This window comes from Notechis scutatus, chromosome 4 (assembly GCF_049901735.1).
Source record: "Notechis scutatus isolate UNSWTSFEM ecotype Mainland chromosome 4, rNotScu1.2, whole genome shotgun sequence".
NCBI classification, from domain to species: Eukaryota; Metazoa; Chordata; class Lepidosauria; order Squamata; family Elapidae; genus Notechis; species Notechis scutatus.
The window spans coordinates 113228993-113301081 of NC_142012.1; the positions used below are offsets into that span (position 1 = coordinate 113228993).

Genomic DNA, 72089 nt, shown 5'->3' on the forward strand with positions numbered 1-72089 from the left:
CAATTTCATTGTATTTTAAGCCAGATCTCTTTAACAGTAAGCTACTGATGCAGAAGTATGCTACAATGGAATAAAGTGGCCCAAAATGTGAAATCATTTGTAAAAGAGTATCTTAAGAGTCAGGCAACAGACATATTTGCTAACCCTGAAACTGACACACATTTCTTGAATGGCTGTATTGGATACTGTTCAAATAAGTATCTTGGCAAGAAAGCTTAAGTCTCTGATTGCCTCTTCTCTTTGATCTGTGCAGAATAACCAGGATGTATTAAAGATTTTGATCTTTATTATATGGACATGGAGAAACTCAAACATAAAAATGTCAAATATGAGCAGAACTATATGGATATATTTGCTTCATGGATGAAGAAATCTGCCAAACAATAAGAAATTAAATGTCTCGCATGTCCTTCCTCCTTACAAATACCACAAATATTATCCTATAAACTGCCAGAACTGCCAGAACTTTCGTACCTTCATAGTTAATATCAATTACTATAATTAAGTAAATAAGTATTGTAGTGAGTAAGTCACATTGTTATTGTATGGGTACATGCACAAACTAGGTATCCATTTGAGAAGCATCACTCTGGGTATCCTTGGCACTGGTGTTCCTTGATCAGAACTTATAGGTCATTTCCATTTTCACATAATTGGTCCTTCCAACCAATTTGAAGTTGCATGGAACAGATACATAATGAAATGAAGATGTTCAAATAGTGCAAGATTGAATGCCAGGCTGGAGCGGGTGGAAAACTAATCTGTAATTACATTGCACCTTTCCTGAATTGTTAAGGGTTCCTGTTTATCAAACTGTATACTCAGAGTTTAGGAAATGGCGTAAGGATGAAAACAACTACCCTTAATTTATTTTTGGAGAGGGGGATTAAAATAAAGTATATTGAGGTGTCTACCATTACTTCAGAACATCCTTTGGAGATAGAATGGGAGCAGAGAAAGTTGAGTGGCAAGAACATAATGTTGTTTCGGGCTACTAGATAAAGTTATCTTACTGCCAATGAAATGTAACCTACATTGAAATCCCTCTAAAAAATGTAATGAATACTAAAGATATAAATGACAAATTTTCTGCCATTTTCTAAATTTGACCAGTTTATTATCTATATGCACACATAACCCCACAGACAATATCCTACATCTGCACAGATCTCCAGCATAGCCATAAGAAAGTGGCATATTGCATTTCCTCCCTCAATGCTGAAGAAATTATCAATTTACAAATTTATTTTACATAAAAGGAAAGATGTCATGTTCACTAAAAATACTGCCATTTTTTTTTTTTTTGGCTCTCAGTGTACACCAGTTCTGATTTTCAGATATGTTCATATATTAGCAACTTGCATCATGTTTTTTCTTCTTCCCACCTATAGGGACAAATGATTGTAGTAAAGAAAGAAAGGTCATGCTGTTTTGCTATCAACTGAACTTGATTAAACTCTTTACGTTTATGAACAATTTTAGAAGGTAAATCTGGGAAACTCATTAGCTTCTTATCAACATAATCCAAATAAATTGCTTATTGAGAAAGCTGAAGAATGTTATCTTGTGTTGTTCTCCTGAGAAATTCTATCACTGTTGGGTTAGGTCACAGGATGGATTGAAATCTTGAAGTAACCGCAGAGGCGAATTCAATTTCTAATGGATAATCATTGTTTAAAGAATAAAAGCTCACATAGGCATTTATCTTTAAAGACCACTAGGTGCTGTTCATCTTTTATGGTTATATAAGGTACATTTAATATACTGAGTCTCTTTCTAGATAAATGGCCTTGGAATCAATGTCTTGGTACATGCTTTTCTTGTTTTCTTCCAAGATTCTAACATTTTCTTCAGCCCTTGCATCTCGCATCTGCCACCTTATGTTGAGTCTGGGTTGCCTTAGGAGTTCAAGACCTCCATGGTAACCATGAACATGTTCCAAATAAATGATCCAACAAATACCAGGGGTCATATATTACATCTGGTTTCTGTCGTAGGGCAGTTTCAGGGTGAACTGGCATTAGAGGATATCACCATTAATTGGTTGCCATGGTCAAATCACTCTGAGGCTGTCCTCTTGCTCATTGGGACTATACACCTCCATGGAGAGGCATGGTCTGTTAGGTTAGCTAGTTCACCCTAGGTGATTAAGGACCCTGCAGAATCCTAGAAAAACCTTGAGGTTTTCCCTGATGATCTGTCAGACAGATTGGCAGGACCTTGATTGCAGGCTGAAATGTATGGGTGACTGAAGCCCGGTCTAGATTGTTCCTATGTGGCCTCTTTTGGGCACTGTTCTCAAGGAGCTCCACTAGATGAGCTGCCAAAAGCAAGACCTGGAGAAAAACAAGAGTGAATCCGATCTAATGTAAGTTAGAGTCCATATTCATCCCCACATCACGGTACTAAGGATGGCAAAATATAGTTGTTTTTTCATATTATTGCATCTGCCCAGCAGCCCTATTTAGAGCAACCTGTTCCCTGTTGGTGGGGGAGGGTAATCCATGGGCTGTGGTCAAAGATATTCAAGCTGTCTGATTGATAATGTTGCTTGGACTCACATGGGAGTTGGGTTCTCACTGGGTTTTTCTTTTTTTGCCCAGTGAAGAAAGTTCTGATGTATTATTAGTCCAAAGGGTGTAGATCAATTTACTTCATAATTCAGAGAGATGGATGGTTCAAATAGCATTTGGCTGTGGTATTATGTTTAGAATGTAACATCTGTCATTCCTTCATAAGCATCTTTGACCCAATCTACATTCTCAACATCACACACACAACATCAAGCATGCTTGTGTGAGAGTGAATTAACTTATTGTTTCTTTAAATATTTAACATTTATTTAAATAATTCATAAAGCAAAATAATATGTTGATGTGGTGAACTTTTACCTCATTCTAGTCCTAGAAATAGAATTTGTTACGATGCAAATTCAAGAGTATTTTCAATGTTTAAAATTGATAGGTGCCAACAACTAAGGAAAGTATTTCTTTTAATACAGGTAGTTCCCAACTTACAACATTAAATGACCGTTCAAAGTTACAAAGCACTGAAAAAGTGACATGTGATTGCTTTTCACACTTATAACTGTTGCAGCATCCCTATGATCATGTGTTCAAAATTCAGATGCTTGTTAACTGACTCATATTTAAGACGGGTCCTGGGATCAAGTAATCATTTTGTGTGACCTTTTGACAAGCAAAGTCAATGGGGAAGCCAGATTCATTTAACAACCATGTTACTGATTGATTTTACTGAACAAATATGGCAAGAAAGGTTGCAAAATGGGGAAAAATTCACTTAACAAATATCTCACTTAGCAACAGAAATGTTGGGCCAGCAATTAAAAGTTTAATTCTAACACAAATGAAATTGTCCCAAATAATTCACTGTTTGTCTTATGTTATTTTGAGTAAGTTAAACTGATATAATAGTAACAGCTGGTTTTAATTTTATCCAGGATCTTTACTAAACAGAAAACTCAGTCTACAGGTTACTGAAAGAGGTCATTTTATGAACAGAAAAGTTTTAAATGGTAGGTGCACTTGGATAAACATGCCAATATATCAAAGTAAATTACCTTTCTATATCATCTTTTATTTGAACAAACAATGATTGCAAGTATACCATGCGAAAAAAATGTCTTTAAAATTCTGATTTCCCCAGAGTTTTCTTGTGGAAAGCAGGCAGGGAGCATCAGAAATCTTTCCTTCCATTGTCCCTTCTACCCTTATTTCCTTTTGCTCCCTTCCCCTTTTCCTCACGTCCTTCAGTCCTTCCTTCCTCTCCTCTCTTCTTCCCTCCTTTCTCTTTTCCTTTCCAGTGGGGGAGGATGAGGGATTGCAAGACTGCCTGGGAAACTGTCATGGAATGTTGAAATGAAGATCCCATGATTGCAACAGCAGTGCAGCCTAACAGCCTGTAGCACTGAAGTAGCCACAAGTTTACCAACTTTCATTCCTTTGTGACCAACACATTGGACTCATTGAATTGGACATAATCTGTAAATTAGCCTACTTGAGGTATAGTCACACCTTATATTCAACTGCTTTGAAACTGGTCGAATTTGGTTCTCAATATATTTTGACATGAAAGTTTTGTCCCGGTAATCGTTTGTTTGGTACTCAATGTGCAAGCTAGAACTTGTCAATGTGAGTTACCTTGTGACTTGTCACCCTTTCTAGCCAAAACAAAGGATCACACATTAGTCACACAGTAGCTTTTGCCCTGTATGTATCTCCTTGAGGTCTTCTGTAGCTTCTGTAGTCATTTTGTGTATTTTTGTGCTTTTTTCCTTCATTATGGGTCATTGGTTTGGGAATTCATTAACTTTATTTATTCCTTATGGAAATAAGGTAACAAACATTTGTTTAGTACTCATTATTTTTGGTACACAAAATATTTTCTGAAAAGAAAAATGGATAGTAATTTATCAGAAAGTATTAATTGCTTTTTTTATAAAAAGGAATAGTTGGAGAATGTTTTATTAATTTAGAGTTTATATTCCTTATAAAATGCTTAAAATAATATGTAAAAATCAGAATTAAGTGAAGTCAATCAAATAAATAGCAGTCTTATTTTTTACTAATATTTTAAATAAAGACAGAAATAAACAATATTACATTTCTTAAGTAATCTAGATATTTTAAAGTTTTAATTTTGTTTCATTTCATTTCACCTTTTTTAGTCATTGGTTTGTAACTGAAGTATGGTATTTAACTTTTATGGGTCTCCAGTTCAGTACAGTTACAGCAGGGGTGGGATTCAAATTTTCTTCTAACAACCAAACTGCTTAGAATGTTAACAACCAGTTCTACCAAATAAGTGCAAACTGGTAGAATCCCACCCCTGGCTTTTTTTCACATAATTTAAGCCCTAAGTTTTTTTAACTATAATTTATTCAATAAAGTTTACTAAACTTGATGATTGCGTTTATACATTAAGGCATAAACAAGCAAACTATCATTTGATTTAACATGTACCCATGAATTTGTTAATGTGATTAGCTGAATAATATCTTTCCAAAGATTCTCCCAAAATACTCTTTCGATATATTTCATTATCAAAAATATAATATTGCTCAGTTAAGGGAAAATGTGATTGCATCCAGTAGATATATACTGGGAATAATTTTTAAAGAACCCAAATATTTCCATAAAGTGTGATTAGGTGCCATCAAGTCATTGATTACTTTTAGTGACCTTACAGCTGGGTTATTCCCATGAAGATCTGCCCTTAAACTTGTCTTTTAGGTCTTCCAATAGTGCACTCATCCCTACCGTAACTGAGTCATAATGTGTAGACTTGTTCAATTTTGCAATTCTTTTCCTGAATGTAAATCCCTTATAAAAACATGCACTGAAATACACATACTGCAAATATGCTAATATATTCTTCCTACCATTGAAACAATATAAGCTTTTCATTGGTTTTCATTTTGCCTTACCTTTCAAATATTTCAGAACCCATTTACCTGAGTTTATAGGCAGAAATGTTTACCGAGGGCTGATGATGTGAGCATTTTTCCTCAAAGTTCTGCAGGCTAACATTGTGGTTTTGTGGTCTGTTGAGTTAAATCTCATTACATCATCTAATTGAGCACTGGATAATTATTAGATTCATTTGTGGTTATCACAGATACATTTTGCCTTTTTAATTCCAGAAGCGTGAACCAGCAATCTTCAGACCATAAACTCAAGCTTTGTTTTACAGTAAACAATGGTTCCCCCCTGCCCCCATAACACTAGTCTTGCTAATGGAGGGAAAGATAATCAAACTAAAAACTTCTAACACAGTTTAGTTAGGCAGGTATGTAAATTATCTCTCTACTCATTCAAACATGCAGTGAATATGTTCTGATGCTAATCTTTTCCCTCGATTGCATAGCATTGTTTTCATCTCTTCCTCAGATCATAAGTGAAACAATTTGAAGCCATTTCATGGCTGGCTGGGGTATGCTGGGAGTTGGAAGTCCAGACGTCTTAAAGTTGCCAAGGTTGAACACTCCTTCTTTATTGGAGATATATGATTTAGAAATGATTTCACTTTTATTCTTACATTGATTCTGTTGAAGGCATGTATAGCCTTCTTACCAATTTCATTAAAAAATGATCTGCATTTGCCCTCACAGTTTTGTTAATATCTTTTTATATACACTCTGCATATCAATACCTTCTATGCCTATTAATATCTTAATATTCTTTTATGTGCATTTCTCATCCAGTCTTTACTTCCTTACTTCATCAAATATCCTTTTTCATAGGATACTTATTAGTTTTAATTCCATGCACTTCTGTGGCACTCTGCAGGCACTCTATTTCATGCAGATTCAACATCCTTTCCTTGCATCCTTTTATTTATTTATTTATTCTCTCATTGTACGTATATACACAGTATACACATACAATAAATTTTACATAATACCCAGACACCAGACCCAACATGCATACACATGACAATCCCCAAACACACCCCCACCCACCAAAATTCCCCACCCCCTAAAATACACAAGCATTCACACTACAAACCAAGTAATACTGTCCAACACCATCACTGATGGTGGTCCTTAAGTTCATTGTTAAGTGCAATTTTGTTGTATGTGTATACTGTGTATATATGTACAATGACAATAAAGTATTATTATTGTTGTTGTTGTTGTTCTTGTTAGTTAACCTATAGTGAGATTCACAGCCTTTGGGGCTGGTTGGTAGCTCAACAGCTCAAGTCCTAACCAAAGACCTAGGAACTGTTAAGGTAGCGTCGGAGGCTGTAGGGTGGTTTTTTGTATAATCATGGTATTCAAGTCTGATAAATTCAGAATTTCCAATTAGCGAGGTAGCCCTTTAGGTATTGCTCCAAGGGATCCAATTATTATTGTTGTTGTTGTTGTTGTTGTTTTAATTTCCATTCATTCTGTTAGGAAACTAATTTAGCTTCCACTACTATACTTTATGTTCCTGTATTTGTTGTCATTTTATTCTACTTTCTTTCATTAGTGTTTTTTTAATATTTATTTTTAAAAAAGATCTACTCTAGATATTATCAGAAATGTTGCCCCATATTCAGAACTTCTCATTGTTCACTAATGATTTCAGTCTTGCATCATAAAAATTAAAATTAGTCAAACTTTTTGATTCATTCTTTGTTCATCTCCCAAGTGAATTAATTTGTTTAAAACATATTTCTTGAAGCAAGTCTTCATCAAGCCATTATAATTCATTCATTCATAGATGAGTCTCCACACAGCTCAGATCCTTTTTTATTTCATTCACTGAATCCACAAGATCAGAGCACTTTCATCCAGACCCATTAAATCTTTCACTTTCTCCTGGTTTTATGCACAATGTTTTTTTTCTCATTTCTGGACTTTTGGTCCTGCAGCAATCTTGAGCTCAAGGCTGTATCGGTAATTATATTGACCCTATATGACGCATTTATATTCCATGATCTTATTCATGATAGCCTACATGAATGCCTATGTTGGGCCATAAAGACAAACTGTGACCTTACTGGTACACCAGATATTTTGTTGCCCTGCTCTCTTTATCTTTTCTAGATAAACATCTAGATTGAAGTTTGTCTCCTTGCTTTTTGGTGTTCAGTGACTTCAATGTCTATGTCCTATTGTTCAGGAAATGTCAGAGTTCATGGTCTCCAAAGTAATCATACGATTGTCATAGATTGATACATGCCAGGAAATATATGCTGATCTCATTTTCATATCAGAGAAATTATGCTGTGATTTGGATATGGATGGCATTATATGTATCATTTGCCAATTAAGACTGCCACCTGCAGAGTTGGGGGGGCATCAGGAGGGTCTTCTCAGGAGAGTTTTTGGAAGGCATTTGGGAACATTGCCAAAGACCTACAAGGGCTACTCATTGGCCTATTGATAGTGTTCACCCAGCCTCCAACTTTTGAAGGGGTAGGTCGTTGAGTATATAGTGGGAATTCATCTATAAAGTACCTTAGAACAAGTAGATTAGCTACACTTTTTTCAGTCTGTGTTCAAGCTGGATGCTAGGAGATGTTATTCATTGATTCATAGGGCTGTATGTATGTATTGTATGTAATGTATTGTGTGTAATATATGTATTTATTGCTACTCTGGGCCCAGCTGGTGTTCAATCTCATCTTAGTGTCTTGAGACAACAGGGATCTTAATGGGACGAATAGAATACAATTAAGCCCAAGCCAAGACAGAGCTGCTGTTGGAATACACTGATGGAAGTTGTGACTAGGAAGGATACATCCCTACTTGGAAAAGAGGACCTGGGTAATTCTTGGTATTATCACCAGTTTGCTGTACTCTCTACATGAGGGTGTCTTGAAGATCACCCAGTTACAGTTGGTTCAAAAATTAGTGTTTTTTAAAAATTCATTGTCATAAACATATTACACTTACACAGCAGTCCCTATAATGGTTGTCAATTGTTTTCATAGGAAATTCAAGGAGATGGCTTTAACTTACAAAACATATATGAATGGTGCCCAAGATCAATAAAAATCAACTTTTCAATGTCATTCTCCCAGAAGCAACAACTGGTAGTACCCATTATCTAGAAGAGGACCCAAGGACAGTATAAATAGTATCTCAGACATACCACCCACACTTAAGAACAGCCTCCCCATTGATAGTCTTCTGAAATTTGGTCAAAGAGGCACTCATCTGTTGTTTCAGACATTGATCAGTATTATGTATTTTGCTGCAGGACACACTATTATTTTCTACAGTGGACATTTTAATTTCTACTGAATTATCCTTTAATTGAAATAAACTGCTGAGATTCTGGAAATATTTAATAGCATACCAGCACAACGATAGGGCCACAAACATTGGCCTCTGCTGCCTATCAGAGCTTTGGTTAATTAAATCTTTCACATAACAGATTCAATAAAAGATGTAGACTAGACTACTACCTTTAATTACACTCATGTCGCATAGGGTATTCCCAGGTACCAGTCAATCCTGACAGCAAATATACAAGCAAAATAGAAGTCCGATTTTACCTCAACCATAGTCACACCACAGTATTCTACTAAAACCAGAATTCTAATCTACGGATTACCTTGCAGGCCAACATATTGTTGCTTATGTTCCATCATCTAGAAGTTATTTGCAGAATGCATATACTGTTATTGGTTTCATGTTTTTAAATATGTTTTCCTAGAGTAGTTAAATGAACGTGCCTTTATTTTTAAATTTGTGGTTTTCTTGCAAGGCCTTTATCATGGTCCGTATATTCAAGTGTGAATGCCAACCTATTCTTATGTCAATCATGCCTTTTTAATTTTTTTAAACTTTTTTGAGTTGTCATCTTCATCATCATCCTACATTTCCTCTGGGCCACAAATTGACATATTTGGATCTCTCTCCATTTAATTTCGATAGCCATTCTGTTGGATAGATTGGGCTAAAACTGCCCCCAAGTCACCTAGTGATTTTTAAGGAGAGACAGCAACCTGAATCTGGTTCTCACTGAATACCTTAACTCAGATGTCTCATTCTCGCGGCCCGCAGGCCAATTGCGGCCCGCAGGACGATATCCTGTGGCCCCCACCATTATATGAAAGTATAATATTAGTGTATAATATAAATATAAAGTATAATATAAAGTATAATATTATGTGGCCCAGCCTCACCCAGACTCTGCCTCCAGCGGCCCCCAGGTAAATTGTGCTTGAGACCCCTGCCTTAACTATTAAACTACACCAGCTCAACAAAATTCATCATTTTGAAGGCATTTCTGAGTTTCATTATTATGTCCACCATTCCATTGCTGTCAGCATATATCATTAAGTCGTTTTTTTCTTCTTTAATTTATTGTGCTATTCCTGATCAGTTTATTTTCCATTCTTACTGTAATTCACCTGCCCTTCTTGTGCAATTCACAACTTCCCCCATATTGTGTAGTGTCTTTGATACTTCAGCATGACCACGTCTCCAAGAAAAAAAAAATTCCAAAAAAATAAAAAAAAATAAAAAGTTTTTACGAACCAATCAGGAATATCTTTAAAACCGAGTCCATCGCAAGCCCTTGAACGTTTACTGCATTGCAACCCCACCAAGGCAGGGCGAAAAGGAGACGCCAGATAGAAGTGAAAGCCCCACTAAATACCAGTCCAGCTTGGAAGCGGTCCTTATGCGGAGGGTCCAGCTCAGTCCAACCGCGACCCTCCCCCGGCGGCCGCTCGAGCCGTGAGGGGCCACGCACATCCTTCGGGATTTCTCCCCGGCCGTCGTCCCCTCACCCCCCTCGCCCGTCCCTATGGGGCCCGCTGGAAGCCGGCGAGGCAGGGCAGGGGAAGCGGTTGGCCTTCCTGAACCATACCCTTCGCCCTCTGACCGCCCGAGGAAAAGAGGCGGCGCCGCTCACTCGCTCCCACTCAGCGGCGCCCGTTTAGGAAACATGGGGAAGGCGGAAGTGGGGCCTTGGCTCGGCGGCTGGAGCGTTTCGGCCGAAGGAAGGGAGGCGGCTGGGCGACCGCGCTGCTGAGCCTCCGCATGACATGCCCTTTTCCCGAGGCGTTCATTCTCACGCCGCCCCCCCTTTTTTTCCAACCACGGGGATACCGAAGGACACTCCCCCCCACCTCCAGAAAAGCCGTTACCGGGGGAGGGCGGCCCGGCGGAACGGGTCCAGTTTACCTCGGCAGGAGCTGATTCCGTGTCTTCGGCAGAATCAAACTCTTGCCCGACACCCGCTTCCCCGTCCCCACCATCCCGCTCGCGTTGTTAAGAGGTGTAGGTTGCTTTGCCAGCAGGATTTGCCGGAGAGGATGCAGAGGAATCTTAACGGGTGTTAGGCAGGGCAAGTGCCAAATTGTACAGGGGAGGGAGAGGTTTTTATTTTATTTTATTTAAAGCCCGTTAGTCTCCGGTCGGCCTTGGGTGGGAGTGAAAATCCGGTGGGTAGAGGATAAAATCAAATATATATTGTCTGGAAGTATGGAAGAGCAGAACTATCTCTAGGATTACAGAGGTATGCTGGAAATTAACATTTGGAGAAAAGAATCTGAAGGGACGGTCAGCTAGGTTAGGGAACCTGGCCCATTTTGTTTAATGCTGCTGAATGAATAAGAATCTCAAAAATGAGAGTTGCTTAGTTTTCTGAAAGGCTCTGTCAGGCTTCCCCGTTGTGAAAAATACCTTCTGACCCAGTGTTTTATTTCTGTGGCTATTGTTACTCAAAATTTCTCCCCCACCCCTTTGTTACTATGTTGTCAGAGCAAGCTCAAAAGTGGTTCCCAACTCATGTGCAGGTCACAGTCCTTCAGGCCAAAGGTCTCAAGCCAAAGGGCAAAAGTGGCACTAATGATACATACACTATCATACAATTGGGAAAAGAGAAATACTCCACTTCGGTGGCAGAGAAGACCCTTGATCCAATATGGAAAGAAGAAGCTTCGTTTGAGCTGCCTGGATTGCTGATGGAAGGGAACTCTGAAAAATACGTTCTCTACCTGATAGTCATGCACAGGTCTCTTGTTGGCCTTGATAAGTTTCTGGGACAAGTGGCAATTAATCTAAATGATATCTTTGAAGACAAACTGAGAAGGAAAACAGAGTAAGTGTTATTTTTATATGTCTTGTGTTGGAAATGTAATCTTTGCAGGTGTTGCAAATCTCTGGTTTTAGGAGATAGAGCCAAACCCTGGCTTCCATAATCTTCCAGTGCTCTTGTTGACTAGGGCTAATGGGTATTAATAAGTACCAACTTTAAAGGTCACATGTTCTCCAATCCTTTTTTAAAAGGTTACCTTAAAATCTCCACAAATTGTTCACATAACTACCTCATAAGTACAATTAGTATGAAGTTAAAGTCAATGAGAATTTATAGGCTTGCTCATAAGAGCCATAGTTCATTGCTCATACGTAGTTGAAAACGTTTCCCCCCCAATTTGATGGGATCAACCATGAATTGTGGATTATGCACTAGTAACCAAAAGAGAGTGAAATCAATATGGATTTTTTGGATTATTTTATTTTGAAAATATGTCTTGTAAATTATGGCTTATATTGTAACTTGATCTACGTTGAATATATACAAGCAATGGTGGAGTAGTCTGGGAACAAGAACTTTGATTTTTGGATTGATGATTTGAGAGATGTGGTAGTTTCTTGTCTGATTTATTGATTGGAAGATGTATGGCTTGAAATCAGAGCCTATGAACTTCTACTGATGTTCTCCACAGTGTAACATTCCTGATTCTGAGAATATGCTGTATCTTTGGAGATATGTTGCTTCTTTTTTTTTCTACTCATGTTACATGATGTCCTGTTATTCCATACACAGTACAATATGTGTATGTGTGTGTATGTGCACAAAAATGTTCTTGGATGTGATATTTTGGGAAATACAGGTACGGTATTCTTGGATGTGATATTGATTTCATTATATTTATATCTGTACTTTATATTTCCACATTTTTTCTAATAGTGCAAGACAGTTTTATGCCTATAAGAAAAAACCTATGTGAGAGGTTTGGTTTAGAGTAACAATGAGCTCTTTGGTTGAATGGAAATCTCACAGAATAAAACCACCATTTCAACTCCTATTAATAAACATTATTATGTTTACTACATGGATGTGATAATGGAACCATCCATACAGCTTTTATTTTATTGAATTGAGATATATTTAATTTTCTAATTTTTCAGAATATGGAAAACAACACTTGGAAGCATTCCTTTTGAAATGTTTACAGTTTCTTATTAGATGTTTGTCCCAAGTATCAATTATCCTCCTAAATGGCCACTTAGTTGGAAAGCAGTGTCTATGTTTTCAGCTGCAGTATTGAAGTAGAGTATTGTATATTGAAAAAAAAAAACCTTGGGAATGAAGTTTCACAGATTTTATCACAAACCATTTTTATTTATTTTTAATGTGTAATAGTAAATATTTAAATTCTGAAACAAAGGAGTTTTCCCCCTTTCCATTCACTTTTGTCCAGTTCTTTGAGACTGCCTGGAAAAATCCCTGCAGTTTTTCTTGACTAGGTTTAGTGGTTTGCCATTGCCTCCTTTCTGGACCAGAGAGAAAGAAACTGGCCAAGGTTCCCTAGCTGGTTTTGTGCCCAAGGTGCAACTAAAACGCATAGCCTCCCAGTTTCTATCCTATTGCCTAATTATCTCAAATGTATCATACTGTAGTTAATTTTTGAGTTTTGTTATAAAGAGATTTTAAGATTGTTATCTAGGAAGAATCTATTTACATATTCAGGGAGGATAGAATATTTTACAAATATTTCTTAAATATCTTCATTTGACAATTAAAACATTTTTGACCAGCCTTATTGTATTGCATTGTCTCCTTTATTCCCCACCATTTGGAAGTCAGGATTAAGGTAATATTGATATTAGAATATTAAATGATAAACTGCACAATATTTGTATACCCCAATTTTGGAATTAATATACTCACTTCAGTCCTTACATAGCATGCATTTAAATAGAATTATGTCTTTAAAAGAGGTATTATATTTCACCTTAATATTCAGGAGAAATAGTGATATTATTTGGCCAATCAATTCTAATGATATGATATACCAATTATTTTGTTTGTACATTTATTTTTTCTGCAATGTGTTCATATCTTTTAAGTAGAGACTGTGGCCTAACTGAACAGTTATTTTTTTTGCACAACATTTATGTCAAGTTTATAACATTTTTATGTTATAAACAATACAGTATATCTGATCTTCTGTCTGACTGTGCCATGTGTCATAGTTGAATTGTAGTGGCAGATACACAGAACATCATTAACAGACAGAATCTATTTAGCATGTTCACTCAAGATAACAAACCTAATGGTTCAGTTGTGTTTTCCTCCATAAATCTACTAGCATTGGAATGTGCAATATTTATGTAGTTTGAAATAATTCAGAAGAGTTAAATATAGCATATGAATGATTTTATGCCTAGTTTACTCTTTGCACATGTTGCTTTTCTTTGGTATTAGCAAAGAAAGGCACAGCCTTCTGATAATTCTAAATTAGTCAGAAGTAGGCAGGTAGAAGTAGGTAGATTCATTTAAGTAAGATTTACATATCAAATATGAATATAGATAGGACTGCAGTCCAAACATGTAGTCTGAATGTAATAGTATTAAGATTTTTTTGGTAAATGTTTATTATATAATGAATATATTTGCTCCCTAATCCAAACATATTTTTAATTTAGGAAGCATATCAATGTAAAAGGATATATTTTTCTAGACAGAAAAAGTGCCAGTATACAGTATGTTTATGGCATTGAATGTAAGAAGCATTTCTTGTATATGTGCTATTATGTTTCGCCAGGGACAAACTGTTCACTTCATTTTTACTTTAACACATGGTCAGTTATTATATTTTTAAATAGTTTCAAATTATATTATGCTATGCATTCCATAATAACACTTTTTCACTCATTTGGTGAAGCTAGAAAGGCCATTTATCACCTTCTCTTGCAATTCCCTGTGGTTTGTGATATTCTCCACTCTTAAAAATAAAACTCTACATTCTTTAAGGTTGTACTTCATAACACAAAGTGAAACAGATGCAAAGATAGAGAAATAAAAATTAAAAAAATAGCATACAGTCTGTTCATTTTTTTGAAAGAGTTCCTCTTCCATCTGTTGTATTGGGCTAAGATACTAAGTTAACCCAGTGTAGACATTTGGAACATACAAACAGTAAGGGTTGGAGTTCTACATCAGATCCAAATTTCTTGAAGTGAGAAAACTTACTTGGGTTTGGAGTATAGAGTCTGTTTTTCTGGCCAATGTGTACAGTATTAGATTTTGCTTACCGGCCTTGATGTAAGCCTTCTTGCTCACAACTTGGTTGTGGGAAGTTCATAGAAAGTTGCCTTATCTGACAACCATGGGATTAGTTTAATGACTACATTGCTTAGTGATGGAAATTCCAGTCCCAATTGCTGTTAAAAATCCAGGGTTACATCTATATATTAAAACAATGGAAGCTTCTTTCTGCATTTCCAACACAAGTATTGGGCTAGTCCACCTTAGCATAAATGGATGGCTTTATTGGGGTGGGTGGAGGGTGGGTGGGTATTATCATTATGGTTATCATTGTTTTCTAAAAATGTCATATCTATATTTTGCATTTTATTTTGCATAGGCACCGTTGTTTTGTTATATATTCAGTGTTTGTGTTGCTAGAAGTAGTAAAACTTCAGTGCATTATAACTATAATTGTGATATAGAAATACATACCAATTTTGTGTGGTTATATATTATCATCCAAAATTCATGGTGGACAAAACTAGGTTATCACCAAAATTTCATCATTATCCCATTTGGCGATTTGTGATTGAGATGGTAGAAAGAAGATACGTTTTTTCTAAGCTTTTCAAAGATAAAATTGTATATTATATATGAACAAATACAGTAGCTTTACAAATAAGCTGTCCTCTGGTCCAATACTTTAAATGTAAAATATAGGTACTAATCAATTCTGAAGAATGTCTAATAATATAATGCTGACTTTTTTCCAGATGAATAATAAATATAAATTGTATAAATATAAATAATGTTTCTTTACCTTCATATACTTTGAGCAAATTTGGAGCATTTTATCTAAAATAATTCTTCAATGATGATGTAAATTTAACATGACTTAGTTTTGGAATAAATGAAATCCAAGTATTTGATTATTTTTATTAGTAATTCTTTTAGTTTTCATATAGTTAATAGATTCCTTTTTCCAACACACTATATGTATGGTTTTCTAAAAAACAGACTTCAGAATCATGTTTGCACATGTTTCTTTTTGGAAAAGGATAGATAACAGTTGATCTAGAATTCTAGGAAGACCGCACAACTAGCAACTTGTTCAATTTTCTTTTTATCAGAGAAAGTTGTGTTGCCAGGCATTGTGACTTTAAAAATATATCAACCCCCAAACCCAAGGCATAAATATTAACTTTATTTAAATTGCTGTTAGTAATGGCTTAAGCATATTTCTTTAAAAATAATACAAGTGATGAAGCTTAACCTTATCTATAGCAAAATACAATATATTCACTTTGGCAGAAGACCCAAGGATTATTTGGTGGTTTCTTTTATGAGTATGAATATTATGAGTATGAATAAATTTCAGCTGTTGGGGAAAGAATTGCTGCTTCAGATTTGGAACAAGTGTAATTTACAGCTCTTGGATTATTAAATCATGAACACCTGAAATAGTTGTGTTGCTTTCTTTTTTGACTACCCAACATTGTAAGGCATGACAATTTGAGGGACTTAAGGCCTTTTCATTATTTAGCTAATACTTGGAGGCCAACTCTGATCTGCTTTGAGCCTTTGGTGCACTTATTCTTTCCCTTAACACAGAATAAAATAAAGAATGAATAATTATTTTTGTTTAGATCAGTGGTAGTCAACCTGGTCCCTACCGCCCACTAGTGGGCGTGCCAGCTTTCATGGTAGGGGTTTTGTCCCCTATTTTATAAATCACCATTACTGTGGAACCGGTGGGCGGTTAGAGAAAACTTTACTACTAACAGAGATACAAAAGTGGGTGGTAGGTATAAAAAGGTTGACTACCCCTGGTTTAGATGGTCAAAAAAAAAACACATTAAAGCTGTAATTCTATCCTCATAGAACTTCCATTAATAGGCTTTATTTTTAATTAGAGAGGGATGTGGCTATACTATTAAGATGATCTTAGAAATTTGGAAGATTGGGGAGGGGTAGTGTGAATGTTTACTCGTGTATAAATTTGTAAATGTAAAATCACATTTCTTTCTGGCCAAAGGTGGGCATTTTTAATTGTATTTATTTATTGAAAAGTAGCCATTTCCATTCAAACTATTGAAACTTTCATTAATTTAGTTTGTAACAGTACCATAGAAACAATAAACAAAAGTATTGAATTACTACAGCTTTGGTTGGTTATGATTTATTTCCTAATCCAAATTTTGGAATAATTTCATATCATAATTAGTATCTAAATTAATAAGACTTTTATACCTTTATACAGAGGAATGCTTCAAATGGAAGCATAGTTTTTTATTCTGCCCTTCACAGTAAAAATATGTGTATATTTTCTCAAACGTTATGATTCTCCATTCACTACATAATCCAATTGCACAAACATTTTTAACAAAGTACACATAACATGAAATGCTAATGTCACAGCATAGAAAGCTATAGTATGTCACAAAAATTAATGTCTACAGGCAGTTCTCAAATCACAACAATAATTGAGCCCAGAATTATAAGTTGTTGCAATCATTAATTAAGACATTGCATCACTAGGCCCAATTTTTCAGAATTTCCAAATCCATTTATCCAATGGGCATTTTTTGCCTGCAATTGGAAGTAAACACTGGAAACAAGCAAAAAATATCAAAAATTATGGTCATATGACTGCAGGATACTCTAAATAGCCATAAAGGTGAACAGCTACCAAAATGCAACCAAATGATTGCGAGGGTGTATACCGTCATTGTAATTTTGAAATCAGTATTTAAGTAGCTTTTGAGGGACTTCTGTTGTAACTTTGAATGGTCAGTAAGCAATCAGTTGCAAGTTGAGGATTACCTATGCATATCATTGAATATTACATATTAAAAAAAATGTTTACATCCATATAAATAAGTTCATGTGTGAGGTTTTGTTCCTGAAAGGAACTGATGTCATTTGACTGATCTTTAGGTGGGACATGAATTAATCTGTGTCAGAGTAGAATTGATTTAAATCAAGATTTTTTTAAAAAAAAATTATTCTAGAAAAAACATTTATTTGACTTACATTTAAAACAGACAAACCAACAGATTATATATATATATATATATCTGTGCTTAAAACATATATATATATATAAAACATATATATATATAAAACATATATATATATATAAAACACACACACACACACACACACACACACATATATACACACACACACACACATACATACATACATACATTTTACAGCATATATTGAGCAATGGTTAATTTTTTTTCTTTATCTTTATCATTGACGTAATCTGCCTTGTTACAATAACTCCTTCGTTCTTTTAATGTTTTAATTTTTCTATATAGTTTGTGATTAAATGCACGTCTTCTGTCATTTCCATAACTTATCCAAATATCAAATATTACCTTTTCTCTAACCACTCATACAAAATCTTGTTTATTTTTTAACAGTTTGGTTAGGCTATCCATCTCAGCGCATTCATGTATTTTTTTAATCACCATATCCTCTGAAGGAATGGAAGACAGTTTCCAGTTTTGTGCGTAGGTTATTCTAGCCACAGTTATGATATGCAAAATTAAATAGTGATATTTTTTCTCCATGTTTGAATCTATCATACTTAGCAGAAAGGTTTCGGGTTCAAGTTTTAAATTTTGTTTTGTTATATTTAAAATCCACTTTCTAATATTTCTCTGACATTTCTGAGCACATGGGCAAGCCCACCACATGTGAAAATATGTTCCTTGTGAGTAGTTACATTTCCAACAATTGGGTGGTAGGTTGAGGAACATCTTAGCCAGTCTCACAGGAGGAAGGAGGAAGGTGCCAGCGATGAACCATTTTATATGTTTTCTTTATACGAGACTGACATGGTTAATTTGTAATTTGTTTGCCAAATGTATTCCCATTTATCTAATTCAATACTATGACCCACCATCAATTTTTATCTACCCTGATTTTTGTATGCTTATAAGGTAAGCAATCTGTATTTTGAATGTCCAAAGAGGACTAAGCATTATCACACTTTTATTGCAAGACATCTCTTATGAGGTTTCCTTTAAAGAAAACATGCTAGCTGCGGTAAATGTGAAATATACCATGTATAACACAAGTTTTAAAATAATTTTTGTGTTTTAATTTACTGAATGTGTGAAACCAGTAAAATATTAATCAGTAGAATAGCCTGCTTGCTGGGATTGTGGGTACTCCATAATTGGAGATTTTCAAGAACAGACTGGACAACTATTTGACTGGTTGCTGGTATAAGGGTCCTGCCTTGAGCAGGGAGGGTTGAGCAGGGAGGGGGTTGGACTAGAAGTCCTCTGAGGTCCCTTCCACCTCTGATTCTATAAGGTTTGTTCCATCGGTGGTATTCAGCAGGTTCTGATCAGTTCTGGAGAACCAGTAGTGGAAATTTTGAGTAGTTTAGAGAACTGGCAAAAAGCACCTCTGACTGGCCCTGCCCCCATCTATTCTGTCCTTCCCGAGTCCCAGCTGGTCGGCTGGGTCTTCTTTTGTTGTCCTGCACAGGAGAATGGAACTAGAAAAGACGTTAGTGGCCACGCCCACAGAACCGGTAGTAAAAAAAATTGAATCCCACCACTAGTTTGTTCCTTAACAGCATATTGGTGAACAAATTATATTCAGGTTATTTTAACTTGATTTTACAGACCTTGGGACTCCCTGTCCATATTGAGGAATCTTTTTTCCTCAATAAGAAAAAGAATATTGAGAAGAGTCCTTGGAAATAGAAATAAACACAGCAATAGGCAAACTGGATTTCATTCCCCTCTAAAATTCAGTGGCAGAATAACCAGGTTTTGGTGGCATGATTTTTATTCCTATTCAGAAATAAGGATGGGGATGGCACAGGCTCTAGGAAGCAAATCTGTAGTGTTGCCAATTTTGGATGTCACTTTTTGGGATGTCACTTTGATTTCCTTAATAAACCAAAAGGAAATTCAGTCCCATACTGTCAATGACATACTTTTTCCATAACTGTACCTGCAACCTTCAAACTGTTTGGGTGAGTTTTCATCCCTACTCAAAGAGAAAAGAGAACAACCACAACTTAAGAACAGTGTGAAATAGCTCAGCATATCCAAACATTGCATCCTTTTGATATGACATATATCGAAAGAATGAAAATTTGTCATAAGAGTAGAATGCTGAAATTAAATAGGATACTGAAAATTAGAAGAAAAACCTATCAAGTAGTTTTGAAAGACACAGTTTAGTCTGTCTTTCTGTGCTTAAAATCATGCAAGACTACATGTCAAGTTTACTTATTGAACCTAGTTATTATTTGTAATATTGTAGTGTACTTTATAAAAGATGTGGATAATATACTTAGCCTCAACATTAGATAATATACTGAACCTAGTTATTATTTGTAATACTGTAGTGTACTTTATAAAAAATGTGGATAATATACTTAGCCTCAACAATGACATTTAATGTAGGGTTTTGGGTTTTTTTGCACTTTCACAAAAGCTATTGTTATAGTGATTAAATCTATAAACTTCTTTCAAGTATTTTATGAACTAAGAACATCATTTTGGGTTGTTACTCTTTCAGTGTAGACACTATTCCCCAAATAAAATACAGGAATAATATTTTAAGTTTATTACTATGAATTATATAAATAGTGGAAATTATTATTTTTAATTTAATATTGAATAGCAAGAACTTATATATGAAATTATGGGATCTGATCTTGAATTAGGTACAGAAACACCTGACTCAAAAATTGTATGATGGCAGGAACAAGATGCTTAAAACATATATGGTTCATATGGCTTGAACTGTGTTGGCTACTGGTATTACTAAGTGATCAAGAATGGTGGGCTTTCTCTGTTGCCATACTGAGAAAGTTGTATGTAAATGTTTATTTTAAGTCTTCTAAATGACATTTGGTTTCTCTACTTGAGTTTCAGTTTTGAAACTCATTTTAATACACTTTTAAGTGCTACAATTTCTTGAAGTCTAATTAATATTGGTTTATTATATAGGATTCTGATTAAATTAGGCACGTTTATTCTTCTAACACTTATTCTAAAATTTGACCATGGAATACTTTTTGAAATAAATAGATTTAAAATTGTAAAGCAACCTCCCTGACATGTGTCTGTATTTACTTTTTGCAATCTTACATAAGATAGATGAAATGGCATCATATGATTCTAAGGCATGCTTATGCAACTAACAGCATACTATCTTTTTTTTAAGATGGTTTACTCTCGAGTCCAAGCAAGGAAAACGAACTAAAGACAGAGGCGAGATAAAAGTCAACATTCAATTTATGAGAAACAACATGACAGCAAGCATGTTTGACTTGTCAGTTAAGGACAAAACCAAATCTCCTTTTGCTAAATTAAAGGACAAAATGAAGGGTCGTAAGACAGATGGAACATTTTTGGATACATCTTCAGCAATCATTCCAAGTACTAATACCCCAGAAACTAACACTATAACATCCCTCAATGAATTGCAGTTAAAATCAAAGCCAAAAAAGCCTTTTCTTTTGGGACCTCAACGACTCTCTTTGGCTCACTCAATGTCTGATCTAACTGGACCTCAGATAATTTCAGATAAAATTAAATCGGAAACAATTGGCAACTCTTACCTCTTCAGACGTCAGCTTGAGTCTGTTGGTTCTGAGGATGAAGGTGGTAAGTACAGATATCTTAAAAGGCAAACTATTTGAAAAGGCCTTCTAGTAGAATTATTCCAAATCCCATATCTTTATGCTCTTATTCCTAAGAAAAATGTAGGTGCTAAGAATTTGAGATACAATGGAAATCAAATGAAGAATAGAATGCTTCATCAATAATTTGTTTTAATAAGTATATTTTTTATTACTTTATTACTTATTACTATATTCAGTTTCATTTCACTGTAATTTGTTTTAGAAATAGATTTGGTGTATACAAAAGTCCAAAGTTCCAGGTTTCAAATGTTTTTATCTTGAAACAGACATTCTGCACCTTCCATGATTGAAATGAGAGTTTTGTTTCAAGCTTGACAGTTTTGAGTGTTTTGTGCTGTTCCGTATGCTGTGATGAAACATGTTTTCTTGCAGTTGACTTTTCCCAGATGTTGTATCCTAGCCACTACAGCAGGTGGGACTGATTTACTGAGCTTCTGGGTGGAATGGTGCAAAATGTGTATAGTCTTGACATTAAGATACATAGTTACATACAAAGATAACAAATCAAAATAGGACAAGTATTTTCAATTAAAGCTGAAAATACTTGTCCTATTTTGATTTGTTATCTTTGTATGCTCTATGATGCTGTGATCTGTACTTTTTAGAATTCATTTCAATACAACTTTTAATGACTTCTAGAATTTAGTTGTATTACTGGATGTCCTTAGGTTGTTACGTTTTACTCTTAACTCATGCAAGAATTAGGAGAAACATTTTGTTCCTACAACATATAATTCCTTTTTCCTGGATTTGTGCAAAACTTGTATTTGATTTTGTTAATAATAGAAACAAACATGGACTTGTGCTTGAACCTGATTTTTGTTGATTGTTTATTTTTTTTTCTTCAAATACCAAAATAATTTCTATAGGAATTTTTTAATGTTTAAATTAAATTGTGGCCAATTTTGCAGCAGGTTGGATGGCACATAGCAATCAACAAATGAGTTAATATTTCAACTACTCCTCTGGCTCTTGGAGGAAAACACAGAGCAAGGCAGTTCTGTTGAATTCCCATTACTTTCTCTGATTAAATCTTTTAAGTAGTGGAACATAGTCATTTCAGTTGGAATGTTTCTATTTAACTGTTTTGTTCCAAGCTTGAAACAAAATCTGTTCTTCATATTATGTATATTCATATTATACCCCATCCTTAAACTAGAAATTTTCAGATTGGATCATACATTATTAAAATACAAAAACAATAACTGTGAAAAAATTTTAAACATTCAAATCAGTTAGAAAGACCCAGGTAAACAAAATAGTGTAGCATGTATAAAGCCTATTAGCTAGTTAACATTGACTCTTCCCAGTGAAGTAAGGATTACAATTTGTTCAGATCATTGTATATATGAATGTACAATGTTATAATAAAATGTTTATAGTATTCTGATCAATTTGTCCTTGTGCAGGAATTATTAAAGTATTCAAAATTACTGGGTAATATAACCTACTTTAGTTTTGTTTTAATTGTAAATTGCCTCTCTTGAAGTAGTTTTGAGTGTAAACGTGGGCTACAAACTGCGAAAATAAATGGCACTATTTTCCTCCACCCTGGTCACTCTCTATGTATAGAAAACTTTTAGTATAGTGGTGCATTTTTGATATCCTTAGAAGTTCTTCAGATGATTATAGTTCTTGTAGGATGTAATATTGGTTGGAATCAACTTTTATTTTAACTTATTGCAAATAGTCATATAATATTTTACATTTGAGTCCAGTTGCATACTAATAACATTATTTTCAGGAAATCTAAAGTCTCCACAGAGACGGACATTAAGTGCAGATACCACTAAAGTGAGTCAATTGGACAACACAGGTGATGACAGTGACTCAGCTTTTATAGCTCAAGATCCTTTTATAAATGTGAGCGCTTCATTGCCTCAAAAGTTTGCCACGTTGCCAAGACAGAAGAATCCATTTGAAGAAAATCCTTTATCATGGGGACACAATGTGGGCTTATTTTCAAAATCAGCTGAAATAAAAAAAGAGAATAAGAAAGAGAAAAAGGAGAAGGTTAGTCTCTTTGAAAGAGTGACTGGAAAGAAAGAAGGCAAACGATCAGATAGACTTAGTAATGGGGGATCAGAAGGCTCCTCTGATTTGAAATCACCCAGCCCTTTTGCTGAAAGTCATCAGGACAGCTTTGATTTTGATTCCACTAATCCCTTTACTACAAACTTCAAGCCAAAAAATATGCTGCTATCTAGGTAAGTTCCTTGGTTAGATATTTTGAAGTTGATGTTTTTTATTATAATGTATTTGTTATATTTGTTCAATGAGAACATTATTTAATTTTAAAAAATAAACATTACAGTCCTGGATTGATATTTCAGTGCTGTGAAGTAACTAGCTTAGGTGGGTATTGTGGAACAATTCTGTCTGTATCAAACAGTTTTGCCATTCTATTATATAAAATATGTCTAGGCAGTTGAACACAAGTATGTGTGTTTGGGGAACCCAACTACATGTTCAAATTTTTTAAATGATTGAAATGCATTTATTTCCTTAGAAGACATCTCACTTTTGAAAGTGATTTTGAAGCATTGCACAACCTTTATAGACTCAGTGTGTCCTTTAGGTACCTGGTGCTAAATAGTAATGGACTTTTTTTTTTTTAAAGGCAGATTAAATAGAGTTTAGAAATGTACTGAGAGCCATAAAATTGGCATATAATCTGTGTTATATTCTATTATCTCAATGGTAAAATTGGTATTTTTAGCTGTAGTTAGTATGCAGGTAGTCCTTGACTTGCAATCTCAATTGAACCCAACAATTCTGTCATTAAATGAGACAGTGAGGTTTGTCCATTTTACAAGCTTTTTTACCACAGTTGTTAAGTGAATTACTGTAGTTGTTAAGTTAGTAACACAATTGTTATGTGAACCTGGCTTCCCCATTTACTTTGTTTGTCAGAAGCTTGCAAAGGGTGATCACATGACTTCAGGATACTGCAACTGTTATAAATACATGCCAGTTGCCAAGCATCCAAATTTTGATCATATGACCATAGAAATGCTGCAATGATTGTAAGTGTGAAAAACGATCATAAGTTTTTTAATGTGCTGTTACAACTTCAAATGGTCACTAAACAAATGGTTGTAAGTCAAAAACTAATGTATTGAAGTTAGGTGTAATCAAAATTTCCAGATTGACTTAAAAGAAAATTGCATATCATTTTGAAGAATAATTTTATTTATTCAGTTATTTATTTATTAAGTTATTTATACTGAAGTCAGTTTACTGCTATTGAGATTTGTTTTTCCATACCTTCCTTAAAGAAAGTCTTTGTAAGAAGTAATAACTTAATTGACTTTTTGTACACATTGATATTGAATCTATACCTCAAATGACTAATTCTTTGAAAAACCTACATGAGGTCGTATTGTCCCTTAAGAACAATAGAGTTAATGTTTTGTAATCCCAATTACACTTTTCAAAGTTTTCTCTTTAAAGTTCCTTGATCACTTTTATTATATTAGGCTAATGGCACTATTCATCATAGTAGCTATCTAGGTGTTAATGTGTAGCTCTCATAGCAGTCCTGTGCACGGAACATACAGTATTTAAGAACAAATTTCAACTAAAATATTGGTTTTCCAGGATATAGATAACTCTGTGTGCAACATTTTAATAAAAAATGTTTGTTTTTATGCTACACTACAGTAGGCTAATATACTAATGTGAAAATTTCTCAATTTACAGCACTTGACAGGTGTTAAAACAAAAGCATCTTTAATTTTAATGTGTTGTTAGGCCCTCTTTAGAGGGACTGTATAAGTTATTAACAAGGTCCTCTGAGACAGGAGACAGGTAATTAACAAGACCTAGAGAAAGAGAAATTTGGATAATTAATGAGCTCTTAGGCACTGGACACAGGGTAACAAATAGTCCAGTAGTTAAAGGCGACAGGTTGTTACTAACATGATTGAATGCCAGGTTTGAGAATGTGATTAGATAGTTGTCTCAATGAAGTGTCTAATTAGATTATTATGTTGATTTGGTCAGATGTTTAGACTGGATTTCACATTTTTATCTAACAAGTCCTTTCCAGGGACCTGGGATATTGCGATTTGATGATGTTAAATGTATTGTTAAATGTATTTTGTCAATACTAATGGTATTCAGATGTTTTGGGATTACACCCAAGGCACCTATTACTATTGGCCCTATCTTTGCTTTCTTTTGCTACCGTTGTTTCTCTTCTATGTGCAGGTCTTTGTATTTTGTTATTTTCTCCAGTTCTTTCTCTTCTATTTTCATTGTTGTTTAGAGAGCTTCCATCATTTCTACTTTGGTTCCTTTCCAATGTGGCTTATAATTTCTAGCTATGCATTACAAATAGTTGGAAGATTTCTCAGATCATATAGTCTATCTTTCTGCTTGGTAAAGGTTCTACTAACTAAAGCATATCAGACAAATGTTTGTCTAGCCTCAGTTTGAAGATCTTTAGTGAAGGGGAACCTACCACTTCATGAGACAATCTCTTTCATTGGTTGAAGTAAAAGGGACACCTATCTTCTGAAGGTTAATGGACCAAATCTTCCCTGATCAACTAAAATGATGTGAGACTTACTTAAATGATATCATTGTCTATAGCGAAAACTGGGAAAACCATTTAATGCAGGGGTGTCAAACTGGATTTCTTGAAGGGCTGGATCAGCATTGTAGTTCTCTGTGGGCTGGCGGTGGAGGGAGGATGGATGCCTCCTATAGCACCTTGCCAGCCGAAAACAGGCCACGTGGCTGTTTTCAGCCATTTTTGGCCCATTTTTCAGCCCGGTTTTTGGCCCTGTTTCAGCTGACAGAATGCTGCAGGAAGGTAAAAACAAGGTGAGGAGGGCTTTTAGTGCGGCTTGGCTTTGAGTAAATGGACGGCTATCATTTATTAGGATATCTATCTATAAAAAGATAGTGCTGTTTAGAAAAAAATGTCTGATTTTCAAAAATCTGGGGGAAGGATGATGTATGGAAAAAAAGAGCAACCGTTATTTTTGAAATATCACATGCATCTAAATATTTATTATATAATGTATATTTTTATTACTTCCATAGTCTTAATGTGAATTCTGAAAACTCTGAAGAATTTCAAAAAACAATGGTAAGTAACTACTTGATTGATGTTCCATTTGATATTTGAGAAAGGATATCTGCTGTAAGCTTTGTTGTTTAAAACTTTGTTGTTTTTAGCTGACTGATTGAACCCTAATTTGCAGGTTTTCTTTCCTGAATTAATCCAGAACCCTATCTAGTCCAATATGTTGATTTCCTTCTTGAAATTGACAATTCAGAAACAAGTTGTCTTTTCTTGTTGATTGTTTTGACATGAGATATATTATCCACAGTAGATGTGATTAATAATTTAAAGGTATAAATAGCCTGTTCTTCATGAATGTGTGGTAAGTGGTTTCATATTAAAAGTTTGGGTGAAAAGCAGAATCATGCAGTCTAATCCCATACCTGATATGCATAAGAAGGGATTTTGCATCCATACTTACATATTTTCTTAATGTTTTTAAGTACACAGGGAATAACAATTGACTTAAACTTCCTAACATAAAAAAGTGCACAGTATGAATTTGTACCAACATAAATATAGACTGTTTCTCACATTGCTTGAATATGTAAATGGGTCATATGATTGACCTGCATAGACACAGTGGTATTTAAGATGGGCAACCTTTTAATGGTTGGAGGCAGCACTTTTTTCTAGAAACAAAGACTATAGTGGATGGAACAATGATGGACAATAGAAACAACCAAATACCACATTTGACTGGGGGTAGGATTTAATCACTTTCCCTTTTTGTTTTGGGGAGAGTTTAACTTCTTTTGATTGTTTTTACGCTTTTTAAAATAATCTTCTGCCTTAAAATGGGAATAAATTGTTTTATCAGTTTTAAGCATTTGCAGTATATGATGTTATGGCAACTACCCAAAAAATGTGCAAGGGTCATAGCTGCCTATCCTTACTCTATGTTAAAGAAAAATTAATTATCTAACTTTATTTATGTTGCTGTATATTTCTCGCAAGTTTCTTGCTTTCTAATCTGAAGAGATTAACCCCCCTCGGCCTCTATTTATATTGAATGGATTCATACATTTTCAACTATATTACCTGTTGTTTTTCACTTTGGTTATATATTTTTAATTAGATGACTAGATACATAATAATACTTTTTCACACAAGCTTGTCATTTTGATGGAAATATGAACTTTTATTCATTAAACTCATTGGAATATATATTTTAAGAAGGAAATATATTGGAAGGTAACAGAAATACTGGAAGATGACAATGCATGAGGACTTTTGAACTTGTTCCCTAATCCCTTTTCATCCTTTTGCTTTTTGTTTATTCGAAGATAATATACTCAATTATTATTTGCTAAATCCAAGTCCTATGGGTCTTTTTAAGTGGTTTAGGAAAGTTAATCCAAATGTGAATTCTAGATTGATTAATAAATATTACAAGATGATAATCAAGAAACATTTATTTATTTATTAAAAATAAACTCAATCATAAAAGACTCCCAGTAGGGCACAAAGAGCAACAGCGACAAACCAGAATGAAAAAAGAAATGTAATTTAGAATTACAGGGAAAAAAATTGCAGGTAGTACTCACTTTGCAACCCAATTGAGACTGGAATTTCCCTTTCTAAGTGATGTGGTAATTAGGTGAAACAGCATTAGTGACAACAGTTTTGGTAGTCTGTTTTGCTGTCACTAAGCTAGGACTGGGCTGTAGTTAGGCAAGGTTTTCACACTTCTCCTACCCTGCCAGCACCCTTCTACTTCAATTCATCCTTTCTTTCCCCAATATTTCTGCTCTTTTGATCTCACTTCACTCTGACACCTCCACTGCCCTTGCCAACCTGGGCATTTGTATCTTATCAGCAATGGGAGGAAGAAGACAACAGATTGACTCAAGTCAGAGATTGGGAAAGGAGATAGATGGCTAAGGAAGTTGAAACACGGCTTATATTTGTAAATGTGGGCAGGTTGCGATCAACAGCCATCATCATTTTGAATAGTCACTGAATGAATGGTTAAGCAAAGACTACCTGTGCATATCAAAACATCTATCTTTGATGAGTCCCACCCAAGAAGGTCACAAGAGATAGAGCAACCCTAAAGATGTTGGTCATGCTGTTCCACTGGAAGGAGTCCTTATTGAGAATAATTGCTTTCAGGCCTTCTCCAATTATACTTAAGTGCAATTTGTCGGCTAGTTATGATAATCCATCTGGTGGTGATGCTGTCTATTCCCATTTTTCTATCTTACCAAGAAGTAGGTTAGACATTTGATATTTGGCACTCTTTGACAAAGTGATTAAATTAGAGGATCAGCAAAATGCTGTGGACATAGTATACTTGGCCTTCAGTAAGGCATTTGACAAAGTAGATCATGGTAAAATAGAAAATGTGGGATAGACAGCATCACCACCGGATGGATTCATAACTGGTTGGCAAATTATACTCAATCTACATGGGGAGAAGTATGCAGTGGAGTACCCCAAGGTTCTGTTTTAGGCGCAGTACTCTTCAACATCTTCATAAACGACATATATGAGGATCTAGAGGGGAACATATCAAATTTGCAGACAACACAAACCTAGGAAGAATAGACAACATTTTATTCAAGATCCAGAAGGATTTAGACAGACTTGAACCTTTGGCCCTAGTTAATAAATTGCAATTTGGTGGTGAGAAAAATAAGGTTTTACAGTTAAGCAAGAAAAACCAAATGCACAGGTATGGAATAGGTGGTACCTGGTTCAACAGCAGTAACTGTGAGAGGGATCTAGGAGTCCTAGTGGACAACCACTTAAGTATGAGCTAGCAGTATGTTGCAGCTGTTGGTCCTAGCCTAGTTGGCCTAGGCTACATCAACAAATGAATAACATCAAGATCACATGAAGTATTAATGTTGCTATATACTGTTTTAGTAAGAGTGTATCTGGAACACTGCATCCAATTTTGGTCACTGAATATAAAAAAGATATTGAAACTCTAAAACGTACAGATAAGAGCAACAAAGTTGGTTAGAGAGCTGGAGGCTAAAATATATGATGAATGGTTGCAGGAACTTAGTATGTTTAGTCTAACAAAGAGAACGACTAAGGTTGACATGAAAGCAGTGTTCCAATATTTGAAGGACTGACACAAAGAAGAGGGAGGCAAAGCACCTGAAGGCAATACAAAGAATAACAGATCAAAACTTATCAAAGAGACCACTAAGCTAGAACTAAGAAGAAATTTCATGGAACAATTAATCAGTGGAATGAGTTGCCTTCAAAAATTGTGGCTGCACCATCACTGGAGGTTTTTAAGAAGAGATTGGACAGCCATTTGCCCAGAGTGATATAGGATATAGGGGTTAGAAATCTCCAAGGTCCCTTGCAACTCAGTTATTCTGTTATTTTTCAATAACAATAAAAATGGGAATTTTGGATTAGGTGGTGATATAGATACCTAAGCTGTGAGGTACATAGGATTTTATAGGAAATAATCAGCGTCCTGAATTGCACTCAGAAAACCCTGGTATTTAATATGTCTCTTGCAGCATGTTGTCACAAGACAGTAACAAAATGGTCTTGTAAAAGATAGGCTACTGCACTTTATATCAGTTGAAGTTTCTGGATGCTCTTTTAAGACTGTAAAGCACTCTTTAGCAATAAGGGAAGTGATAATGGCATGAGTGGCCATCTTTAGTGCCCATGAACTAGTTGATCAGGGCTTCTAGGCTTCTGTCTATGGACTCCCATGAACTTCATAAACCTTATAAATCATCATGAAAAATAATAACAAAGGTTCTTAAATCCTAGACCTATTCCAAGTGTATATTCATTTCATTGAAGAGTCAGAAGAATAAATGTAGCATAACTTAACAATCTTTAAAAAGTCTTCAGTTCAAACATGGTAATGTTATAACCTGTTTTATAATAACTACAGTAGAACCTCTGGTCACGACCATAATTCTTTCCATAACTTTGGTTGCAACCTGATTTGGTTGTGACCCAAACCTAATTTTGGAAATTTGGCACTTACAAAAAATTGCACGGAAAGGGAAATCGGCTGCAGGAAAAAAAAAATTTTTTTGATTGGAACCTGATTTGGTTGTGGTCAGAAGCGTTCATGACTGTATAGATTCTACTGTATAGTTCTACTGTATAGATTTTGTTTTCCCTTGTTTAAAGAGAATGTTATTTGTCCAGACTGGGCTGAAGCTGTCACTAATTTTAGAATCAGTTCTTTAGATTTGGTGAAGTATTATTTAGGAAGAGCTCAACTAAACTCATTGAGCTATCACATTTATCTTTAGTAGGCCTGAATAACAAATGTTACTATTTACCCAATATTTCAAAGCTTTTTATGTTTGTGCTTCTATATTATTATTCAGAACAATATAACAAATTTTAAAAAAAACTATTTTACTTTTGAAGTCCAAATTATGGGAATACAATATCTAGAAGCCACTTTTCAGGAAATTTAAAACAACTATTGAAAGAATTCAAATATTACAACTTAACTATTAAATATTAAATTTAACAAATAAATTTGAAGTAATTTAAATAGTGTTCTTTCAATGACTTACATTGTGGTTTTCCCCTGGGAAATGGTATTTTATATATTTGTTTTGTTTTGTTAGTGCCGTCACCTGTGACTGAATGAGAGGTAGTCCATTGAAAAGAAAGTCCAATTAAAAAGCCAAAAGGATAATGGAAAAGTAAAACAAGAGATGTGAAAGTGGTTTCAATTATATTCCCAAAACAAAGCTCCTCATTAGAATAAACAAATGATCAAAGAATTCCAAGTTCAAATGTTATCTTTGCTTTTTCCAGCAGCAGCTATCAGTTTGTACCCAAATAATACTTGTTTATCCGGCTTTCTCTATACGCTTCCTAGCTTGAAACTGTGGGGTTTTTCTCCTATTCTTTATTGAATATGATAGCAGTATTGTTGGGAAATGGCATAGAATATTTATTTTTAGTTAATTTGTCCTCATTTACTGAACATGTGTTTCCATTTAAGATAGTAAAATCATACTGATCTCAGTCACTATATTAGTTGCATAGACATAGTTGTTTTACTTGAAACTATGCATATGTTTTGATCTAAATGATCAGAAATGAACAAAATTTAATATATTCAACCATCTGCAGTATATAATTAAAATGGTATCTCTTCTGCCAACTGTTATAAAGTTGGAAACAGGAAAAAATTGATTATCTGAAATATGAACAGATTTTTTAAAAGTGTGAATGAATATATACATACAGAATTCTTACTTACATAATTCAGAAATATCAACAGTATGGATCACCATTTCTTTTAGATTTTGGAACCTATGTCTATGATACTTAAACTTCTCCCAGTCATAAGTATTTAAGTATTTATAAAGTTGCAGGAGATATAGACACTATTTTGAGATGATTTCTAAAAGCAGATGAGATATAAACATAGATAAAGCACTTTTTTATTTTCAGTTAATGATTAGGAGCTCAAAAAAATTAACACTTGATTGATTTGCAGCATTTATAACACCTTCCTCACTCACCCATTCTAGTTAGCTTTATTTCAACTTTCCACCTGCATATTTTAATGATATGTAGGATAAGGTGCCAAACTAAATAGAAGTAATTTAAATGAAAGGGATTGAAACTTAATTATTATTGTGCATTTGATGTAGTTTAGCTCCCTAAATCACTAGTGAGTTTTGGTATTATTTTTTATTATCTTATTCAAATATAAACAAAAAGCTTCCCATTTGTTACCAGAGTTGAAAATCTGATTTAAAGGCTACAAGTAGTTAAATATCTCACATTCATAGCAGAAATTCTGGTTTTTACTAGTAGACAAGCTGAGGAATTTGCTTTTATGCTGAGAGCATAAAATGTTTTTATTTGTAGATAACAAAAATTACAATTTCATTTGAGAAGCAGTGTATAATATTCTGTTTTTAGTGTAATGTTTTAGTCAGTTCAATAAACTTGTTTCTTTATTCAAATTTAATTATATTGATACAATGGAGCTTTATTTTGAATGGATACAAATGCATATGCACAGTAAATGAAGTAATCTATGCATAATCAATAGTTTTTTATTTATTTATTCATTAATCAAATTTATGTTTCAAGAAGTTGCTCTAGGTAGCTTATAATAATAGAATATAAACAATACACACATAAAATAATCATTATAACAATATACAAATCAGTATTAAAATTAAATATTTAAAAACTTACACAAGCATCTCTTTTATTCTTCCATTTTTTTGAAAAATAAAATAAAATTCTGTATGTATGACCAGTAGCCATATAAGACAAATTTCAGATATTCTATTTTTTACTAAGTGTTTCATTGAAATATTGATAGATTGTCATTATCCTTAAATTTAGATATTACAGTCAACTTTGATCAATCTGGAAGACAAACCTATATACTGTTTTGTATATTAGAAAGTAATTGTGTACATCTAAATGTCACTTTCTTTTAAATGCCATTTCTTTTAAATGTCATTTTAAATATATATATATATATATATATATATATATATATATATATATATATATATATATATATATATATATATCGTATATATATATATGTATGTATGTATGTATATGTATTTTCACGTCATAGTAGTGGTGCTTTTAAAGTTGTAGCTTTAAGCACCACTACTATGACGTGAGTACAACTCTCACAACCGCAAAACTTAGAATATATATATATATATATATATATATATATATATATATATATATATATATATATATATATATATATATATATATATATATATATATATATGTAGTTCTTTAAAGTTGCAACGTTCAGCAGAATCATCTGCATCATCAGGTTCTGTATTGGTCCGTCTGTGGTCGATTTACAGTGGTTTCAGATTTATAGCCTATGGTTTTTCTTCATCCTGATTGGTGGGAGTCTTGGTCTGTGTTTGGTCTCGGAGTTTGCTGTGTTCTGTTGTGGGTGTCTCTGATATCTTCTGTCTGTTTTTGCTCTTTGTATCTTGATTGCTGGCAGCATTGTGTTACTTTAATGGAGGCCTTTAGTGCAGCTTGGCTTGGTAATGGGCTATCATTAGTTGGATGCCAAAACCTGTGCCCGGACCTGCGTCCGCCTCTGGAAGTGCCCTCCATCGGCCAAACGGAAAATAGCGCCTTGACCCCAAGTAATGCCTGGGGGGGGGGAGGATCGTCCCTGTGCTCTCCGGCCCGGCGGTGGGCGGGCCGAAAGGAGGAGGGGGACCCCTGTGGTGCCAATGCGCAAAGCGGCTTCTCCTGCTGGGCCGGCTGCATACTTGGCGCCTGGACCTAGCCACGGCAAAGCCAAGAGAAAAAACCGAGCTGAACAGAAGGACAGGCTCTGGCCGCCCAAAACCCCACAAGCAGGCCCCTGGGGCCCCCCCCGCAACCCACCGGTCGCTCTCTGTGCCTTCGGCGCCTAAGGCCCCTAAGAACCGCGCGCCATCAGCAAACCAAAAACGACACGAACCCCTCAGAAGCACCGGCCAAAACACGCCAGCCCCAGGGCCTTGGGTGCTGAAACCTAGCCCAGCGGTAGAGCCTGTGGGCGTGAGTATCTGTCTATTAGTGTGAATACTTTCAAAAAGGCAGAAGAATTCATTGATAGTTATAGTGGATGAGCTCAACTTTAGTTGATTATTTGAATGTATTAAGTGTCACCTAGATAAATAAGCAAGGGAGAGTATTTTTATATCATAGATTTTACCTCATATATGAAGTAATACTTTCAATTTCATTCATTCAGTTGCAGATCATTGGATAATAGTGTGGTTTCTGCTGATGTGAATTAGCCCTAACTTGCTGTTTAAATATAGAAAGAGATAGATACAAGCAAATCTTAAAATAGAGCCTGGATTCATTAAAAAGAAGCATGTAGCATTATCTCACTGTTGGGAAGCAACCAAGAAATGTTTTTGAGTCATGTCTATTATCCATTTTAATCATATTGGGTTCTTTTCAAATATAGACTAGTTGCCTTGCATCATCATCATCATCTGCCAGGAAAGTGGGAAATAGTCCAGAGAAATGTTCACTTAATAACACTGCACTGTGGATCCCAGATGGAGGCCTCTCTCACTTAGATCTCAATTACAATCTGCTCCTGCTTTTGCTGCAGACCAACAGTGAGAGATAGAAAAAAATGGTGTTCTGTAAATTCCTTAGTATTTGTATTTTCCTGCAACTTTCTTATTGAAGTTCTGCCAGAATTTAAAGCTGAACCATTCTGACAGTTGCAGGATTTACCTAGAATTCTCTGGGTTGTTTTATTTATTTATTTGTTGCTTTTCTGTGTGAATTTGTGTCCCAATTTTCAATTAACTAGCTATTCACATATTACAAGAGAAAGAGAGAGAGGCCCTGTCATCAGATTTACAAAATAAAAAAGCAAGCTATGCAAGCAAAAGGAGTGGATGAGATCAGTTCTTCAAGGCCAGGACAAAGTAATAAACTATACCCAGAATTTGTAACCATCTGGGCAAGCCTAATCTTCATTCTTTCTTGAATGGCAATTAATTGTTCCTGTCTCTTTCACTTTTCCCCTTTTCTGGTTCAAGTCTACAGGTTGTTTGCAGCTAAGGTTTTCTGTCTACATAGAAAGATGTAGCTGTTCTTTTCTTGGCTTATGAATATAGTCAGCCTGATCATTCCAATACTTCATAGTCATAGCAGTTGACCTAGATCAGTGGTTCCCAAAGTGGGCGGTACTGCCCCCTGGGGGGCGTTGGGATGCCTTAGGGTGGCGCTGAGAGGCAAGGGGGCTGGCAGTGGGGCACTAAGAGGTGGCAGGGGGCACTGGAGATGAGCGGCAGGGCACAATTCAGGGGTGAGAAAAAATCCTGCTGCCACCGCGTTCGAGGCAAGGCCCATTCACTTGCATGTTCTGGTGCAAGGAGTTACGCCCCGAACGCACTGTTGGGAAAGGAGAGCAAAGCCAGAGGTCGGTAATTTTTGCTGCAAAGAATCACAAAAGCTTCTGGGTTGTGCACAAGAAGGGACACACTTGTCAATGCAATTCAGCAACATAAAATAAAGAAATACAAATAAAACAAATCAACAAGAATCGGCAAAGCATCTCTGATTAGATTTTATTCACTACTCGAATCTAATCAGAGATGCTTTGCCGATTCTTGTCCAATGACCTGCTCCAGCAGGGTTGGAAGGGAGTATGTGTATATGTGTGTGCATGGCTGTCAAAACTCCAAAAACAGGTCAAGTAGTTCTGAGGAGGCCAGTCATAAATTAGAACACTTGCTAAGCAACCGGCCATTAAGTGAGGACCACTTGTATTGGGTTTGCCAGTCACCTAACCACGCTCATCCAGTCACGTGACCAGCAAGCCACGCCACCAATCACGTTACCAGCAAACCACACCCTCAAATTAGGCCACGCCCACAGATATTTGACTCCCGCACCTGGGTGGGGTGCATTGAGGATGAGGTTGTAGCACCAAGGGGGCTGAAAAAGTTTGGGAACCACTGATTTAAACAAAAAAATGTTGGAATAGCAGTTTTGATAGAAACAATAGAAATATACCAAATCTTATAATTCTTGATGTCCAATGGTTGATTCGAGAAAATGTGTGAAACAGTTGTTGCCTCCTGTTACTTATAAACAACATTACAACTTCTAGTGAGGAACAAATAAAATAGCTTTCCTGATTTTTTCATGCTTACATCGGTTATAACATTGCATATGTTACCTACATGAAATTTTGCACACAGAAAGACACATCTAGTAAATAGTTCTGAAATTGTATGATTAAAATTGGCTGTGATGTAGAAATATTATCTGCAGCTTCCAAATGGTAGTAATACAAGTATCCTTGATTTTTACCAATCCATATAACATATAGAACACATTTACTAAATGCTCTCTGCATTTCTTTAAAAATGGGGTTCTAATTATTCATTAATTCATGAAGTTTGTGACATCATCATGTACAGTGCTATGTAGGATGTGCTATGACAGGAGTGACAAACTCAATTTCATTGAGGACTGCATCAGGGTTGTGTTTGACCTTGGGGAGACGTGGCCAGGGTGGGTGTGGCCAGCTCAACATCACTTATATTGGGGACACCTCTGGTGGCCCAAGCACTCTGCCAGCGAAAATGGGCTCCTATGTTCTGTTTTTGGCTGCAATGGCCTCCTGCAACCCACTGCCAGCAAAACCGGAGCTCAGGTGCGCCATCTGCAGCCTCCGGAGCTCTGTTTTTGCTGGCAGAGGCATTGTGGTCCTTTGCTGTTTCCAGAGCCGCCCCATGGACCAGATCTAAGCACCCCATGGGCTAGATCCGGGCCCAGGCCTTGAGTTTGACACCTCTGTGCTATGATAACAAAGTTAGAGCAGTGTTGAAATTACATGAAGTGATACAGTGAAGTTAAGTAATCCTTAATTTATGATAACTTGTTTAACAAATGTTCAAAGTTATGACAGCACTGGAAAAAGTATCTAATGACTGGCCCTCACACTTAAGTTTGCAATATCCCCACAGTCATGTGAACAAAATTTGAGCACTGGGCAATTGGCCTGTGTTTATGGTGTTTGCTGACTCCTGAGGTCACATGATCACCATTTGTGACTTCCTCAGTGGCTTCCAACAAGCAGAATCAACGGGGAGAGCCACCTTTGCTTATAAACTGTTTAAAAGTGGTGATAAAATTGGGTATGAATGACTTAAAGACCACATCGCTTAATGACAGAGGTTCTGGTCCCAACTGAGCTTGTGAGAACTACCTATAAGCTGTTTGTTTCAATATTTTAAAAACTTGTTTTTAAAGAAAAAAAGACATTTCAGGACAGAAATGGGTCTTGACGTATTTGCAGCATTTATACAGAGGTGTTTGTCATAAGTGCGTTTCTTTGCTCTTTATTTAATTGTGCTTCCACCTTTGGAGAAATATATGGAGAAACTTTTGTGAGGCCTCTGATTCACATTTTTCTATTAAGGCAATGCTTCTCATTCTGTCATCTTAAAAAATATCTTTATTCTAGGATGGAAATCCTTTTGATGCTGCATCAGGATATCGTAATCTTACATATGAAGAGGTCTTACAGGAGTTGATGAAACACAAAGAACAACTGAAGAAAAAAGATACCCACATTCGTGAACTTGAGGATTATATTGACAATCTTTTAGTACGAGTAATGGAAGAAACTCCAAGTATTCTACGAGTGCCATATGAACCTTCTCGGCGAGCTGGCAAATTTTCAAAAACCTAAGCTAATTCCAACACTCCTTGGTATTAATTAAGAGGATGGATTGCTTAGTCCAGTGTTTTGATATTGTAAATTTCATATTCATGTTTTGTCCTAAAAGCATTTGACTCCAAATTTAAGTTAGTATTAGTTCTTGAATCTGTATATAAACTCCAGGTTTTACAAGATAGATGTAAACTCCTTTTACTGCAGAACATTCCTTTACCTTGAACATGTACTTACAGGTATGCTTTATTTTCAAAATATTATGGTTAGTTTGGATAATCGTGTACAATAGTCATCTAATATACATACTTGAATATTTATTTTGCACTTCATTCAAACACTTTGGGATTTTGCAGCATGCTTCCAGAATGAATGTGCATAGTCAGAATGTGTTTTGCAGCTCTTAATATGAAGGAAAATGTGATGTACTTTAGGAATCACTACTAAATGAGGCAATAATACATTTTTGCCCGAGGGGATGAAGTAGAGCTTTTATTACATTTGTGCTCTTGAAGAAATGTGAGCTTTTCAAATGGCAAATTCCATAATCTGTATGGATGGAACAGAGCTTAATATATAAAGGTACAGCATGCCATTGGTTTAAGCACACAGATGCATATTTTAAGCAAGAGAAATAAAACAGAAGAAACTAGTGGATAATACCTCATTTGTTTAGACTATAAGAAGTATGGGGAGAAAAGCTGACAGGAACTTTCTAAATGTCAGCCAACGTATACATGTGTGTTTAGGGGTTTGCCTGTATACACATATGCATCATTTGGATTCTGCAATATTTGAGACGAGATTGAGATTAACTTGCTTGTTTTCTCCAATATAGGAAATTATTTTTTAAAATTGATTGCAATTATTTCAGTACTGTATTCTGTGTCAGAGTCAAATATTGTCCTCTATTAAAGAGTGATGGACATAGTGACTCAGCATGTCTCTGACTAAATAAATTTATGTGCATTGCTGTGCAACTATTTCATAGTGGTAAATGCAATTCTAATGGAAAATATTGCCATACAGAAAATATTGTTTACTATATTGTAATCCTTTATTTTATAAAAATTCAGGCAGAACGATTGCTAGTATGAAGTGCAAATAGGCTTAGACATAAGGAGGATGCAGTGTTGCGAAGAATGAAATGATGTTTTTCTTCAATTTTCTTCTTGATTGTGTAATGCACATTTTTTCATGGACAAACATATAAGCATTTCTATGGAGAAAAATGGAAAATATTTTTCCTTTTTCAGAGTAATAATAAGTTTAATTCAGAAAGTTTTGTTTTTGATTATGTATTACTGATTAAAACCCTTTTGTAACTAAAATAGCTTAATGTATTATCAGAAAGAGCAACAATTCCTTGTATTTTTAAATTTTCTTAACCACATTAAGCAGCATATTGTGCCATGAACAGAGATCTCATTTGGATTTGGATTATTAGACTTTGGTTTATTTTGGGAGATAGTTTGCATACATTTTTCCTCTATAATTCAAATAAAGTACAAATTCTAAGCTATGCTAGCATACATTTGTCCTCTATAATTCAAATAAAGTACAAATTGTAAGCTATGTTAATATTAACTTGTGCATTTAAAATAAGTGTTTATTTTCATAGTTTCTATAGAATATATTTTAAAAATCAGTTGGTGGTTGAAAGGTTTCAGATGTTGCATAGTAACACATTTAATGACTTTCACTTACATTATTTAAATTCTTGGGCCATTGACATTTAATCTGAGATTCCATTATATTAAATTATTAAGTTCTCTCTACATGTGTTTTTCAAATATACCAGATGAATGTAAACCACTTTATATGTTGGAATTTTTAATATTTAATTTTTAAAAACTTTTTAAGTTTTCAAATTAACTTGGTTAATCTTAATAGGAAATATTAACAGGCTGGAGTGTAAAGTGTTTCTTAGAATTAAATAAAGTTAAGCTTTATGAAGGGTTTTGTTTTTTGTTTTGCTTAAATTCTCTACTTTTAATTCCTGCTTGATACAAAAGTGAGTTAAAGGATGCTTTAAATTTACAATAGTTAATTATAAAAATCACAAAAGGCAGCTATGTTAAAAGACATCATAAATATATTAAATGCAATGTATATAAATAGCAATTCTTTATAATTTATATATTAAATTTATTAATATAATTTAAATACTGCTTTGTGATCAACTTCTTAAATATCAATTTCTTTAGGTATATAATAACTGAAACTTCAAAAGAGGTACAAAATTTCCTTTTATAAATCTTTTACAGAAGCAAGCACAAAGTACCAGCTATAATATAAATTAGCAGGGACCGCCTTTGAAAGCATAATTGTTGCGTCTACGTCTCTTTAATGATATAGAGGGCAATTTTGCTTTAAATATGATGTTGGTGAAATCACAGCCAGTATTAATGTGTTTTCAGAGCTTATTATTCCCTGCAAAGCATATAATTCATTAATTTATTTAAAATAGAATGCTGCTTTCAATAATATTCCACACAAAATAAATTCTGAAGCATTGTTTAAAATCAAATTACATCTATTGAAATTACCTGATGGTAATATTGGGAAAGCATATACTGTATTTCACACATTCTTGTGATACCTTGCATGAACAGTAATTTCAGCTTAATTACCATTTTTCATTGAATATAGAATTATCCATAGATTATAGTTGGCTAATCTATTGTTGACCTTAAATCTAGGGTTATTTGTAATGGTCCAGCTATGAAAACATTACCTGTATTTTGTAGGCTTTTCAATTGGAATAATAATCTCTGTTAAGCATTTTAATGACTTCTTCCGTTCTGCCTTCATTAAAACTTTTGCTCAGATTCTTAAAAGAGATCAAATGTATATCTTAAAGTTATTGCTGCACTGAATATTATTAACAATGTAAAATGGCTATCTATCCAAAGGCCTGTGCACAAGTGGTGCATTTATAGAGTGTTAGGAATGCAAATATATGTATTTGAAAACGTGTTTTAAATATGTTAATTTCCTCCTGATTTCAAAGCAATGAAAAAAGGCCACAGCATTGATAGGAAGAAAAAGGCAGTATTAGTTCCATTAAACTGTTTCTCCTCCCAGTATTTTAAACATGAAATATCTTCCTAATTTCCCTTTTTATGAATGTTCAATATAGTTCTAGATTTCATTACTGTTATTAAAAGTTTTTAGTATACAATTGCTACAGCACTTTATCTTTTTTTAAATTTTAAATTTTTAAAAATAATTTTACAATTGGTTTAACATTATCACACCCTAAAAGATGGTTAGTCCAACTAAATCTTCTAAACCAAGTATCAAAGGAATCTCAAGAACATATATTTCACTTTATCATGAATGATGTATCTGATTCATTCAGCATGGATAATTCCAGTTTTTATATATTAGTGTGATAAAATGCATAAACCTGTATAGCCATATATTAAATCCCCAAACAGGTCTTGCACAAAGAAAAGTTCAGCTTTTCTTGTTGAACAACGATTTTTCTCCACAAAATGAAAAGTCATGATGTAAGTTGCGCCTATGTGTGTAGAATGTGAAAATGCATGAACCATCAGTTTTGTTGCATTTGTAGTCTTCAATACTTTTTTAAAATCAAAATTGTAATCCTAAATTTTAGATTTTGTCCCAGTGGTTGCTGCATGTAAGCACTAATAAAATGCCACTGTGTACTCCAGTCACTTGTGTCGTCATCATTTTAATGTATTCAGTATATGCTACCATTTACTCTGCCATACCAAATTAATAGCTAAAATGTATTCCATGCAATAATATTTAAAAATTCGAATTAATTGGTCAGTGCCTGGTAAACCTCTGCAACAGGGGAAAGGCTGGGTACTGGACTCAGTGCTTCCTGAACAGCCTCTTTCTGAAGGTGGATCCTAGTTGGCACCATGACTGACAGACACACACACACCCATGAACCTCAATAGAAAAAGGCAAAAAAACAACTGAATAAACATGGTTATATGCTCACATTAGTTGTTAAGAGTGGTAAAGTAGGCTCACTGTTATTGTATCAGTTACTTGTCCTGCGGTCTTGTTTAGGTTTTGACCTTTTGGAGACGAGTCATTTCAGTTGGCTGCTAAAATCAGTTTGCATAATACTTTGCTGACAGAGAAGTGCCACAATCTTGACTCATCAGAATTTGGGCAGTGACTAGGGCATTGCCTACCCATATTATTAGGATTCTCTTTGTATGGGTGACTTCCAAGGAAGTGGAGGTGAGGTCTTCTGCCATATATAAATCCTTTGGATCCCTGGCTTTTGTGAGGAGTGAATGGGGAAGTGATCACTTGGATCCATGAGATTGATAATCCCTCTCTGTGTGAAGGGAGTTGCCTACAGTCAAGCAATAGATTGTGGTATATTCTCTAAAAATGCCACCTGTGAATCCTTTGTTCCTAAATGACTATTGGCTAGTTTCCAAACTTCTCCTTTGGGGACCTAGATAGAATTGATATACCTCTCTTGCTCCTCTTAGATCTCTTGTAGTTTTTTGATAGCATTGACCATAGTAATTTACTGCAGGGGTTGCCAACTTTTTGGACCTCAGGGACCACCAAACTCATAATTTTAAATTCCGGGACCATTAATATGAATTTTGAGTGATGGTGGCTTGCTGACATTGGTGGGAAAGAGAGAGAGAGAGAGAGAGAGAGATCTGATCTAACCGTTGTCCCTCCCTCTCTCCCTCTCTCTTTCTCTCTCTCACACAAATACACAGAGATCCCTCACACACCCCACCCTCTCCAAGGCAGTCACATTCCTGCTTTTGAGCTCTGTTCTCAGGGGGAGGGGGAGAGAGAGATCCAATCTAACACAGCTCACACACACACACACACACACACCCTCCAAGGCAGCCACATTCCTAACCTGCTTAGAAGAAAAAAGTGGAAAGCAGCCTGGTGGCCAGGCAAGTTCCCCCCCTCTGCCCTTCCCCACCTCTCCTCACTACCTTGTGTTTTTCTGGCGCAAGCCTTGTGTTCCTATGGGCCGGCCATATGGGCGGTGCAGCCTTGTGTTCCCACGTAGCCTGGGTTAATTGTTTTGGGGGGTGCTCTGGGGGTGATATTCCTCTGTGGACCACCAACATTTTCTCGTGGCCCACCGGTTGGTGACACTGATTTACCGGACTATCTTTGGGAATCAGGAAGATGAAACATTGCCTTAAAGTGTATCTTCTCCTTCCTAAGAGGATGGTCTGCAGTTATGGGGAAGGAATGGTCTGATATATGGGATATAGTAAGAGGTTGATCTTGATGGGGAAGATCCAATAGAGGCAACAAGCAAATAAACATTGCAGAGGCCCAGGTTAAGGTTTGGCAGAGGGAGGGAGGAGTGATAAAAATATCCCAAATTCACATGAAGATAGAAGGATAAGCACATTATGACTTGCAAAATTGTGTTACAATAGCCAATCTTAATAAAACTTAAAAATAGTTTTAGAAACACCTGGTATCTGTTTCTTGGTGTAGTCTAGGTTTAGGAACTGCTCATCCCATGTATTTAACATCTATATCAAACCACCGGGGAAGATACAATAGTTTGAGCTATATTATTATCAGTATACTAATAATATCCAGATATGCATCAGTTTCCTGGGCTGTAGAAATATTCTGTTGATGTTCTTTCCCAGTGTATGGAGGCTCTGACAGTCCGGAGTGGATAGAACCGGTTGAAGTCAAATCCAAGCAAGGTGGACTTGCTATTCTTCCAGCAATCACAGCCCGATAAACAAATATTTCTCAGCCTAAGAAGATGCTTTACAAAGTGGGACTTGGTTCTCTGAAGACTAATTTGAATGTACTTGTTTCTAATTATCGCTAAGAGAGTTCACCCTGAGCAGACGGGCATCACAAACTTCAAATGATGATATATGTGATTTTGTACAATTTTACATATATACATAATTCAATTATTATGTTTCTGAATAATAAAACAAGTTATCTGACTCTATAGTTGTCAGTTCTTAAGTTTAATCACTTTAAAAATAAAGAATGTGATCCCTTTAGAGGACATTTACTCAGTTTCTAATTGTGCAAAGACAGAAGCACTTTCATTTAGCAGAGATTGATTTGAATTCATTCTCTCAGCTTAAGATACCTACCTGTTTGTACTTAGCTATGGTTCTGCTTAATTAAAAGCCATTATACTCTGATTTTCAATGCAAGATGGTAGGAAGTTTAGCAGATGGGTTCGTAACTAAGGCAAAGCCCATAAGACATATGCCTAGGGCAAATGCATTGCTTCAGCCTGCTGTCACCTCAGTTTTTGAGATTTCTAGGACACTTTTCTAAACCTTTAGGGATTAGACTCACCAGTATCAGCAGGCAGGGTCTTATGAAATCTGGTGACATAGGCTGAATGTGGCAGACCAGATTGCCTCTATTATTGCCCCATGTAGGTGCCTGCTGCATGGTGCCAATAGCTTTAACAAGGAAAAACATTGAAATGTGTCATGTCACCTCCTCCTAAATGATTGCTGCTGGCCTTGTTAAGGTGTTGTGGGCCTCATTTTCAGATCTCTGTGGTTTCCATTAGAAATTCCTTGAATATTAACTCCCCAGGACACCTTTAGAAGTAACTTCAAAGAGTCTCATTTTAATGAGTATCATGCCATTCTATAAACGTTCCCAACAATGGCATTAGAAAAATCAATATTTCCCTTGTTCTCTATGGCGGCATCAATGTCTTAACTCCACAGCAACACTAAATATAAAATAAGAACTGCTTCAACCAGATGTGGATTTGACCAACTACCAATAGTTTGTAGTCGTTGTAATTAAAACAGCAGCAGTTTTAATTTTATAACTAAGGCATCACAATTAAGAATCTAATAATCATCACAATTCACAAGAGAAATTCTTGCTTTCAAAGGCAGTATATTGTGAGGCAATCAAAACAGTTTCCGGTGGTTTGAGGCAAAGATTTCACATAGTTTCTTTCTGAAATATTACTCTATTTCTTAAAAAAATATCTGCCAATACAATTTTTTAAAAAGTCATACAAAAGAATGAAACAATAATTATCTAAATAGATAATAATGTCACAATAGACATCTAAATATGTATATGATGTAGCAAAAAGCTATATAGAACTCTTAATGTAGAAACATATGTGTTGTTTGAATGCCAGCTTGCTCATGCTGATAGAGGAAAAACAAAGGAAGCCCTGATAGATCATAAGAACAATCCAGTTAAGATCAGTATTTTGCTTTTTGCTGCTAATGAATGTTCTTAGAATCTCAGAAACAGAGCATTAAACTTTGGCATTGCTCTTTAAATTCTATGAAGATGAGAAATTACAAACTTAAAAAAAAATGATCTTGTCTCCTACACAGAATTTGCACAGTACTATATTTATTCTTTCATTCCTATCTACACACCGTACACTTTTCAGTTAATAGCAGCTTCAGGTTATAGCAGTGCTTTAAAGAGAAAAAAGCTTGCAAAAAAAAAATTGTATTGCTATATTAAACCACTGCCCAAATTAAGTCAATGCTTTCCATAACAATAATAAAACAACAAACCAGACCACATGTGGCTTTGCTTTTAGGAAAAATATTACAAGTTAGTTTCCAACATACAGTATAAAGTCACATTAGGCTTTACTTACTTTTAAAACCTTCAGGTATTGCAGTTTATGTACTATTATAGAACTATTAAGAAACGTTCGATTTATGAATGGCTGATGAAAAATAGATGAAAAAGCTAGTCCAAACTTGAAAAATAACACACAAACAGAACTGCCTTCTGAAGAGTAAAGTTATACAGATTGTTCTGGCTATTCTTCCTGTGTATTTAATCAAAACATTGCTTCTACAATATTTACTTATAATTACTTAAGAATATTTATTTATATTTTAGTTTGATCAATAAATGTTTCTGGGGCATCCCAAAGGTGCTTTTTCAAGAGATAAACCTCCAGTGGCCTCAACAATCCTCTAAAAGAATGCAAATGACCAGCTGTTTGCAAGGAATATACTGTAAATCCTTCCATTGCCCACCAGTCAGAGCTGAAGAAGCTTCTTGGATGACAAATGAAACTTCTTCAAAGAAAAACAAGAAAATCCAGTTGCATCTTGAAAAAGCACTTTTGGGACAACCATGAGCTGGATCACTGAGAATCTCCATAGACATTTCTGGGGCAAATTATAAACACAAAAGACTAAAATTCAATTAACTAAATTTATAAAATTTATAAAAAAATTTATAAAAATTTATAAAAGTAATCTATTGATTATCCTGATACACAAAGATTCTTAAAAGTGCTATAAGATCTCAAATATCTGAGGAATGACAGAGTTAAATATGATTTGGATTTACATTATATAAACTCTAAACACATTTCATTTATATAAGGTTTTTCTTCATTTTTTTTAGTTTTTCAGTCTCTGGAGAGCTGAGAAAAGAGTGAAAATGGCACTTTGTAATGTTCCTTCTGTTTCTCTATCACAGTGTATGATATAGATTCACTATACATTAAATGTGAAACCCTTAATAATAACTATGATCAAAACTTTATGATAGGTTTCTATGCTGGTCTAAGATTGAGAAGAAATTAACTGATGCATCTTCCAGATACTTACAGATTTGTATGTAGAAAACAATGTTTACTCCAAACAGAAAACAGAACAGTAGTTTGGTTAAGGTACAAGGCAAGAAACTGGGAGATGTGAGTTCTAGTCCCAACTGAGGCACAAAGCCATCTCAGTGACTATAGGATGGTCACTTTCTGTCAGTTCCTAGGAAGGAGATAATGGCAAAACATATGACAAATCTTGCCAAGAAAACTATAAGGACTTGTCCAGGGAATCTTTGAGAATCAAAATCAAATAAGATTGAGCAGAAGAAAAAACAACTAAATGCGCAAGAAAGAAATATTGTCACACAATAAATATGGTTGATCACATCTTGTAAGAAGTAGTGTGGGATACATATGAACTTGTTAAATATATGAAGACAAGCAGTAGCAAGTGGTACTTCTCAGGTAGGCTGGGAACTGTAATTTAACAACATTTGAATGCCATTCAATTTCTATTCATGGAAATCAGTGTGTAATATGGAGCCTACCACTAGAATCTAGAATCCTATTTGTGGAAAGTTTCAATTAATAGAAGAGATCAATGCAGGTACAGTAGATATTCCACTACAACTATTGCCTACTTGCAGTGTATTCATGGCTCCACAGAAAACTTTCGTGAATGACTGGAGTAGGGAACATGTTCCCCATCATAAAACATGAAATACCTAAACAGGTTTAGAAGCTTTGTCTTTTAATAATGATTGGCACATATGTGAAGAAGAATACATGTTACTATGCCTCTCTTTTTACACACAAATATTATGTAGAAAAAGCTAACATACATTTAGTAACATTCCTGTATGTTAAAAGAAAAAAAGTGTAAGTAACAGGTTAAAATAGGCTATACCAATCATGTATGAATGGGGATACATGAAGATATCTATATCTTTCATGTAAGAGATATGTTCGTATATAGGATCTCTACATATAAGGAAATATACATATATCTGCATGAGGGATGAAATGGGTAGAATGATGAAAACAGTGTTTCTCCACAAGGTCCAACCATCCATTTGTACATTATGGTGTTGCACACATGTCCCAAAATGGGGAAGTTTGTGGCAAAATGACACAATGCTGCCTTCATCATTTTGATAGAAACAGGAAGTTCCTCCAGACACTCACAAATAGCAAGCACAGTCTCTATCCCTTCAACAATGGTACATATTGAGTTAATATTTTCCCAAAATATTCCTTGCAATATTTACTTCTACCAAAGGTTTATGTTAAATTCCAGGGGCATGTAACTAGCCTAGAAGAATTTGGTAGCTCATTATATTCTATTCATTGTGCTACACAGAAAGTAGAATTAATTAAATGCCATGTGTCTTGATGTTTACATATACAGTAAATATCCATATAAAATGTAGTGCTAACATTGCTTTCATGTTTAGGAAGTGTGAATTTGAGACAACAGTTTGGCAGTTTCTAATGTTTTTCGATGATGTTTTTAATACAGTAAACAGAAGGAAGCTTTTCAGAAAGAGAGAAGTAGAGCAAATTCTGCTGTGTTGTGACATGTCTTTGCCCATTGATTAAAATAAACCAACCTTAATTTCAATCAGTTAAAAAGGGAACCACTTAGAAAATACAGGGAATTTACACATATTACAATATTATTCAGTGCATTTGTGCCATTCAACCTCATATAGCACACAAATTACTGCAATTTTAAATTTAAAGAAACATCTAAAGATGGTTTAAAAACATATTTCTCCAGAAGAGTGGAAATTAGTGTCTACAGCAGTTTAGCTAGTTATTAGCCTTTGTTCTTCTAGTAACAACATCAAGATCAGGTAGAAAACAGGTAGAGTTCTTCAAGTAGAAAGAGATCACAGCAAAAAGGATATTTTAATAGAATTATTACTATATGCAAGAATCACACAATTCTTCCTGTTGTTTTTTTCTGTATTAGCTATTTTCCAGCCAATCAACTCAAGGAAGCTATAGAAAGGCAGTGATCTGATCAACCAATCATATATTTTATTTATTTATTTATTTATTTATTTGATTTGCCAATTGTTTACAAGCTAATAAGTATAAGTGTATACATAGTTGTGAATACATGAAATGGGTACATATAAGAAAAATAAAAGAATAAGAGAAACAATAGGACAGGGACGGTAGGAACGATGGTGCGCTTATGCACGCCCCCTACAGACCTCTTAGGAAAGGGGTGAGGTCAATAGTAGACAGTCTAAGGTTAAAGTTTTTGGGGTTTGGGGAAGAGACTATAGAGTCGGGTAGAGTATTCCAGACATTGACCACTCTATTGCTGAAGTCGTATTTCCTGCAATCAAGTTTGGTGCGGTTAACTTTGAGTTTGTATCTATTGTGTGCTCTTGTGTTGTTATGGTTGAAGCTGAAGTATTCATTGACAGGTAGGACATTGCAATGTATGATTTTATATACCATGCTTAAGTCAGACCGAAGACGGCGTAATTCAAGGTTTTCTAGTTTTAGAATTTCAAGTCTGGTGGCATAAGGTATTCTACAATGAGTAGAAGAGTGGAGAACTCTTCTTGTGAAATATTTCTGGACTTTCTCAATTGTGCTAATATCAGATACGTAATGAGGGTTCCAGACTGATGAACTGTATTCGAGTATTGGTCTAGCAAATGTTTTGTATGCTCTGGTTAGTAGTGTGATATTACCAGAGAAAAACTTCGTAGGATTAGGTTAACAACTCTTAATGCCTTTTTGGCTATGTAGTTGCAGTGGGCTCTAGCACTTAGATCATTAGAGGTGAGTATTCCAAGGTCCTTTACAGAGCTTGGGTCATCAACAAGATCTTGACTATTCAGCTTGTATTTTATTTTCTGATTTTTTTTGCCAATATGTAAGACAGAGCATTTATTTGTTGAGATTTGAAGTTGCCATTTGTTTGACCATTAAAATACATAGTCAAGATCTTTTGTAAGGTAGCAGTATTGTCTGTGGTATTGAACAGCTTTACATCATCAGCGAAGAGAACGCAATTGCTCTTAATATGATCACAGAGGTCGTTTATGTAGAGTATGAAGAGAGTTGGTCCTAGAACACTGCCCTGGGGACACCACTATTGGCAGGTACTGGATTTGATAGAACGCTCCGATTTTGACCATTTGTTGTCTGTTTGACAGGAATGCTTCTATCCAGTTATTCAGTTGTCCAGAGATACCATAGGATTTTATTTTTAGGAGTAGTTTGTCGTGTACCACTGAATCAAAGGCTTTACAGAAGTCTATGTAGATTGCGTCAATTGCTTTGCCCTGGTCGAGTTGTGTCATCCATATGTTTTTGCAGTGTAAGAGTTGCAGATTACAGGATAGTTTTTTTCTGAAACCAAATTGTTTATTGAAGAGTAGGTTGTTTGACTCTAAGTGGAGGATGATGGATTGGTTAATAATTGATTCCATGACTTTACAGGTGACGCAGCATAAGGAGATTGGCCTGTAATTTTCAACTAGGCTTGGGTCTCCCTTTTTGAAGATGGGGATGACTGTGGCTTGTGACCATAGGTTAGGCAAGGAGCTGGTCCTGAAAGATTTTTCAAAGATTATGCTTAGAGGTTTGGCTATGGCAGTGGATAGCTTTCTTAAGAAGTAGGCACATATTCCATCCGGTCCAATAGATGGAGATGGTTTTAGATTGCATAGTGATTTTTCGACATTGTCTTCTGTGAAATCGATATGTATTAGATCATTGTTGTTATCTGTGGTACGGCTAGGAAATACTGGGCAGTCTTCTGTGAAATCGATATGTATTAGATCATTGTTGTTATCTGTGGTACGGCTAGGAAATACTGGGCATGATCCATTGCTGTTTACAAATACTGAGCCGAAGAATGTGTTAAAGATGTTGGCTTTAATGGTGTCGTCGTTGCAGTCTTTACCATCAGGTCCTATCAAGGGAGGGATGGACCTTGAGTCTTTTAGTTTGTTGTTTACAAAATTGTAAAAAGCTCGGGTGGAATTGGTGCTTAGAAGGTTTTCCTCTTGTTTAATGTGATAATTGGTGCATTCAGTCTTTATCTGGTGGCATAATTTTTTTTATTGGTTTTTGAAATTGGCAACGTGACCAGATTTGTTTTTCCGCCAGAGTGATCTCTTTTTGGATTGAAGTTTCCTTATTGATATGGGTAATCTGCTTTTTTGTTTAGTTTTGGGAGTTGTTGTTGGAACATATAGTTTGATGACTCTTTTGACTTCAAGTAAAAATATGTTATAATGGTCTTCAACGGTATTGCATCCAGTGAATAGAGATTGCCAATCAAGGGATGAAAGATCATTGTCTATAAGATCATAGTTGCCTTTTTTGAAGTTACAATAGGGGATTACATCATTGTGGTGATTTTTGTGTGGATGTATGTTGAGACAAAAGTCGATCATATTGTGGTCACTACTGGAAAAGGGTTCTTTAGTTTGTATTCCGTAAATTAGGTTCAAACTGTTGCAGAAGATGAGATCGAGGCAGTTGTTTAGTCTAGTGTTGTTGATTACTAGTTGTTCCAGTCCCAGATTTGTAATAGCATTGTAGAAGGTTGTGTGTATGATTTCAGTTGTACAATCATTTAGGGTCCAGTTAATATGAGGTAGATTGAAATCACCAAGAAGGATAAAAGGGTATGGGCAGGATGCAGCCCATGTTAGTAATGTATTTAGCTTGTTTACATGTTCGATGTCATAATCAGGTGCTCTGTAACATAGTAAGAATCGAATTGTGATATTTGAGGATAGTTCACAGATGATGGTTTCAGGAAGGGCAAGCTCCTGGGTAACTTGGATATTTTTAGATGTAAGGATTTTTATAGAATATAGCAACACCACCTCCTCGACGATTTTCACGATCTGATCTGTAAACGTGATAGTCTCTTACTGTGGTAATGGAGTCGGGGAGAGATGTATTGAGCCATGTTTCGCAGACAAATATAATGTCGAAGTTAGCCATATTTAGGAGGAAGAGAAATTCAGGTATTTTATTCACGAGGCTTCTTGCATTGAGTAGTTTGCATTTAAGGCCGGCAGTAGTTGGAATTGAGGTAGTTGGGGGCGTGCGTGCCTAGTCTTGGGTGATGGTGGATGGGTTGAGGTAGGGTTGTGGTTGTGGGTAAAAGCTGAGTATTGGGTTGCGTGGCTTACTTTTGATACAGTCAGCATGGTAGTCAATGTACAGGTCCTTCTCTCCATTGTCTAGACAGTTTTTGAGTTCGATGTGGAGTACACGGGAGCGGGCACGTTGCTGTATGGTTAGGTCAGGGCGGCAACGGAGGTTCTTATGGTTGGTGTTGGTTTTGGCGAGTGAGTTTATAGTATAAATGAATTTACGTTTGCTTGATTCATTTTTGCAAATGACCCTGCACAAGCGTGGGGCCACAGAGCCGTCTCTATTTTTGAGCTCTCGGTCAATGCGGGAAATGTCAAGTATTTCATCAGCGGAGATGGTTGATGCTTGATAATTTCTGATGATGTTTCGGACAGTTGTGATGTCATCATTGACATTGATGTCTTCTAGACCAAATAAGATGGCGTTTGGACGTTTCCATATATGTATCACATTACAAATCAAACACTTTAGAAAAACAAACTCCTTAAAATAGTCTGCATTATCACTTCCATTATAACTAATGTCAGAATTCTATTTTTCAAAAAGCACTAACCTATATCAGCAAGAACTGTCTCCACAGACCAGGATTTAAATTTTGTTCAGATAATATTGTTTGCTCCCATATTTTTCTCACTATGGTTGCCATAGGCGAAACTGTTCGTTTCATTTTTAGTCAGTGTCTTCTTTTACCAACTCTAAGTACATTTCACTCGCATATCTGCATTAATGAAACTGGCATTTAGTATCAAAATTTATTCCTGTGTTCTGTAGTAAAGTGTTTTGGAGGAGATTTTCTAAAATGAAATTGCAGAGTTGCTGTGATTTTGTTGCAATACGATAATCTCATTAACCAAGAGACATATTAATATAAAAGTATTTATAGCAATCTTTTATGCCAATATATCTACAAAATATCAATGTCTTTTCTAATTTATTTGTGTTTTGAGGAGCATGATAAGAAAGCATGATGAGACCCAAAGCAATGTCCTGTACATACACACACTGATTTAATTTGGCTCAATTGCACAATGAACTTTTCATTTTGAATATTTGTGGAAATAATCAAAATGCAGGTTAACTTTGCTTAGAAAACAAAACATGATGAACTTCTTAAACTATTTAACACACTACCACCACCACCAAATATGACATTTTGAATTTGATATAACTATTACTGATATTAAGAAATGTAACTTTCAAAAGTTTTCATTCTTCAGATGTCAAAATTGTTATCAGGTTTGTCTTCAGCAGTTTTTTTTTCTGATCCAAACAAAACCCTATATAAACTATGAAATATACATAAAACAGGAGTAGAATTTAGAATTAAGCAGAACAGAAATACTGCTGCAATTTATACTTTTGAGTTACCTTAATGTCCAAATGTTGGGCACTTAATTGGCTCAGTTGCTTTTTCTTTAAAATATTAATTACTTGAAGAAGCCTGGAAACGTTCGAAGTGAAAATGATGTAAAAATACTTACCAATTAATGTGTTTTAATTCAGAATGTTTCCTCACTTCTCTACTCTTTTTAATGAGCTGATAAAGTATAGTACCGTACATGATTTAATTTTTATTCCATCTTCATTTTCCTGTATTTTAAGGCAACATTCTGGTTAATCTTACTACTTCCTGTTTTCTCCCACAACAACTCTATTAAGTGGTTGAACTAAGAAGGAATGACTGACCCAAAGACATCCTGCTGCTTATTATGCCTAAGGGAATTTTAGAACTCATGGTTTGCCAATTGCTAATCCAGCACTCTAATCTCTACACTAAATTGACATAGAACTAGATTTAGAGAATAAACAGTGGCAAGAGAGACTATGCAATATTGGATGAGGGTACAAAGATGGTTATTAGAAATTACAGATCACAAATTAGCACTCCAACCGGAAATATTCTTATTAGGAATAATTAAGGGAAAATTGAGCAAGGTCATCCAATACATCATTTTACATATCATAACTGTGGTGAGAAAAGCCTTCACACAGGGATGGAAGAAGGAAAAGATACTATCTGAAGAAGACTTGATGCAAAAAATAATGGATTGTGCAGAACTGGATAAATTCACAATGGAATTAAGAGGCAAAGATGATTCGGACTATTACGTGGTTTGGGATAGAAGGTATAAATGGGTGGAGCATAGAAATAAGATTTGATGTTTATGTGTAAAAGGAGATGTATGTGACAACAATGATATGAACACTGTTAATGTGAATAGAGATTTGTATTTTTGTTTTTAAAAAATAAAATATTTTTTTTAAAAAAGAGAGACTATGCAAGACAATTTTTAAAAGGAAATTCTATTACATAGAATATTTTCAAACCCGGACTAATAGAATCCAGAAGACCCTGGTTAATAACACAGGTAGTCCTTGATTTATGACCACAATTGAGCCCAAAATTTCTATTGTTAAATGAGACATTTGCTAATTTTATGCCTGATTTTATGACCTTTCTTGCCACATTTGTTAAGTGAATCACTGCAGTTGTTAAGTTAGCAACCTGGTTGTTAAGTGAACCTGGCTTTCCCATTGACTTTGCTTGTCAGAAGGTCACAAAAGGTGATGACATGATCCTGGGACACTGCAACCATCATTAATATGAACCAGTTACCAAGCATCTGAATTTTGATCTCATGTTCACGGGATGCTGCAAAGGTTGTAACTGTGAAAAACAGTCATCAAGTCACTTTTTTTCAGTGCCATTATAATTTTGAGCAGTCACTAAATGAACTGTTATAAATTGAGGACTCCCTGTAATTGTTGGCTTAAGATGAGTTTTTATCTTTGTGGCCTAATCTCTATAAAACTAGCATTGCTTTCAAGTGGACCTGCAAGGTAGAGGAAAAAATGCTTCATGTGAGGCTTTAGTGTAAGCACTAAAATACTTTTTGAGGATGAGATATGATTTTTTTAAAAAGGCATGCTGAGGTAGAAGATAATTCATGTTGACATAGAGACAGATTTTTAGAGTCTCTACAAATATAATAGTTGGAAATAAGATGTTCAAACCCCAGGCAGCGAGACCCGGAACATCTTTTTATAGCAAAATATACAGAAAGTTTACCTTGGCATACTTTAACATCCTTCCTTCAGTAGTTCCAGAATTCAGGGAATTTTTAAAAAAAATCCTATTACAAATGTTTTCCCCCTTGTAGAGAGAAGTGCAATTGAAATGCTTGCTCATGTCCTCCTGCATTGTTTCTTCTTGAAAGAATTCTTGTATACCTCACTACATCCTATAATTTGCAAAATCCATAGTTGCTCAAGTTATTTCTATGTTAGCTATTTACTTGCAGAACAAGGGGCTAGAATTTCATGGTGATTAGAAAAATTTTGCCTTGTTAACTTGTTAGTCCAGGTGTTTAAGGAAAAAATAAGATGTAGCTTAATAAAGAAATTGTATGTTAAATAATATGTAAATTAAATAATATGAATAATAAAATATTATTTTAGACTATCTAGGATACTTCTATATATTTTGAAAAGTCTTCTTTAGATACCCAGATGTTCAATTTATTAGATAGGATTCTACATTATCTTATATAGTCTCCCAGAATTTTTTTTTCTATACCAATATCTTCTCTCTAGTGTATTTAAGCATATATAGTAGATAAAGCATCATATCCATTATCTTTGCATTAAGTAAACTGGTTACCATGCCAGATTATCTATGACTACAAATCCTCAATACATATATTGATGGTAGAGAAAAATACTTCGTCTCCCGAAGGAATGGTTACATCTATTGGATCATCTCTTTCTGCCTTAGACAAATCCCTTCTCTATTATATGCATGTCTTTTAATACAATCTGGAAAGTGTATACAAGCATTATGGCTTTACAAACCATTTTGCCTTTCCACATCATCTGCCTAGCCACCCAAAGAATGAAGTTATTCCTGATAAAAAGGAGGTCATTAAATGAACCACACATTTATAACTTCTGCCCATGAGACTAGTTAATCATACAAATGTTACTTTATAAGATCCATTGGATTGTTCTAAATCTCACTGTCTTTCTGTCTCCAGAACCTTTTTCTTTGTTTAATTAATCAACTTCACTAGGAAAATTGTTAATTATAATGTAAAACAAGGATAATAACTGATTGTAGTGTTAGACATATACAGGTATTAACTCGTCTATTTTGAGATTTTGTGGCTGTGACTAAGGTATTTGATTTTGCTTTTGGTTCATCTTCTGTTCAAGTTTGTATCTATAGGGAATAAGATTAAAAATGCAAACTGAAATATTTGTGCCATGTTAGTTAAGAAAAGAAGACTGAGGTAAAGCTAAAGGGAAAGGATATTTGCTATTTGGCCAAGGTGATATGTCTTTCCAATGGATTTCATATCCATCTCCTTCCATTGCTCAGCTATATAGATGCAAAATGATATTCAGAGTATGCACAATATTATTCATTTATATGATATGCCAACTTTTCTGTACAAATATTTTTTATGGAAGAGCAGTGCCTCAAGGTTCATTCTGACATATTTAGTAATATGCCACGTTTTTCTTGAAGCTTAGTACAGAAGGTATCTTCATATATTAAAACAATATTAATTTCATGTCTTTCATTCTTTTATATTTATGAATGTAGTTTTTCCTACTTGTTCATACTTCATGTCATCTGATAGGTAACTTTAAGGAAATTGCCTTCCTCCAGTTTTGGCTGTGTGATCTCTAGTCATTGATGTGGTTGCTTATGGCTCCTTGATTGTCTTTTGTTGGGCAGAAATTAAGACCTTACATGTCAGGGTTGAAAATCCCACATCAAGGTGTCAGTGTATTTGGCAGCAAGATAATGAACTCAAGATGTGTAATTTAGGAAGCGCTGTCCTTGGAGCAGAACTGCGTGACCCAGCATGCAGAATATCTATTTTTGAGGTGCATCATTACCAAGAGTACATTCACAAAATTAATTGCACTTTAATACTTGTATATTTAAAACCTGTTTGGTACAGAATGTAGCATATCTTTCCCAAGACTAGTTTTTCATATATGGAGTACCATCTTGAATAGGAAGTTTTGCAATATTCTCCTCATTCAAAATGAGGAGAGAAATGTTGAGCTTAGCTTTTGTTTTTCACCAATAACTTAGTTCTCAAGAAATGAGTGTGATTAAGGACAAGGGGTTTTTGCCTAGTTCTAAAAATAGATTAGCACTTGTGTGATCTGATTGTGCTGAGCAATTGAGCCAATGATATTGAGTTCAGCTGCAATGTCTCTAGAATAGCAGAAAATCCAGCCTTTCTATTTACCATATTGAAGCTCTTCAGAATTTGTCATTGGTCCATTTTCCAAGTGGCAGAGCCTTGTCTTGCTCTACCTTCTTGCTGACTGGGTCAGTATTTCCCCTCATGCCAGAATGACAGGTCTTTTAAATGTAACAGAGTACAAAAGGACTGGACTGGATCTCTCTTTCCATAGCAACCATTCTTATTTATTTAGAAAAATCATCAGCCAAATGGACAAACCATGAGCAAGGAGAAGAATAAGAAAGGAGTACTGATGTTCTCCTGTTAGACAACTGAGAACCGATTAGCTTAAAACTATTATAAACATTGGGGAGTAGAAAAAGTGAAAAAAAGTACAAAAGGAGGACTTTTGTATTCAGATGGGTGGATCTCCAGTCTCTTTCTATTTTACATATCTGTAATGCTGATTTCAATGGAGAGGCTCAAATCTTCTCCAATAAAATGTCATTTGGGCCAAGAAAGAGAATAAGCTTTTTTGATAAGTGTGGAAGTATATGCTTCATCTTTTCCATATGTTGCATGTTTAATTTCAGGCTCACTTTTCAAGCAGGTACAGTATAATGCAAGCCTTCTATGCAGGAGATCTATTATGCAGAAAATGATTAAAATTCTACAATCCCATCATTTCATTAGCAGCTCAGCGTGTGATATGATGAAAGCTCTGCCATCTGACAAGCCAGTTTCATGATCCCTTTTAGAAGAAGTTTGAAAAACATGATGGGTACTTAATCACTTTTATTTTACCAAACCTTCCTTGTGATTTCCGGACACAAAACTAAAAAGCACCATGTTAGTAGACTAAAGATATTTATGTTCATGTCTTGGCTCAAAATCATTTCAATAATTGACTGTATAGTACCTATCATTTCTTTTGAGTGCATTGTATATGGTTAGATATATAATCCACAATAATATTTTCTATTTAGAACTAAAACAAAAGATTGATAAGTACCATATAATCTCATTTTAACAAGGAAAAGGAAAGCATTTTGAAAAGACATCAGTAAAACTATGTACTCATTATTATTAGATATTCGGGTAAACTAACATTCTTGAATTTTTTTTACAATCATGGCTTCTATTAATTTATTCAGTAGCGTTTCTTTTTGTTAGCTTGTAGTTAGAATTCTTATTATATGATAAGAACTTTCATGCCCTACAACTTTTCTGGATTTACAGTAGTAATATTATATGGTCTGGCCCATTTGTATTCAGATTTAGGGCAAACACCTTGATTTTGGCCTCAGCAATTTGTATTTCTGTGATGGGAGTATTAGTGAATTAATGAGAAAGGTGAACTCATAATCCCCAAAACACAGATTCTCCGTCCTTTGAACATACTGTTTCCACTCTGGTTCAGATAACTGCTTAACTCTCTCAAGTGCCATATTGCCAGCATCTCTACTTACCAGACAATTGCAATAAAATTTCCTTTTTTTTTCTTTGTTTGCAGTTTAGAGCAAGGGGCACTTTGCGAATGGATAAAAAGTGTCAGTCAAGTTAGGTTCTCTAAATTTCAAGTATGCTCATAAAAAGATTGAAGATCCATGTTCCATTTTATTTTAAAACAAAAATGGATATGAGAGTTAAGGGCTAAGCTAAACGGGGTGCCATTTGTGCAATTAAGACTATGAATGGCCTCTTAAAAGTGAAAGGCAGATACTGAGAAAGTTTGATTGGATCTGTGGAACTGAAAATAACTATCTTCCTGATGCAGTCCCAATCCAGCTAGTTCTTTGTTCATTTTATAGCAATCAACGTTATCTCTTCCTACCTATGCAAGTAATTACAAATAGGATCCAATCTGGACATTAGCATGGAATCAACTCTGGCTGCTTCTAAATTCTGGCCCTGATTCAGGTTTCTCTGCCTCTTTTCTGCCTCTTATTAACACTGCAAAGTCAATGGGTTTCCCCCCCAATAAGCATAATACGTATGTTCTGGGAATTCAAATTAGAGTCTCAACCAGAGGTGAAAAATTAAAGCACCCATCCCCTTACCTGAATTGTATTCCTTCCCTTATTTATTTCTTTAAAAGCCATTTCTGTGAGGCTACAAAATATATTCTATAACAACCCAGATAATACAGCAAACAGATACAGAAAATTCTAATTCTGTTCCACCAACAGGTAATCATCTGGATAGTTTTAAGAACATTCTGATAGCCCTGATTTATTCAAAAGTAATTCTGTACAAATTTAGATATGACGTAAACAGTAAACTCAATTGAATTATCCATTGATTTGTGGTGGGAAATTGCAACTCTTATCACCTGGTGGTAATGTTGCTTTTTACTGGATTAAAGTGCTTTTCATGTTCCTTGAAATAAATATTGAATTTCAGAGTATGAACAAATCTTAGGTTGCAATTGAATACTAAAGTTTGCTCTGAGTGGCACATGGGAGGAAGTCTTTACTCTTTTGGCATGGTTCAACTTTTTTTTTTGCAAATGTAGTTGCTCTTTCTCAGTCCCCCTGGGATTTATTTGATTGATTTCAGAAATTTTCAAGGTTCAGAACCTGTAAATAAAAATCTTCCTTTGTTTAAATAAAACAAAAAAGTTATTGAAAACAAAAGTGACAAAGGTGATCTTTCAGCCTCAGATACTAGGATAGGTTGATTTGATGGATAGCTAATCAGCCAATACTTTGTTATTCTCTCAGTTTACTTTTTTGCAACTATTTTAAGGTGGTCTATTACATTATTATTATTTTAAGATATTTAAATTTAATAACTTGAGCAGTGGGGTTATGCAGTGAGTCAGAACAGAGTTATAGTTGATTAGTTGGCAAATTGCTGGCTTCTGAGTGAGGCAATCTGCACTGTGATTGGTTGCTATGGGCGTGGTGGGAGAGTTTCCTTTTTTCCTGCCTTTTTCTTCGGTGTGCCCTGTGTACTCTGTAATTTACTTCATGATGCTCCTGTTTGCCTTACTATCTAGTTTGCTGTATATATCATTGTAAAATATATTTATTTATATAAAACTACGAGTCCATGTCTGATTTCATTTGAACACCTGCTGAGCAATTCCCTGACATAATATTATCAGTGTCTGTTAAGAAATCCACTAATTAAAAATAAAGTGACCTTTTTCTTTTTCAGCTCATCGAAAAGCATTAGACTTCTTTACTGAATAGGAGAGAGAGGTGCTGCACTTGCCACAATCAATTTCCAAAGCACATCTTTGAAATAAATATAACAATGGAATTACTAAATGTCTATGGAGATTCTCAGTCATCCAGGTTATGGTTGTCCCAAAGGTGCTGTTTCAAGAGGCAACTGGACTTTCTGAAAAAAAGTCCATCTTTGGGATGGACTTATTCTAGAACTTGTGGGGAATATCTTCAGACAGATTACACTTCATTATTCATTTCACCACCTACTCTAGGTTTTGTAGCAGTTGATCAGATGATCAGGACTTTTAGTGATGTTTAGTCCTTGCTTTGATGTGCTGTAGGATGTAACACTTTGGATATAGCGTTAACAGGAGTATGATAACAGGAATATGACTGCTGTGCCTTATATGAATGTGTGTTTGCCCTCTCCGTTGCAGGCCTTGTTTGTGTCTATCATTGTCAAGGTCTGGCAAATCTGTTTCCATCTGAAGTTTGTTTTACTGAGCCCTAGGACCGGACCTTAGGGTTTGTGACACTGTGAAGATGGAATTTCCTTCCTCATAATCTGTCCCTCATTTGGATGGCTTTCCTGTGAACTTTATTAGCCTATTTTTGTGCTATGCTTCTACATGTGAGTTTATTTTATCTTGTTTCAAATGTATAGTGTCTGGTTTATTATTACATTGTATATGGTAATGCTTTAATCTTTAATGTTTGTTTAACTTTCAAAGTTAAATAAATAAAAGGTCTTCAAGACCTCGAAAGCTATGGGTCATTATCTTCCCCAAACTTCTAATCTGCATGTATCTTTTCCAAACAATTATTTGATTCTATTCATATCAGTGATTATTTCTAGGGTCTATAATATTTATTCATTTTGTTTCAGTGGTTATGTGCATTCATTGGTGTACAAGTAGTCCTCAACTTTCAACAGTTTGTTTAGTGACCATTCAATGTTACAACAGCAAAAAAGTGACTAATGACCATTTTCACACTTATGACTGTTGCAGCATTCCACATGATCAAAATTCAAATGTTTGGCAACTGACTCATATTTATGATGGCTGCAGTGTATTGGAGTCCTGTGATCAGTTTTTGCAACCTTTGAACAAGAAAATTCAGTGGAGAAGCCAGATTCATTTACCAACCATGTTACCAACAACTGCAGTGAATCACTTAGCAAATGTGGCAAGAAAGGTCATAAAATTGGGCAAAACTATTTTAACAAATGTTTTGATTAGCAACAGAAATTCTGGGCTCAATTTATTTATTTATTTATTTATTTGATTTGATTTGATTTGTCAATCACTTACAAGATAATAGGTATAAGTATAAACATAGTTATGAATACATGAAATGGACACATATAAGAAAAATAAAAAGAAACAATAGGACAGGGACGTTGGTATGCTTATGCATGCTCCCTACAGGCCTCTTAGGAAAGGTGTGAGGTCAATAGTAGACAGTCTAAGGTTAAAGTTTTTGGGGTTTGGGGAAGAAACCACAGAGTCAGGTAGAGTATTCCAGACATTGACCACTCTGTTGCTGAAGTCGTATTTCCTGCAATCAAGTTTGGTGTGCTTAACCTTGAGTTTGTATCAATTGTGTGTTATTGTATTGTTATAGTTGAAGCTGAAGTATTCATTGACAGGTAGAACATTGCGATGTATGATTTTATATACTACACCTAGATTGGACCGAAGGCGGCGTAGTTCTAAGTTTTCTAAGTCTAGAGTTTCAAGTCTGGTGGCATAAGGTATTCTGCAATGAGTAGAGGAGTGGAGAACTCTTCTTGTGAAATATTTCTGGACTTTGTCAACTGTGTTAATATCAGATACGTAATGCGGGTTCCAGACTGATGAACTGTATTCAAGTATTGGTGTAGCAAATGTTTTGTATGCTCTAGTTATCAGTGTAATATTACCAGAGAAAAAGCTACATAGGATTAGGTTAACAACTCTTAATGCCTTTTTGGCTATGTAGTTCCAGTGGACTCTAGCACTTAGATCATTAGAGATAAGTACTCCAAGGTCCTTGACAGAGTTTGGATCATCGACAAGAACTTGACTATTCAGCTTGTATTTTATTTTCTGATTATTTTTTTCTCAATATGTAAGACAGAGCATTTATTTATGTTGAGATTTGAAGTTGCCATTTGATTGACCATTCTGATACATAGTTGAGGTCCTTTTGAAGGGTGGCAGTATTTTTTGTGGTTTTGAATAGCTTTACATTATCAGTGAAGAGAACACAGTTGCTCTTAATATGATCACAGAGGTCATTTATGTAGAGTATGAAGAGAGTTGGTCCTAGAACACTGCCTTGGGGGACACCACTGTTGACGGGTACAGAATTTGATAGGACACTCCCAATTTTGACCATTTGTTGTCTGTTTGACAGGAATGCTTCTATGCAGTTATGCAGGTGTCCAGAGATACCATAAGATTTTAGTTTCAGGAGTAGTTTGTCATGTACCACTGAATCAAAGGCTTTACAGAAGTCTATGTAGATTCCGTCTATTGCTTTGCCCTGATCGAGTTGTGTCATCCATATGTTTTTGCAGTGTAAGAGTTGCAGATTACAGGATAGTTTTTTTCCTGAAACCAAATTGTTTATTGGAGAGTAGCTTGTTTGTCTCTAAGTGGAGGATAATGGATTGGTTAATAATTGATTCCATGACTTTACAGGTGACGCAGCATAAATTATAGTCAGGGGTGGGCTGCTGGGGATTCGCGGGGGTTTGGGAGAGCCCCTAGCTAAGGGTCTGTGAAGTTCAGAGAATCCCCAAATCCCACTCCTGGATGGCCCAACCCACCCCTCCCCCCCTCCCCTCCTAGGAGTCTCCACGCGGCCCATTTTGGATGCAGGTAGTGCAGGGCATGCATGGAGGCTTGGGTAAGATTAAAAATGGGCCTCCCGGAAATTCAGGAAGGCTGGAAATGGGACCATTTCCAGCTTCCAGAGAGCCTCCGGAGCCTGGGGAGACCATTTTTGCCCTCCCGAAGGCTTGAGTAAAGCTTCCGGAGCTCAGAGGGGGCAAAAAATGCTCAACCACTGTGGTGCAGGAGACTGACTAGGTCATGCCCACCCTGGCCACACCCCCAGCAACCAGGCAGATAACTCTTTGCTAAAAATTTTGAGGTCCACCCCTGATTATAGTCATAATTAAAGGACTACCTGTATATGACTTATTAAAAAACATCATTCACTTCCCATCTAAAAGTAGAAAAATTCAATCAGCATTTGTGGCCTTGGGCACTTGAAAATCAAGTAATTCTGAAATAGGTTATGTTTGAGTTATTCTTTTCCTTGGATAGTTGAAGCTAGAAAGTGTAGTTAATAAATATCTATATAAAGTATATATATATTTTCTATTCTAGGTATATCAAGTAGTCTGATTTAGTTTGCAGCTGCATTAAGTGAGTTTCAATCTTTTAGACAGATGCTTTAGCAGTGTTGCTTTTTAATTAATTTTGATTATTTTATTAGAAGTAGTGCAAGAACTAAAGATGCAAGGCCTTTGGATGATTTCTGAATGGGTTTACATAAACTGATTACTTCCTTGAAAATTTGTTTTGTGAACTTTTAACTATGTGCTAAGCTCATTGTAACATATGCCATCATATCATATCATATTCAAAACTCTGCTTTGTGAAAACCTATCAGTATCAAGTCTTTCCTGTATTTGTGCAAGTGGAATGTTTTGTCATAAAAATAATTTTTAAATGGGTAAAATGATTTGAAGTATTTCAGTGCTTCACATGTTTCATCTATTTGTAAATCAATAATATTATATTTTATATTCCAAACTGGGGTTTAGGAATTGAACTGAGTAACATCCCACTTACCATGACATCATTGTGCAAATAGCAAAATTATATAATCTGCATCATTAGCACGCTCTCTTATCATAAGTATTGTCTATATAAGATAAGTACTGCAGGCTACTTCTGCTGACTGCTGGATGGCTGCAATTTGGCAATTCGAATCTCACCAGGCTCAAGGTTGACTCAGTCTTCCATCCTTCCAAGGTGGGTAAAATGAAGACCCAGATTGTTGGGGGTAATATGCTGACTCTGTAAACTGCTTAGAGAGGGATGTAAAGCACTGTGAAATGGTATATAAGTCTAAGTGCTATTGCCATTGTCACTTTTTTCTTTTTTTCACACTGACATGCATTAAAAAGTAAAACTCTGATAAAACTTTGATGCCTGCTGCCAAATACACACACACACACACACACACACACACACACACACACACAATACCCATGCTTTGCTACAAAAATATGTGGTCGGGCTTAGTTTTTGGGGAGGACAATAAAGGAGAAAAAATTCTGCCTCTGCTACCAGCATCCATCAGTATTCATATGGCTAGCATCCTGTCAGTGTGTGAGAGAATTGAGGAAACTGAAACAGTATTTGCTGTGTGAGCAAGAAGGAGACAGCAAGGAGCCTGCCGTAGTTTAGCTCAACTGTTCTGTACTAAAGCTGCTTGGTGCTGTGAAACTAAAACTAAAACTGAAACTCCTCAGCTTGTCTTTTGCATTTGGAACAGATTTGTTTTCAGGTGAGGAGGAGGAGTAGAACTCCTTAGCATCAGAGCATCAGAGCATCATCATCATCATCATCATCCTCATAATATACAAAATACTAATCTGATGGTCATTTCAAAAAATCATTTCTTAGTGAGCACCTAGAAACCAAGAGGAGCATACATGCCAAATTTCAAGTTTGTAGGCTTTATGGTTCTGGAGTTTTCGTGTTGATGCTTGAGTGGTATTTCACTCTCTCTCTCTCTCACACACACACACACATGTTATTCAGCTTTGTTCGGGTATTTTCCCACATCTTTGTAGTTGTGCTTTTAAAGCACAACTACAATGATGTGGGAAAATACCCGAACAAAGCTGAATAACATACATGTAAGTACCCGCGAAAACTTAAGAAATATATCACAACAGATAGCTTTAGATTTGAAGAAATGGGAAAACTTACAATTGTCATTAATAGGGAGAATTTCAACAATTAAGATGAATATTTTACCCAGAATCTTATTTTTGTTTCAAACAATACCAATTAGGCTCGGAAAAGACTATTTTGAAGACTTAAATAAAATTGTGCTGAAGTATATATGGCAAGGTAAGAAAGCGAGAATAAAGCTAAAGCTTTTGCAAGATGCTAGAATTAGAGGAGGTTTTGGCCTGCCTAATTGGGAGTTGTACTACCAAGCTGCAAATTTGATGTGGGTCAAGGAATGGATAACATTAAGAAAGACTAGATTGCTGACACTAGAAGGTCATGATTTGCTGTTGGGTTGGCACGCTTTTTATGGTATAAGGGAACTAAAACACAGGGTTATTTTAGAAGACATCATATATGGGAGTCTTTGTGGTTAAACTGGGAGAAGATAAAAGACAATGTTATTTCAAAATTCCAGTTTGGTTATCGACTATTGAAGCATTTTCCTATCCTATAATTTATAAGAAGGAACAAACAGTTAGATATGGGGAACTATTGGATGAAAAGGGTGAACTTAAATCGATACAAAATCTAGAGGAGCAAGGTATAAAGATGAATTGGTTTTCATATGCGCAAATACACTCAAGGTATGATGAAGATTCTAAAACAGAGGGATTTTATGATAAACAGACTGATTTAGATAAGATTTTGACAGGTACTGATGAGAAGGTGATTAAAAATTATATGGTTATTTACTGGGAATTAAGCTAGAGGAAGAACAAGTTAAAGAAACTATGATTGTTTGGGGGAAGAATTTTGGATATGGGATTGATTTAGAGAAATGGCAAAAACTATGGTCGCAAAATTATAAAATGACAATGTCAACAGCTTATAAAGAAAATCTGTATAAGATGTTTTACAGGTGGCACTTTCCCCAACGAGGATAGCAAGAATGTTCTGAAAAATGCTGGAAATGTCATCAGATACCTGGCTCATATTACCATATGTGGTGGACTTGTGAGGATGCTAGAAAATATTGGACTAAAATCCGCATGTGGTTGGAAAAAATGACAAAGAAACACATAGATTTGAAACCGGAGTTTTTCTATTGGGAATCTTACCAGATACATACAGTAAAGACTTGAAATATCTGATTGTAGATGTATTAACAGCGGCTAGGATTGTATTTGCTAAAAATTGGAAAAATGAGAAAATACCATTGCAGGAAGAAGTTATTAAGAAAATATTGGAATGTGCTGAAATGAGTAGATTGACATTTGAAATTAGAGAGCAAGAGGATAAACAATTCTATAAAATTTGGGACCTTTTCTATCAATGGTTGGATGATAAAATATAATAATAGAATATTTAGAATGCTAGATAACAAGGAATATCTTTGCTTTTTCTTTTCTTTTGTTATTTGACATCATATCTATAAAGTGTTTTCAGTATAGATTTGGTATTATTATATGATTTGTTATAGAATAAACTATTTAAATTATAGTTATCTCATAAAGTATGAATGAATAAAATTATAGTCAAATGATTTTTTAATAGCGATACTAGGATATATAAGTTTGGATTGATAATATGAGTAATGTAATGTAACTGTAATTGAGACTATGAAATGAATGCACAAAACTGATGAACCAACCGACACACTGTTTGTATATATATATATATATGGAAGAGAGCTGATGTTTTTATGTTTTGTTTGTTTTGTTTGTTTTTAAAAAATCAATAAAATTGTTTTCAAAAAAAAAAGAAATAATGTGTGTGTGTGTGTGTGTGTGTGTGTGTGTGTGCATCAATCACAGTCCATTTAGAATAACAAGATTAAGGATGAAAAAGTAGTTAGCATCAGGTATGCTTATCTAACAACTTTCAAAACCTGGACAATCTCCATAGATGTAGACTTCTGTTCTCAGCATTGTCAGCAATTGCACGTGCCCTTTAGGTCCTCAGCTTGGGGACGTCTGGCACAGTAGGTAAAGGTCATATTTATCCCATAAAATTTCTACTTCATAGTTCAGTCTCTTAGCACCGTTTCATGAATTTCCTGGACTACATAAAAAGATCAAACTTGAGAATGAAATGAGGTTACGGTAACTATCTTCCTATGACCTCTATACTTCATTGCACGCTCTTCTCCATTTGAGATTTTGCTATAGCAAGGCCTGAAATGAGTTTCTACTGATAGCCACTTAAGCAAGTTTTCTGCATTAGCTGAGCTGAATATTGTCAGACATAGTGCTATTCCCATGCTAGATTTATAATTTTCTGTATCTATTTCACGGGGGAGCTGGATCAGAAAAAGTTGGGCTTTTCTTATGAATGAATTAAATCAACAGGTAGTTCTTGACTTACAACAGTTCATTTGATGACTGTTCAAAGTTACAATGGCACTGAAAATCGTGACTTAGGACCGTTTTTCACAGTTACAACCTTTGTAGCATCATGATCATGTGATCAAAATGTAGATTCTTAGCAACTGGCTCATACTCGTACCCATTGCTGTGTTTCAAGGTCATGTGATCACCTTTTGCAACCTTTTGACAAGTAATGTCAGGGGGGAAGCTAGATTCACTAAACAAGCAGTTACTACCTTATCAATTGCAGTGATTCACATAACATCTGTGCAAGAAATGTCATAAAATGGGACAAAACACACAACATAGCAACAGAAAATTTGGGCTTGATTTTGGCCGTAAGTTGAGAACTACCTGTATAGTACTGCAAAATATGTAGGACAAATGACAAATTCTCTTAATTGTTCCAATGATTGTAAGAAACAAATTAATTCCACATGTTCCAGACTGTCATAATGAGGTATGAGGAATGTTCTATAGATCAACAGTTAGATAAAAATTGAGGTGTACTTTTCATAATATGTCAATATCATTTCCCCCTCGTTCTCTCTCTCTCTCTCTCTCTCTCTCTCTCTTCTCTTTCTCTTTCTCTTCTCTTTCTCTTTCTCTTTCTCTTCTCTCCTGTCTCTGTCTGTCTGTCTCTCTATCTCTCTCCATTTCTCATTCTCATTCTCTCTCTTTCTCACTCTTTCTCTCTCTCTCTGTGTGTGTAATTTTTCTTAAACAAGAGGAACTCATGTAGTGTGGAGCAATACCTTCAGTCCCAGTTGTGTTCCTTCAAATTTCCTTTTGCACCTGTTGGCAGACAATGCTGTCATATTTGTGCACTGCAGCAGTGTGCAGATGGGCTAATTGAAGCTTTACCCAGTCAACTTAATTGGAGGAATGGCCCTCAAAGCTGTCAATAAATGGTGTGTTCACAGTGAGGTAATTAATAACACCATTTCCTTCTGGTAGACATATCATTAGCCATTATTTCTCAAATCATGACAGTGATTTCTTTATTCCAGGAGGTAATTGCAGGTTTCTGGGAAGGGTTTGGATTTACTCACCAATTCACTAACAGTGACCTCATCTTTGAAAATTAAAACTGCCCAAATCTGTTATTTTTGAATTAATACTGAGGAGGTGGTTTGAATAGCAAATATGCTCTTCAGGAAAGACAGCTCTCTGTGTAATATGTGTTTACACAAAGAATAAGTGCAGCTTATGCTGGGAGAATATTCTGAAACATAGATAGTGATTTGTGATTGCTTCAGTGGAAAATGCATTTGACATTGCACTATGCTAATGTTAACAGAAATGTTATGATATGACATGATGCAATAAATACAAAAATGCTTTTTATTTGTTTACTCAAAATGACCCAATATGCAATAAAGACCTGTGTAAGAATAATTTATTTGCAAGTTTGTAGGTATAGAATTATAGTGAATGCAATATATAAGGAATGAGTGTGAACAATATTTTTATTGTAATTCTTGATTATTGTCACTTTTCTCTGCTTCATAAAAAATGATTTTCTTATGAACTTTTGTTGTTCACCTGATTTAATATTTTATGATTTCTACTTTTGGAATTTCTACTTTTGGAAATTTTATTGGAAAAGTTTCTTTTAAAAAAATATGGTTGTGTATGTAAATGTTTTATGGATGTGTACGTACACACAAACACACATACCTTGTGTAATGCAAAACACAGGTCAGTATCTGTTCTCTAGAATTTCAGCTTGGAAACTGATTGGGTAGTGAAACTATACAAAACTGTTCAAAAGAAATTTCTCAGTTCGATAGGACTTTCAAATAACTATATGTAAAGGCTTAAAAGTACGGCTGGATGAATTGCCAGTGTTGAATTCTTTCTAGTTCTCATCTTTATATTTTATGTATCCTATTCTACATAAGATATTTACTTGCATGAAATATATGTTTATGACTTAATCATATAACCATGCCCTACTTTTATCCCATTTTGATTTAATATCCATCAATTGGTTAATATGGTTTTATAACAGTGCTGTTGAAAGATATATAGGTCTATTTTTAATTCTATATGAAAAAATATTCAATTTGTGGCTTTACTGGTCATGGGGTTAGGCATCAAAAAATACTATTGTTCGGTGATAGAAATATAGAGCAACTCCTGATTTTAAATATTTGAATACTGATGTGTCCATTCTTTGCTTATAATCTGGCTTTCCATATACACAAATATATACCTTAATCAATATTCCATGTACTCAAGATTCAAATTAGGCTGAATTATTTCCAGAATACTGTATAATATACTGGTAGTAATTTCAGTTTTCCCCCTTTCTTTGTTCTTTCTATTTAAATAGTTGAAATATATACAACAGGAATAGGGGAAAATTATTCACATGTAGCATAATGTCTTTATTTTTCTTATTTTGCAAGGCAGGTTCACTTAGAGGAAGATGTGTTATTTGTGTTAGTAACATTGTGTGACAGTATTTAACCATAATCAGATCAATTATGGGTGTCAATTTAGTATCAACTATCACAACTTTACACCCATAAATAACAATGCATAATTCAATAATATGAGAAAATATTCCCCTCCTAAGAGCTTTGAAGACAAATATAATAGCTATAAGGCAGCAGTCGCCAACCGGTGGGCCGCGGCCCACTGGTGGGCCATGAGAAAATTTTGGTGGGCCACAGAGAAATCTCACCCCCAGAGCATCCTCCCAAAGCAATTAATCCAGGCTGCACAGAAACACAAGGCTGCACAGCTCACATGGCCCACGGGAACCCTTCCCGCCCACTCACTCCTTACCCAGAAAACTTGCCTGCTAAATTGCTATTTTTCCTTTTTCCAACCATCAGCTGTTCTGCTCTGCTGGGAAATTTAGATTAGTTAGAAAGCAGGAAATGGTTGGATTTCTTGTTTTCTAGCTAGTCTTTAGATCTTCAGCTCTGCTTTTAAGCACAGCTGAACCTCCCTTAGGACTGAAGGTTCTATTATTCAGTGCAGACTCACAGCAAGCAAATTTTATGTGACAGACTGAGCTAGCCGATGGCAGACACATAGATCTCTGAATGAATCTATGATTCTGTGAGCAACTCAATCTGCCTGCCTGCTTTGCCTGATTTTGGGTAAAAGTTGCTCTTTTTTTAAATAAAAAATTCAATATTTATATAAATATTTATAATATTTACATACAAGCCATGTCACATGACCACCAAGCCACACCCACAAATTAGGCCACACCCACAGAACCGGTTAGTGGTCCCTGGGATATAAAATTATGAGTTTGGTGGTCCCTGAGGTCCAAAAAGTTGGCGACCCCTCCTATAAGGGATATTATACTAATGTAAAATAATCATAAATCTTATAAGCTCCACCCACAATTATGACTTCAGCAACTGTTTCTCACATATTATGATTGTGGTTGAAATTGATCCATTACTTTTCTTGGCCACCAATGATTGCAAAATTGAAGTTGGAATCATTTTTTTAATTATTATTCCTCTTTAGCAATCTAGTAATCCAAACCAGCTGCATAAAACTTTGAAAAAATGTGTAAAACTGTGTTATATAGCTGTGCCTGAAACAGAAGAGCTAGAATACAAAACAAAAAAACAGCATTTGGACAAATGTAGTACTTTCACTTTTCAGCATTTCTTCTTTTGTTCTTCTTCTATTCATTCCTCAAAAACATTCTTGCTTATGGAAACATTTTTTTTTTTTAAAAAAAAGAGATATTCTCATTTATGATACTATATTTGCTAGTGTATACCGCATTCACAATTTAAACATAGGGAGGTTTTTTGCCCATAATTGAAACAAATTATTTTTGACTTCCTAACCTCCACAAAGACATTACATTGTGCATACATCATACTAAAGTATAAAGGTAAATGTTTCCCCTGTCTAGTTGTGTCTGACTCTAGGGAACAGTGCTTATCTCAATTTTTTAGCTAAAGGAGCCAGCATTATCCAAAGACGCTTCTGTGGTCATGTAGCCAGCATGGCCAGCCCAAGCACACAGAACGCTATTAGCTTCTCACCAAAGCAATACCTATTTATATACTTGCATTTGCTTGCTTCGAACTGCTAGATTGGCAGAAACAGAGACAAGTAATATTCAGGTCCCAATATCTGGGCTGTCCAGATGTCAGTGTCTTTACTCACTGAGCCATCACATGCCCCTATATTAAAGCATGTGTCATGATATATCTTTTAATATACTCAGTTTCTTGCTGTGGATCTACATGTAGGAAACATGTAATGAATATTGAGCAAATAAACAATAATTTAATGCTTTATATTCTAGTATTTAATCTGTATTTTAACTGGAACGTAACTGCTTTTAACAATGGAAAAGGGAGATGGGGTGGAACTACTTTGCTATTCAGAGATGATGCTGAGGATTAAACAATCCAGATTTTGGAAAAAAGCAAAGATTGTCCTCTTTGAGGCTAAAAATCAGGTCATGCTATACCTGCTAACTCTCCCACTTAATATGGCAGACACAGTTTTAAGGCCAATCTCCTTCCCTAGCTCTTTGACATTTAATCTACCTTTTTTGTCTTTGCTTTGATCAATTTTACAACAATGAGATTTCTGAATAAGGTAAGATGTAGCGCTGGTATGATCAAAGCCTTTTGCAAGGCCAAATTAGTATATACTTCATAAAATAGTCAGATCAAAGCTAAGCAGTAGTTAATTTAATGAATGTATGTTTGTATGCTAATTTGATTTGCAAAACCTTTTCCTTAAAAGGCTTTTAAAAGCTTCCATCTACTATTTAGAAAGATAACAACACAGAATTATCTCTTAGAGTGTTTATTCTCAACACTCATGAAAAACCACCCAACAATTCATAAATAAATAATCACTCTGATGTATTCAGAGTTATTTTCAATATTAATTTATAAATAGTATAGTCCTATAATTGTTGTTGCGAGAAAGCCTAGAATGAGATACAGATGGGGAAAAATCTATCAGCTTTTGATTCTCTATGTTTCTCATTTATCACTTCAAATATTCCTTAATTTCTCATGTTTTTAATTA

General features: G+C 35.1%; 1 protein-coding gene across 1 annotated transcript; it reads left to right on the forward strand.

The window, feature by feature from the left end:
* The first annotated feature begins 10384 nt into the window (after positions 1-10384).
* RAB11FIP2 (RAB11 family interacting protein 2) lies at positions 10385-39625 on the forward strand. Its single transcript, XM_087964462.1, has 5 exons — positions 10385-11570; positions 20937-21379; positions 23162-23624; positions 26470-26515; positions 37455-39625. Exons 1-5 carry the CDS (start codon positions 11221-11223, stop codon positions 37680-37682), a joined length of 1530 nt encoding a protein of 509 aa, XP_087820588.1. The 5' UTR covers positions 10385-11220; the 3' UTR covers positions 37683-39625.
* The last annotated feature ends 32464 nt before the right edge of the window (positions 39626-72089 follow it).

Bases quoted from the DNA above. Each gene is read 5' to 3' on its own strand.
- RAB11FIP2 (XM_087964462.1), top strand. From the start codon at position 11,221: ATGTTGTCAGAGCAAGCTCAAAAGTGGTTCCCAACTCATGTGCAGGTC. The intron at 11,571-20,936 runs GTAAGTGTTATT...CTTTTTTTTAAG, and splicing joins AAACTGAGAAGGAAAACAGA to ATGGTTTACTCTCGAGTCCA. The intron at 23,625-26,469 runs GTAAGTTCCTTG...TTACTTCCATAG, and splicing joins AAAAATATGCTGCTATCTAG to TCTTAATGTGAATTCTGAAA.